Below are 72,089 nucleotides of genomic sequence, written 5' to 3'. Positions count from 1 at the left end.
TTTAAATACTATAAGATGAATAAAACTGTAGATAAAACGATTAATTAAATTCCTTTTGTATTATATAAAATACTAAACTGTTTTGTTTAGAGTAAAACTTTTTATGCCAGTGGTTTGAGCGGCAATGCTAAATTTAGGAGTTGAAGTTATATTTTACGAAATTAAAAAAATTAAAAAGTCAAAAGAAAGCAGAAAATAAAATAAAAAAAGGGAAAGATCAAAATACAAAAAAAGAAAAGGAGAAAGCCCCCCCGGCCCCTTGGGCTTCGGCCCACCAGGCGGCCCGGCTGGTCGCGCACCCAGCCAGCCCAGCTCCCTCCCCCGACCCGCCGAACCCCTACAACCCCCTGGGGCGACCGAACCCTAACCCCCACGATCCCCACTTCCCCCCCCCCCACCTCTCGATCCACTCCGCTCCCTCTCCCTCGCCCGATCCTGATTCTGGATCGAGCCCCGCCCCACCGTCGCACCTCATCCCGCCACTACTTCGCTGGAGCCACCCCGTCGCCGGAGCTCCTCCTCGTCCTCTTCCCCGCCAGATCCCCTGAGCCCGATGCCGGCGCCCAACCCGACGCCGCCCAGCCGTCTCGCCTCCTCCCCGACGTGCTCATCCACCGACCTCGACGCCGCTGGACCCCGCCGTCGTCGGAGCTACCTCGCGGAGCGCCCTGCCGTCCTCCTCTTCGACTCCTCGCCGGACGTCCTCCTCTACGTCGCCGTCGTCCCCATCCTCCTCCCCAAAGGCTCCACCGAGCCTCGCCGACCCTCTTCTCTGCAACTTTGGTGAGGCCACGGCCTCCCTCTCCTCTTCTCCCCCTCTCTGTTGCACGTCACCGGCCCGCACCCCGTTCACCCCTGCTCGACCCAGAGCGCGCGCCCATGCGCTCCCGTGCGCCCCCGCGCGCGCGACCAACGCCATCCAGCCGCAGCCATGACGCCCGTCGCCCCCTGCTGCCCGCGCCCGCCGCCTGCTGTGCGTGCCCGCACGCAACCACCCCGGAGCCGGCCACAACGCCCGCACACCCGCGCCAGCCTTCCCCGGCTGAGCCCCGCCGTGGCCTCCGTCGGCCGCCCCGCTGGATCCAGCGGCACCGCGCGGGTCCATTCCCTCGGGCATGCGCCCGTTCGTGCGCCCGTGAGCCCCTGCGCCCGAACGCCCAGCGCCCGTTAAGGCCCTGGGCCACTTACATGCGGGCCCCACCGCCCAGAATGTTTTATAAAATAAAAGAGTTAAAAAAATAACTAAATAAATAATAATAATTAAGTTAATTAATTAAGGAATTAATTAAGATAATTAATCACAATTGGATTAACCTAATTAACTAATTAGTTTAATTAAACAGTGGTTAGATTAGTTAAACACTAATTAGGCTAATCAGTCAATGACCAGTGGGACCCACACGTCAGATTGACCCAGTCAAGTCCCTGTTGACTGCTGACGTCATGATGACGTCAGCATGCACTATTCTGGATAATGTTGCACTAAAATAATTAAATAAATCCTGAAAATGATTTAAATCTTTTAAAATTAATAGAAATTAAACCGTAGCTCAGATGAAAATAATTTCAACATGAAAGTTGCTCAGAACGACGAGACGATTCCGGATACGCAGTCCGTTCGTCCGCCACACACCCCTAACCTATCGAACTCGCAACTTTCCCCCTCCGGTTCATCTGTCCGAAAACGCGAAACACCGGGAATACTTTCCCGGATGTTTCCCCCCTTCGTCGGTATCACCTACTACCGCGATTGGGCACACCTAGCATCATTACTTGTCATGTCATGCATCGATATGCATTTGTTTGCATTGTATTCATTGTTTCTTCCCCCTCTTCTCTCCGGTAGACTACGAGACCGAAGCTGCTGCTGCCCAGTTCGACTACGGAGTTGACGACCCCTCCTTCTTGCCAGAGCAATCAGGCAAGCCCCCCCCCCCTTGATCACCAGATATCACCTACTCTTCTCTATACTGCTTGCATTAGAGTAGTGTAGCCTGTTACTGCTTTCCGTTGATCCTATTCTGATGCATAGCCTGACATTGTTGCTACATCTGTTGATACCTTACCTGCAATCCTAAATGCTTAGTATAGGATGCTAGTTTATCATCATTGGCCCTACATTCTTGTCAGTCTGCCTTGCTATACTATTGGGCCATGATCACTCGGGAGGTGATCATGGGTATATACTATACATACATACATACTATACAGATGGTGACTAAAGTCGGGTCAGCTCGAAGAGTACCCGCGAGTGATTCACGGATTGGGGGCTGAAAGGACCTTTGCCCCGACGGCCCTCTGTGTGGATCTTTGTGGCGGAGCGACAGGGCAGGTTGAGACCGCCTAGGAGAGAGGTGGGCCTGGCCCTGTTCGGCGTTCGCGGACACTTAACATGCTTAACGAGATCTTGGTATTTGATCTGAGTTGGCTACGAGCCTATACGCACTAACCATCTACGCGGGAGTAGTTATGGGTATCCCGACGTCGTGGTATCAGCCGAAGCACTTCAGACGTTAGCGACGGAGCGGCGCGCGCCGAATTGGACTGGAACGCCACTAGGCTAGGTCTGCTTTCGGCCGCGTACGCAACGTGCAGGTGTGCTATGGGCGATGGGCCCAGACCCCTGTGCGCTTAGGTTTAGACCGGTGTGCTGGCCTCTCTGTTGAGCCTAGGTGGGGCTGCAACGTGTTGATCTTCCGCGGACGGGCATGACCCAGGAAAGTGTGTCCGGCCAAATGGGATCAAGCGTGCTGGGTAAGTTGGTGCACCCCTGCAGGGAAGTTAATCTATTCGAATAGCCGTGATCTTCGGTAACAGGACGACTTGGAGTTGTACCTTGACCTTATTACAACTAGAACCGGATACTTAATAAAACACACCCTTCCAAGTTCCACAGACAACCCGGTGATCGCTTTTCTACAGGGCGTCGAGGAGAGGATCACCGGGTAGGTTTATGCTATGCGATGCTGCTTGGAGATGCTACTTGGAGATGCTACTTGGAGATGCTACTTGAAGATGCTACTTGGAGGACTTCAACCTACTCTCTTCTATATGCTGCAAGACGGAGGCTGCCAGAAGCATAGTCTTCGACAGGATTAGCTATCCCCCTCTTATTCTGGCATTCTGCGGTTCAGTCCACCGATATGGCCCTTTACACATATACCCATGCATATGTAGTGTAGCTCCATGCTTGCGAGTACTTTGGATGAGTACTCACGGTTGCTTTTCTCCCTCTTTTCCCCTTTCCCTTCTACCTGGTTGTCGCAACCAGATGCTGGAGCCCTGGAGCCAGACGCCACCGTCGACGACGACCCCTACTACACCGGAGGTGCCTACTACTACATGCAGCCCGCTGACAACGACCAGGAGTAGTTTAGGAGGATCCCAGGCAGGAGGCCTGCGCCTCTTTTGATCTGTATCCCAGTTTGTGCTAGCCTTCTTAAGGCAAACTTGTTTAACTTATGTCTGCACTCAGATATTGTTGCTTCCGCTGACTCGTTTATGATCGAGCACTTGTATTCGAGCCCTCGAGGCCCCTGGCTTGTATTATGATGCTTGTATAACTTCTTTATGTTTTAGAGTTGTGTTGTGATATCTTCCCGTGAGTCCCTGATCTTGATCATACACATTTGCGTGCATGATTAGTGTACGATTGAATCGGGGGCGTCACACAGAGCTTGCTGACATCCCCAAGAGTATCAGATGGTCTGAAGGAGAGCAATTTGAGGAGGAATCTTGGACTTGCTCTGTGGAGGTTCTTCTTGAGGAAATGTTAGGTGGTGGACCTGCTGATGAAGACCCATTTCCACTTGAAGGTGTGGACCCACACCCTGTCCCTCAGCATGCTAATGATTTCCCTGGTTTTCAACCTCTGCCTGATCACAACTTGCATGCCCCTAATGAAGATTGGGATGATTGGGAAAAGCAAGCAGAGCAAGGGGATCATTGGGCTTTCCCACAGCCAGCTCCTGCTTTACCTCAATGGCCCCAACTTGAGATTCCTGCATTGCCAGAAGATGGGGCTCCTAACAGTTGCATCACCACCATTGTTTCTCTTTCTGATGGCTTACTGTCGTTGACTCACTGAGCCAGTGAAGAGGTCAACCAAGGTGTGCATGCTCCTCCAATTGGTCAAGGGCTACTTAACATTGCTTTGGCCTATAATGCTATGGGGGAGGATGAGGATTTGCAGGTGCCTCAGCACATTGCAGGGTTACAGCAGAATATAGATTTACAGCCAACAGATGGTTCTCTGAATGTGGTTGCTGATGCACAGCAAAATCTGCAGCCTGCCCCCTCTTTTGATTTGCCCATTGTTGTCAGAGTCACTGAAGTAACTGGTAACTCTGAGCCAATCCTTCCCTTGGACAGGCAGCTTGAAAATAGGATGGATGTACCTACTGCTGATTTAAGTGTTGTACCTTGTGGTCTTGCTGCTTCTATTAATGATGAGGCTGCTTTCACTGCTCAACATGATATCAAGGGCAAGGCTGATGTGCCAATCCCTCACATTGGCTCATCTTCAGAAGTTCACACTAAAGGTAACTATGGGTCCTTCTCTTTGCCAGGTTCCCCTTCTAAGTTTGACTTGCATTCTTTGGCCCATGATCATGCTTTACAAGTTATTGAAGGCTCTCATTTAATCTCTGAAGAAGCGCTAGGTTTATGGATTCAGCACTTTGCACCAGCCACTCAAGGAGAGGCAACCACTTTCAAAATTGAAATCCCAGTAAGTTGGTTCAATTTCATAATCCACTTACTCTTGACACCTGATAAGTTTGGTTGGACTATGTACTTGCTCAAATCTGATATATGGAAGTTGTTGACTGCTAATTGTGAGCTAGAAGAAACTCTGCTTTTCCACATACCTGATGGATGTACCACTTCGCAGGCACCCACCTGCAAAGATTTTATCCTGGGGCTGGGCAAGGAAAATGAAGGGATTAGTCCTGCTGCTCATTCTTTCACTGGGGCAAGTAGTCCTCTTCAGCATCTTTCTCCAAATAAAGTCCTGCCACTTGGAGAGGCAATCTCAAGAAAAAGGAGAGATAAAAAACCTTTGGTGGAAACTGAGGTAAGAAGGAGTGACGGGATTAAAAAAGATAATATGGGATTTAGGAGGAAATCATGTGATGTTAAATCTTGCTTTCCATGTAATGCTATACCTCCAATTATTCAAAATTCAGTGGTTAAAAATCTGTCTAAATCTTTCTGTAAGGTTGTCGAGGATGAGCTTCTGGAAAAGCTGTCCAAGAAACCTAAGAAGAAGGGGCATGAAGATGTGGCCAAGGTGTCCAAGGCCACAGGAGAGGCAGTTCAACCCAGACCTGTGTGATAATGAGTCTACATCACCAACTTATGCCAGATAGTAGAAGAGGCTGCTGTTCTACTTTGGGAACTTGTTGTCATATGTTTGCAGTCATCTGTAGCCTTTACACCTGCTTCACAAAGGATGTTAGCTCTAGGTGGCATCTTTTGTCTGCTTCCTGTTTTATGCCAAACTGTCAGTTTTGGTACACTTCTGTGAGTGAGACTATTGCTTTTGATGATCATATGAAAACTTTTGGATATTAGTGGTGCCTGATGTGGCTTTACTGGACTTGTGTTATTGCCAATTTTTGGGCTATACCCCCTTGCTATAGGTGTTTTGTGCTTTATGTTGATCATAATAACATTGTTGCTTGGGATATTCATTAGGGGGTGGGATCTGATGAGAAAAGAAACTTAAATTTGGTTTTTAACGAATAACAACAGGACTTGGAACATCCTAAACTGGAATGCGAGGGGTATTAATTCTTCTGAAAAGTGGTTGGCTATTAGGAAAAAAGTGGAAGAAAGTGCAGCAGGGATTGTGTGTTTGCAGGAAACTAAAAGAGAACTATTTGATCTTGCTTATATTCATAAACTTTGTCCCTAGAGGTTCAATAAATTTGAATACTTGCCTTCCATAGGGGCATCAAGTGGTATTCTCACTGCTTGGAATGGAGCATTATTTACTGGAGAGCTCATGTTTCAAAACAGATTTTCTTTATCCATCCAATTCACTTGTAGAACTTCATCCAAAACTTGGATCTTCACAAACATTTATGGTCATTGCAACCCTGAAGATAAAATTGAATTCATTGACTGGTTTGGTAATATACAGATGCCTAATGATGTGGATTGGATTATCATGGGAGATTTTAACTTCATCAAAACCCCTGAAGACAGAAACAGACCTGGTGGGGATGTTAATGAAATGCTTATGTTTAATGAGGCTATAAGTGAACTTGGCTTGATTGAATTACCACTAAAAGGCGGGCAGTTTAGTTGGAGTAACATGCAAGATAACCCTTTGCTGGAGAAGTTAGACTGGTTTTTCACATCTGCTGCCTGGATGACTAGCTACCCTGATTCTGTGGCTCTACATTTGGCTAAACCAATTTCTGATCACCTTCCTTGCATGATTAAAATTGGCACAAACATCCCAAAATCTAAAGTGTTCAGATTTGAGAAGTATTGGCTGAATCATAGCTCTTTCAAACAAGTGGTTCAGAATGCTTGGAATATTCCAGTGGGTCATGCTGATTGTGCAAAGAAGCTCAATGCTAAGTTCAAAAATGTCAGAAGAGCTCTTAAACTTTGGGCTAAAAATCTTGCTTCTCATAGCAAGCTAATTGCTTATCTCAATGACTGTATCTTTCTTTGGGACATGATTGAGGAATACAGGGATCTCACAGTGTTTGAGAATAATTGCAGGACAATGCTCAAGGAATATCTTTTAACTATGCTAAATGATCAGAAGATCTACTGGAAGCAGAGAGGTAAAATCAAAGGGGTCAAATTTGGAGATGAGAATACAAAATTCTTCCACACTAAAGCCTCTATTAATCACAGACACAATAAAATTGCTATGCTGTTGAATAAGGAGCAAGTGGAAGTCACAGATCATGATGGCAAGGCTGCAATCCTATGGGAGGCTTTTAAGGAAAGATTGGGGCAATCTAATGGTCATTCCATGCACTTTAGCCTTTCTGACCTATATGAAAACACAGTGGACCCCCAAATCTTCCTTGACCTGGAAAAACCTTTTTCTATTGAAGAAGTTGAGGAAGTGGTAAAAAACCTGCCTGCAGACAAATCCCCAGGGCCAGATGGTTTCAATAATGAGTTTATCAAAAGTTGTTGGGATATTATAAAAATGATGTCTTTGAGCTTATTCTGGCATTCCATGCTGGGAATGTAAATCTTGAGAGCATCAACTCCTCTTTCATAACCTTAGTGCCCAAAAAAGATGTGCCTCTATCCCCAAATGACTTCAGACCTATTTCCTTGCTAAATGGAGTGCTGAAGATACTTACTAAGCTGCTGGCCAATAGATTGCAAAGAGTTATCCTGTAGATGGTACACATTAATCAATATGGCTTCCTCAAAGATAGAGTGATCCAAGATTGTCTTGGATGGGCATATGAGTACATTCACCAGTGTCATAAGTCAAAAGAGGAAATCTTAGTTATTAAATTGGATTTTGAGAAGGCCTTTGATACAATTGAACATGTTGCTATCATTGACACTTTTAGAGCCAAAGGTTTTGGAGAGAAATGGATTTCCTGGATGGAAGCTTTGTTTACAACTGCTTCTTCTTCTATTTTATTGAATGGTGTGCCTGGAAAAAGAATTTACATCAAAAGGGGAGTAAGGCAAGGGGATCCTTACTCTCCTTTAATTTTTGTTCTGGCGGCTGATCTTCTACAATCCATTCTTAATAAAGCCATGAGATTACAACTGATCAATGCTCCACTCCAAGTCAACACTTGCCCACACTTCCCAATTGTACAATATGCTGATGATACCCTTGTGATTATGCAAGCTGATTCTAGGCAACTGTTTTGTTTAAAGGCTCTTCTTAATACTTTTGCTACAGCAACAAGGCTCAAAGTGAATTATGGGAAGTCCATCATGGTCCCTATGAATATTAATGAAGACAGGGTTGAGATTTTCACTAATACATTGTAGTGTGCTAGAGGACAATTCCCATTTACTTACCTTGGTCTTCCATTGGGTATATACAAACCAACAGTTGAACAATGCCTCCCCCTTGTGAACAGGATTGCAAAAAGATTGGCAGGTATCTCCATCTTCATGACTCAAGCTCGTAAACTACTTTTGGTTAAGTCAGTGATGACATCATTATCAGTTTTCTTCATGTGCTGTCTGGACATTCCCATTACAATAAAAAAACAGATCACCAAATATTTGAGGCACTGTCTTTGGAGAGGACCTGATATGGAGGATAAAAGACATGCTCTGGTTGCTTGGCGCACTGCGTGTAGACCAAAGGACCAGGCGGGATTGGGTGTTTTGGACATCTTCACACATAACAAAACTTTGCTCATGAAAAACCTTCACAAATTCTTCAACAGACACGGTATCCCTTGGGTCAACCTGATTTGGGAGACATACTATAGTGATGGTAAGTTACCAGGGGATAACATGATCGGATCGTTCTGGTGGAAATCCAACCTAGCTCTCATTGAGCAGTACAAAGCTATAGCTAGATGTAATGTGGGGGATGGTGTCACTGCTTTCTTTTGGGAAGATCTCTGGAGCCAAGCAATTCTAAAGCACCAATTCCCACACTTATTCTCCTTTGTCAGAAACCCTCATTTGAATATTCAACAAGTCTTGCAGACAGAGTACCTACGGGATCTCTTCTTTCTACCCTTGACAACTGAGGCTTATGAGGAATTATTACAAATGGAAGATATCTGTATTTCCATGAGACAATCAGAATATTTGGACTCACTTGACACATGGAGTTACATTTGGGGGACTGAACACTATTCATCCATTAAAGCATACAACATGTTGATTGGGCATAAGCAAACCCCACCTCATTTCAATTGGATCTGGCAGAGTTCCTGCCAGCCTAAGCATAAAGTTTTTTCTGTCAACTCCTACATGATCAAGTCAACACAAGAAATTTGCTGAGAAGGAATTTTTTTGTTGGAAGCTTATAACTATGCTATTGGAGGTTGTCAGCAAGAAGAAACACTGTATCACCTATTTTGGGGCTGTCACTTTGCTCAGCAATGCTGGGAGTTCATCTGTCCAACAAGAACACCAAACCTGTCTGTTCTAGAAGCTTTCCAGGATCTGAAAGACAAGCTCAGATATCCATTCTACATGGAGATCATCATACTTGGTGCATGAGCTATTTGGATAACTAGAAACAATAAGATTTTTGAAAACATTGCACCATCATTTCAAGGCTGGAAGTACATTTTCATGGAGGAACTGAAACTACTAAAGTTCAGAATGAAGAAAAAGCATGAGAGACAATTTTCTGTTTGGCTTGAAGGCCTCATGTAATCTTTTAGTTTAGATTTCTAGGTGATTTTTCTCTTCTTTTTCTTCTCTATTCCTTATTTTTCCTTTTTAGCTCTTTTTCTGTTGTGGGCTTATCTCAAGCCCATAAAGACTACTTGGTACCTTGTTCCTTTAAATTTATAAAAATTGCAGTGGGGTCTTACCCTACTATTTATAGTCAAAAAAAGATCTATTAGTAAAAAAGTTCATGCTATAGAAGAAATTAATGTTTTGAGTGGAAAGATGGATGAACTTATGAAATTTTTTGCTACTAAGAGTGCTCCTATTGATCCTAATGATATGCCTTTGTCTACTTTGATTAAGAATAATAATGAATCTATGGATGTGAATTTTGTTGGTAGGAACAACTTTGGTAACAATGCTTATAGAGGAAACTTTAATCCTAGACCGTTCCCTAGTAATTCCTCTAATAATTATGGTAATTCCTAAGATGCCCTCTGATTTTGAGAATAGCATTAAAGAATTTATGACCTCTCAAAAGAATTTTAATGCTTTGCTTGAAGAAAAATTGCTTAAAGTTGATGATTTGGTTAAGAATGTTGATAGGCTTTCGCTTGATGTTGATTCTTTGAAACTTAGATCTATTCCTCTTAAGCATGATATCAATGAGTCTCTCAAAGCCATGAGAATTTCCATTGATGAGTACAAAGAAAGAACCATTAGGTTGCGTGCTAAGAAAGATTGCTTTGTAAAAGCGTGTTCTTCTAGTTTCCATGAAAATAATGAAGATCTAAAAGTTATTGATGTATCCCCTATTAAATCATTGTTTTGCAATATGAATCTTGATAATGATGGGACTCGAGATGAGTCAACTTTAGTTAAAAGGCGTCCCAATAATTCAGAGTTTTTAGATCTTGATGCTAAATTTGGTAAAAGTGGGATTGGAGAGGTCAAGACTTTAAATAGCATTGAACCCACTATTATGGATTTCAAGGAATATAATTATGACAATTGTTCTTTAATAGATTTTATTTCCTTGTTGCAATCCCTGTTGAATTATCCTCATGCTTATAGTCAAAATAAAGCTTTTACCAAACATATTGTTGATGCCTTGATGCAATCTTATGAAGAAAAAATTAATTTGGAAGTTTCTATACCTAGAAAACTTTATGATGAGTGGGAACCTACTATAAATATTAATAATAAAGATCATGAGTGCTATGCTTTGTGTGATTTGGGTGCTAGTGTTTCCACTATTCCGAAAACTTTATGTGATGTGCTAGGTTTCCATGAATTTGATGGTTGCTCTTTAAACTTGCACCTTGCGGATTCTACCATTAAGAAACCTATGGGAAGGATAAATGATGTTCTTATTATTGCAAATAGGAATTATGTGCCCGTAGATTTTATCGTCCTTGATATAGATTGCAATCTTTCATGTCCTATTATTCTTGGTAGACCTTTCCTTAGAACGATTGGTGTAATTATTGATATGAAGGAAGGGAATATTAGATTCCAATTTCCATTAAGGAAAGGCATGGAACACTTAACTAGAAAGAAAGTCAAATTACCTTATGAATCCATTATGCGTGCCACATATGAATTGAATGCCAAAGATGGCAACACTTAGATCTATTGTCGCTTTTATCCCTAGCTAGGGGCGTTAAACGATAGCGCTTGTTGGGAGGCAACCCAATTTTATTTTTGTTTCTTGCTTTTTGCTTATGTTTACTAATAAATTTTCATCTAGCTTCTGTTTAGATGTGTTTTTATGTTTTATTTAGTGTTTGTGCCAAGTAGAACCTATAGGATAACCTACGGTGATAATTAATTTTATTCTGCTGAAAAACAGAAACTTTGTGCACACGAAAATAATTTTAGTAATTCACAAAAACGTGCTTTTGCGTTGATTATTTTTGCTGTAGATAAATAGAAAAATTGCCCAGGACTTCCTATGTTGGTAGGAGTTTTAGAGTTCTAGAAGTATTCGAAAGTTACAGATTGCTACAGACTATTTGATTTTGACAGATTCTGTTTTTCGTGTGTTGTTTGCTTATTTTGATGCATATATGGCTAGTATCGGGGGGTATGAACCATAGAGAAGTTGGAGTACAGCAGGTTTAAAACCAATATAAATAAAGAATGAGTTAATTATTGTAACTTATGTGGTGGTTTTTCTTTCTTGCACTAATGGAGCTTATGAGATTTTTTGTTAAGTTTTGTGTTGTGAAGTTTTCAAGTTTTCGGTAAAGATTTGATGGACTATGGAATAAGGAGTGGCAAGAGCCTAAGCTTGGGAATGCCCATGGCACCCTAGTATATTCAAGGACAACAAAAGCTTAAGCTTGGGGATGCCCCGGAAGGCATCCCCTCTTTCGTCTTCGTCTATCGGTAACTTTACTTGGAGCTATATTTTTATTTGCCACATGATATGTGTTTTGCTTGGAGCATCTTGTATGGTATTAGTCTTTGCTTTTTAGATTTCCACAATCATCCTTGCTGTAACACCTTTTTGTAGAAACCCACATGATTTAGAATTTATTAGAATACTCTATGTGCTTCACTTATATCTTTTGAGCTAGATAGTTTTGCTCTGTGTGCTTCACTTATATTTTCTAGAGCACGGCGGTGGCTTTATTTTGAAGAAATTGATGATCTCTCATGCTTCACTTATATTATTTTGAGAGCCTTTTAGGATAGAATGGTATTTTCTATGGTTATAAATTTGTTCCTAGAATGATGAGCATCCAAGTTGGGTATAATAAAAACTATCATAGAAAGTGCATAAAACACTATGATTAATTTGATGTTTGATAATTGTTTTGAGATATAAAGATGGTAATGTTAGAGTCATGCTAGTTGGGTAATTATGAAATTGAGAAATACTTGTGTTGAAGTTGGCAAGTCCCGTAGCATGCACGTATGGTAAAAGTTATGTGACAAATTTGTTGCATGGGGTGCTCTTTTAATTGTCTTCCTTATGAGTGGAGATCGGGATCGCGCGATGATTAACTCCTACCAACCCTTCCCCTAGAGCATGCGTAGTAGTACTTTGCTTCAAGGGCAACTAGACTTTTGCAATAAGTATATGAGTTCTTTATGACTAATGTGAGTCCATGGATATACGCACACTCACCCTTCCACTTTGCTAGCCTTTACTATGCCGCGCAACCTTTGCCGGTATCATCCACCCATTATTTACCTTCCTCAAAACAGCCACCATACCTACCTATTATGGCATTTCCATAGCCATTCCGAGATATATTGCCATGCAACTCTCCACCATTCCATTTATTATGACACGCTCCATCATTGTCATATTCCTCTTTGCATGATCATGTAGTTGACATCGTATGTGTGGCAACGCCACCTTCATAATTTTTCATACATGTCACTCTTGATTCATAGCATATCCCGGTACACCGCCGGAGGCATTCACATAGAGTCATATTTTGTTCTAAGTATTGAGTTGTAATTCTTGAGTTGTAAATCAATAAAAGTGTGATGATCTTCATTATTAGAGCATTGTCCCAAGTGAGGAAAGGATGATGATGACTATGATTCCCCCACAAGTCGGGATGAGACTTCGGACTTTACAAAAAAAAAGAGGTCAAAGAAGCCCATAAAAAAAGAGGCCAAAGAAGCCCACCAAATAAAAAATGAGAGAAAAGAGAGAAGGGACAATGCTACTATCTCTTTTCCACACTTATGCTTCAAAATAGCACCATGATCTTCATGATAGAGAGTCTCTTATGTTGTCACTTTCATATACTGGTGGGAATTTTTCATTATAGAACTTGGCTTGTATATTCCAATGATGGGCTTCCTCAAAAATGCCCTAGGTCTTTGTGAGCAAGCAAGTTGGATGCACAGCCACTTAGTTTCTTTTGTTGAGTTTTCATATATTTATAGCTCTAGTGCATCCGTTGCATGGCAATCCCTACTCACACACATTGATATCTATTAATGGGAATCTCCATAGCCCATTGATACTCCTAGTTGATGTGAGACTATCTTCTCCCTTTTTGTCTTCACAACCACCACCATATACCACATATAGTGCTATGTCCATGGCTTGCGCTCATGTATTGCGTAAGAGTTGAAAACGCTGAAGCGCGTTAAAAAGTATGAACCAATTGCTTGGCTGAAACCGGCATGATGGGAGTATTTTGTGTGATGAAAATGAAGCATGGCCTAACTATATGATTTTGCAGGGATAAGCTTTCTTTGGCTATGCTATTTTGATAAGACATGATTATTTGTTAGTATGCTTCAAGTATTACTATTTGTTCTGTTTTATAATATTTTATCTTGAATCATTTGGATCTGAACAATCATGCCACAATAAATAAAATTACATTGAGAATTATGCTAGCTAGCATTCCACATCAAAAAATCTGTTTTTATCATTTACCTACTCGAGGACGAGCAGGAATTAAGCTTGGGGATGCTTCATATGTCTCCAACTTATCTATAATTTTTTATTGTTCCACGCTATTATATTACCCATTTTCGATGTTTATGGGCTTTACTCTACACTTATATATCATTTTTGGGACTAACCTACTAACCAGAGGCCCAGCCCGAATTGCTGTTTTTTTTGCCTATTTCAGTGTTTCGAAGGAAAGGAATATCAAACGGAGTCCAAATGGAATGAAACCTTCGGGAGCGATCTTTTTGGAACAAACGCAATCCAGGGGACTTAGAGTGGACGTCAAGCAACAAACGAGGCGGCCACGAGGGTGCCCGGCGCGCCCCCTGGGGGTGGGCGTGCATCCCACCCTCGTGGAACCCTCGTTGCTCCACCGACATACTTCTTCCTCCTACATATACCCACGTACCCCAAAAACATCCAGGAGCACCACGAAAAACTATTTCCACCGCCGCAACCTTCTGTATCTGCGAGATGCCATCTTGGAGCCTTCGCCGACGCTTCGCCAGAGAAGGAATCGACCATGGAGGGCCTCTACATCATCTCTAAGGCCTCTCCGATGAGTTGTGAGTAGTTTACCACAGACCTTCGGGTCCATAGTTATTAGCTAGATGGCTTCTTCTCTCTCTTTGAATCTCAATACAAAGTTCTCCTTGATCTTCTTGGAGATCAATTCGATGTAACTCTTTTTGCGGTGTGTTTGTCGAGATCTGATGAATTCTGGGTTTATGATCAAGTTTATCTATGAGAAATATTTGAATCTCCTATGAATTCTTTTATGCGTGATTAAGTTATCTTTGCAAGTCTCTTCAAATTATCAGTTTGGTTTGGCCTACTAGATTGATCTTTCTTGCAATGGGAGAAGTGCTTAGCTTTGGGTTCAATCTTGCGGTCTTTCCCAGTGACAGCAGGGGCAGCAAGGCATGTATTGTATTGTTGCCATAGAGGATAAAAAGATGGGGTTTATGTCATATTGCATGAGTTTATCCCTCTACATCATGTCATCTTTCTTAATGTGTTACTCTGTTCTTCATGAACTTAATACTCTAGATGCAGGCAGGAGTCGGTCGATGTGTGGAGTAATAGTAGTAGATGCAGAATTGTTTCGATCTACTTGTCACGGACGTGATGCCTATATACATGATCCTGCCTAGATAATCTCATAACTATGCGCTTTTCTATCAATTGCTCGACAGTAATTTGTTCACCCATCGTAATACTTATGCTATCTTGAGAGAAGCCACTAGTGAAACCTATGGCCTCGGGGTCTATCTTTTATCATATAAGTTACCAAAAATATTTATCTTATCTTATTATCTCTATCAGATCTCACTTTTGGAAGTTACCGTGAAGGGATTGACAACCCCTTTATCGCGTTGGTTGCGAGGTTCTTGTTTGTTTGTGTGGGTGCGTGGGACTTTTGAGGAGCCTCCTACTGGATTGATACCTTGGTTCTAAAAAACTGAGGGAAATACTTACGCTACTTTGCTGCATCACCCTTTCCTCTTCAAGGGAAAAACCAACGCAAGCTCAAGACATAGAAATATACTCTTATACCCTGAAAACATCCAGAGGAGCCATGAAACCACTTTTCCACCGCCGCAACCTTCTGTACCCGTGAGATCCCATCTAGGGACCTTTTTCGGCGTCCTACCGGAGGGGGGTTCGATCACGGAGGGCTTCTTCATCAACACCATTGCCTCTCCGATGATGCGTGAGTAGTTTACCACAGACCTACGGGTCCATAGCTAGTAGCTAGATGGCTTCTTCTCTCTCTTTGATTCTCAACACCATGTTCTCATCAATGTTCTTGGAGATCTATTCGATGTAATATTCTTTTGCGGTGTGTTTTTCGAGATCCAAAGAATTGTGGATTTATGATTAGATTATCTATAAATAATATTTGGTTCTTCTCTAAATTCTTATATGCATGATTTGATATCTTTGCAAGTCTCTTCGAATTATTGGTTTAGTTTGGCCTACTAGATTGATCTTTCTTGCAATGGGAGAAGTGCTTAGCTTTGGGTTCAATCTTGCGGTGTCCTTTCGTAGTGAAAGTAGGGGCAGCAAGGCACATATTGTATTGTTGCCATCAAGGATAAAAAGATGGGGTTTTTATCATATTGCTTGAGTTAATTCCTCTACATCATGTCATCTTACATAATGTGTTACTCTGTTTTTTATGAACTTAATACTCTAGATGCAGGCAGGAATCGGTCGATGTGTGGAGTAATAGTAGTAGATGTGGAATCGTTTCGGTCTACTTGACACGGACGTGATGCCTATGTTCATGATCATTGCCTTAGATATCATCATAACTTTGCGCTTTTCTATCAATTGCTCGGTAGTAATTTGTTCCCCCACCGTAATATTTGCTATCTTGAGAGAAGCCACTAGTGAAACCTATGGCCCTCGGGTCTCTTTTCCATATTATTGAATCTCATTTACATCTTACTAGTTTTCAATCTGCTATTTTGCAATCTTTACTTTCCAATCTATATACCAAAAATATTTACTTCACAGTTTATCTATCTCTATTAGATCTCACTTTTGCAAGTAACCATGAAGGGATTGACAACCCCTTTATCGTGTTGGGTGCAAGTTGTTGATTGTTTGTGCAGGTATTCGGTGACTTGTGCATTGTCTCCTACTGGATTGATACCTTGGTTCTCATAGTTGAGGGGAATACTTACGCTACTTTGCTGTATCACCCTTTCCTCTTCAAGGGAGAACCAACATAAGCTCAAGAGGTAGCATTGGTGTTCCGCGCACACCCAACAGGGATGCCACACGCACTACACTATGCCGGGGACTACGCCACCACCGCGGTGTTGCCTCCCAGCTGGAGCTGTCCTCTGATGACGGCAGAGTGGCTGAGCGACGATGACAAACCGGTGCCATTGGCGATTGTGGGAGAAGAAGACGAGATAAGCTACAGGGAGGGAGGGAAAATGCGACGCAGGACTCGCCGGCTGTGAGGGTTTATATAGTAGACTGGTAAGCAGTGGGATTTTGGGGATTTCATCGAGTTGGGCTGGAACCTGCGTGGTTGCGCGGGAATGGGCTCACCATAGTTTGGCCAAAAGAACGCCCCCGCGCACTGCTCAAGCTTGCGCTCGAAGTTGTCTATGGCAGCGGGGTGACAAGCCATGCGAGAGGAGGACAAAAGGACAAGTACACATACGGTTAATAAAAACAGGTTTGCAATTTAATTACCTACTATACCCCCGTCCTAGTTTATAAGTAGGATTTAACTAACAAAATATGAATGCATGTCGCCAAAGATTATATCATTGGATTTGTATCTGAACATAGTTTCCAGTTACATAATTTTTGTAACAAGCATTAACATTTTGTTGGTTAAATTTTAGGTTATATACCAGCAAGCGTTTGCCCACAACACACACGACTTATTCCATCACAAACAGCTCGGATGGATCAACTGTATGCCACGCATCGCACACGCAACTCTAATCTGATTTGTGCTTGATGTCTCCGACATCGCTCACATAGTTCGTCTTATTTGCCACGTATCACTGTGCCGGCCTCTGCTCGCGTCCCTCGGCAAGCTCTGCTTGCCGTTAGGCGCCACATCACACTGTGCTCGTGCCGTTAGGCGCCACGGCATGCTCTACTCGCGTCTGTCGGCGCGCTCGGCTTGTGGACAACTTTTCCTTGCGTGTTCAACTGCTATATGAATATATATGGTTGCTCGCCGTTGAGCCGACCGTGGAGCGCTCTGCTCGCGTCCCTCCTCGCGCGCCCTGCCAATGGTTGGGCCTGCGCATGATCACGTCAGGGGCCCCATATGTATGCGGTTGCGCCGCGCGCGTTGCCACACGATGCAGTTACGTGCGGCACGATGGAGTTATTCGCTGCAAATTAGAACTGCCATCAAGGTGTGCCGATATTCTAGGACGTCCAGCTTCTCTTTTAGTTCCCGCGGCCATTATAACCTTAGTCTCTTCAACCTTTAGATCGCGCCCCATAACACAACAAGCACACCCAGGATGACACATAGAGAGGGGATGTCTAGCGGCACTCCAATGGAGTTCGGCGAGCATAAAGTGGAGACCCACGTGAGGGAGACGGATCTCTTGGTGGTGTACACAATCGACCTGGCCGTGGTGGACGACTACATCAACACCGTTGAGTAGTTGCTTGCTCGAGACAAGTACAAGGTGGTCGGCATCGACCTCGAGTACACCGCCGGTCGTCCCAACATAGATCAGAAGGTTGTCGTTGCCCAGTTGTGTGTGCGCCATCATGTCCTCATCTACCACTATTGCATGGCCACAGAGCCTTCTGACCGTTTCGCCAGGTTTGTCCACGTCACCGACTACAGTGGAAACCACCGATGATGTAAAAGCGCTCAGGGTTATGGGCTTGGCCTGCAAGAACCTTGTCGAAATCCATGAGCACTACAAGGTCTGGGGCAGCATGAAGAAGGACTCCCTGGTTGAACTTGCCTCAGCCATCATCGACCCATACTACGAAAAGATGAAGCAGAATGCCAATAGAACACGTCCGTATCCTGGCACGGGGCCTGGATGTGGCAACTGGATGAACCTCACCTCAGGCTCGCGGCCAAGAGTGTCTACACATGCTAAGAGATGCACATGCGGATCGTTGACATGAGGAAGTGCGTCGTTACCCAAATCGATGAGGCCGGATTGAGCCATAAGTAGAGCAAGCGTCGCAAGAAGTAGATGATGATCAGATGATCATTTATCCTAGTTAATCATGCAGTAATATATAGTTTACTTTGGTGTATGGAAATGTCATGTGTGTAGTAGCCACCTATGTAATTATGCATGTAATAGTTTACTTTAGTGTGTGCAAATGCCATGGTTGTAGTAGCCACCTATGTAAGTGGATGTTTAATTTGGTTATGCAACCATGTCCTTATAAGTGTGTATATACATATGTTGTTGCTCTATATGCAATCCCATTACACAACACACGTCTTATTAGTAGCAATCGTCTGTGTTATTATCGGTCTTTGCACACATTTTTTATTACAGACTTGTTTGTCGCGTATCACACACATCTTGTTATATTGAACTGTTTTTGTTCTCTTGTCTCAACACAAAAAGTTCATCCGAATGAACCGCATGTCGTACATCGCACACACCTTGATCTGGCTAGCCGTTTCTTTTGTGTTTCCTAATAACAAACAGTTCATCCGAGTGAACCCTATGTTGTATATCGCACACACCTTCATCTGGCTGCCCATTTCTTTTGTTCCTCCTCATCACAAACAGTTAATTGAACTGAACCGTATGCCCTGCATCGCACAGGCAACTAAAATCTGAACCGTGTTTGGATGCATTCGTCGTTGCAAACTTTTTGCACCTTTTTGACAGTTTTTTACACCACCATTTCTGACTATTGCATCGCACACAGTTTTGTCGAAGGGTCTCTAATTGTAGTGTCGCATTAGCAGCATCCAGCAGTAGTGTTGCCATAAGATTAGCATATGATCCTTTTCATTTATTTCCTTTCTTTTGATTGAACATGAAAGTAAAGAAAGCCAAACTCAAACTAAACTTTATTATATATCTTGCATACGGTTATAAAGATAGATCACTAAGCAAACTCTTGAAAAGAAAGGATCGGACTAAACTTTTATTCATCTAAAGCAAAAGATAACTATGGATCGAACTAAGATAAGTAAAGGAAAAAGACAGTGGAGGTGATACGATACCGGGGCACCTCCCCCAAGCTTGGCAAAAGCCAAGGGGAGCTTGGGGGAGTGCCCATACCCGATACTCAAGTTTCTTTTGGTGATGAAGAAGGAGGTGGTGGTGATGTAGTAGATTTGTCTTTCTTCCTTAGCTTACGCTTGAGGACGGAATTTTCCTTCTTTAAGTCATCGATCTCCTACTCGAGCTCTACTATCCTTTTGCATAATTCTTGCTTGTTTTCCTACAAGAGACGAAAAGGGATAAACTGGACCTTGGGTTTCTTTGCTTTGCTGGGGAGACTTGATTTCTTGAACTCCACATGCATTTCCCCATCTTGAGGCAATGGAAATTCGGCGTCGTTTGAGCTTGTCTCCTCTTCCCTTCTAGGATCACAATCTTCTTCCTCCTCTGAACTCCTGCTATAGTGTTCCACGTCCCCATAAACCTTGGGGTTTGTGATATAATCAGCAACATAGCTCTCACCCTCCGACCCTTGGGATGACATATTTTCAGATCTATCAAGAAAATAACAAGAAAAGAAAATAAAACATTTCTCCGTGATACGGAGCTCAATAGGTTTGGGGGGTATATAAAGATTTTTTTTATCTTGGGAAACAAGCAAGCGGAAGAAAAACGGAGTCTAAAAGGTACCCGAGGTGGGCACAACCCACCTGGGTGCGCCTGGCAAGCCAGGCGCGCCGTGGTGTCTTGTGACCACCAGGGGTGCCTTCCTGGTTGTTTCTTATTTTTCCTAATTTTTGTTATATTCCAAAATGGACATAAAATATTTTTATGGATTTTTCGGAGTCCGTTTACTTACCGTAACACATACCTCCTCTTTTTCACGATTCTAGAGTGTTCCGGAAGGTTTCTTTTATGTGTTCTTCTGGTGTCATAGTTTGGATAATATTGCTTTCAATATTAATGGGTGTACCTGAGATATAATGTTTTATTCGTTTCCCATTAACAACCTTCGGGTTAGTACCTTCGGCATTATTTATTTATGGCTCCAGATTGATAAACCTTCTCGATAACATAGGGTACTTCCCATTTGGAGAGGAGTTTGCCGGGACGAGGTGTCAGTACAATGAACCCTGGGTTTGTTGCCCAGACTGTGCACAGGCGCAAGAACAAGTTCACAACACCAAGATCAACTCAAGCAAGATGGATCGACTCCCTTGAAGGATCCACGCACAGGTCAAGATAGCCAAGAATAGCAAGAGGAGCGAGATACTGCTAAGGGAAGAGCCTCCCCTGCCGGGCAGGCGAGCCTGGCGGAGGCAAAGGTATCTCCAGAAGCAAGCCTCCCCCGAGCCATCCCGGCAGGCCTGCTGGGACTAGCGAAGGCAAACCACTCCACCTCACCACCTCACCACGATGTACGTCATGGATCAGTGCGGTGTCAAGCCCCAAGGTGACTAGGTGGTTGCTAAATGCCACATGGAGGCCACCTCCTACAGGAAATACCTACAAGCGACACCCGTCCTGCAACGTGTCCAACAAGCAGGCGCCAAGTTGGCGAAACGGCCCGGCAGGGTCTGTCGGGCAAGCTATGATGTGACATTGACCGGTCGGTGCATTTAATGCGCTCGGTCAGCCTGCAGAGTTAGGTATGATAGCACTATTTGCTATCTAATCAGTGCATAATGACTGATTTGCCACTGTGGTGACCCCTTAATCTATAAAAGGAGGCCCATGACAACCATAGAAAGGATTCGGACCCTTGTACACTCATACACGCGTAGCCGTTCTCATCTCAAGGCAACCCTGCCGTGCGAGAGCACTGCGCTTTCCACCACCATCCACCATCAATCCACCAAAGCAGGAGTAGGGTTTTACACCTCGCGACGGCCCAAATCTGGTTAAAAACTGCTCGTGTGATCTCTGCCGTGTTGCCTCACGCTCCTCCGCTCTTTGTGCAACGTGCCATCCCCCGCCGAACCAGAAAGGGGCTCGACGAAACTTTATTCAACGTCGCTGAAGCCAAGATGATGAACAATCTAAGATTCTAAACTACGAGGGTAAAACATGACCCACAAACGTGGATCTGACGACCCCCCCCCTCACCACGACGATCGAGGGCACCGGCAGAGGGAAGCCGCCGGAGGGCGGTGGCGGGAGAGACTCTTCGCGGCGACGAGATCACCTTTTCTTTCTTTCCGCCAGTTCCGCGCATAGGAAAGCGGTTAGAAAGTACAGTTGAACTACACTGGCGATACAATCACACTGCACATAAGAATACATGTGCACTGGACTCGAAGTACAAGTTGACTACACACCAGAATACCAATACACTACACGTGAAGTAAAAGTACAATGTACGTGGAGTACAAATGCACTAGCATGGGGAGCACAACCACACCACAACCACAGAAAGCACAAGTAAACTGGAATAAGGAGTACAAATTTCGTCCCAAGAAATATTCATCAAAACCTATTAACATGAGAAATAGTTTAAAAGTATGGCTATGAGGTATGCAATAGTGAAAACAGTTTATAATTTGAACTCTCGGTTTAAGATATATTTCATTTACGCAAATCAAATCTAGAAAAAAAAAGGTCACGTACCGGCCCTCCCATTCCCTCCAACCGATGGGAGAAAAATCCACCTAAACTCTCATAAGGCATATGTATCCGGGGTAAGTATACAAGAGGTCAAGAATGATATGTATCGCTCGTTGTGAGTGTTAAGTCTTCAATCACCCAGTGGCGTAGGAACATGGGTAGGTCTAAGACCGGTTTTAGGAATCTTCTTGAACGTTCCTAACCTGTTTGGGGCTCCTTGTATAAGGACCCGGAACCAATTTTTTTTCTTTTAATTGGTTTTCTGGTTTTATTTTAGTTTATTTTTCCTATTTCTATTTTCTAAAATTCACAATTTTTAAAAATATACAAAGTCTTCAAAAAATAGGAATTAGAAAATAATAATTTTGAAAACACTATCTGGAAACTTCAAAATGTTTCACATATTTTAAAATTTGTTTGTTCTTTCAAAATAATTAAAAAATTCAAAAATGTTTGTCTTTCTATGAAAATGGGTTTTCAATATTTGTTCATATTTTTGAAAAAAAAAATCATATGTTTTTAAAAATGTTCATAATTTTGAAATATGTTAATTTTTCCCAAAAAATCTTTGGAATTTAAAAAGGTGTTCACAATTTCAAGAAATGTTAACAAATTTCGAAATATGCTTGTGTTTTTCAAATAATATTTTAAATTTCAAAAAGTTTTCATAATTTTAAAAAAGTTTAAAAATTGTTCACTTTTTCAGTAATTGTTTGGAATTTCAAAATATTCATTGTATGATATGAAATGTTCAGTGGACAAAAGAATAAATAAAATCAGAACAATAAACTACCTGAAATAGAAAAAAGGAAAGAAAAACTAACAAATCGGACATACACTCTTGTCTTTCATTCGCTGAAGATATACTCGTGCACCGCAAAAGAAAAAAGGATACTCGCGCGCTGGCCAATACCCATGTAGCCACTAGCGACATGATCAATATGTATCATCTTCCACAAGAGGCAACTCCTCGTTAGTGCCTTTAGCGCTGCCTAGCCAAACTGGCGCCCACGCTAGAGCGCTTTGGGCTGGCCCAACCAATGAGACGTACCATTTAACTATTTTTTAGTCTAAACACACCCTCTTTATTAATCAGCGATCGATAATGTGCATCTTAATACAACCAATATCAGGAGGCTGCAACAGCCAAATATGTCTTCCTACAGCAAGTCCAAGAGCATGTCTAGTGAGGCCGTGTGCCTCAGAATTTGTTGCCCTCCCTTCGAAGGCAAAAGTGCATGACTGAAACTCCAAAAGTGAAGATGTAATCTCCTGGATAATATTCCCATGTAGCCCACCGGTTCCGTCCTTGATGTCCTTCACCACATCCTTGCAATCCGTCGCGGCTTCTAGATGTTGGAGTGAGAGCTCGGCCGCAAAAGCTAAGGCTTCTGGGCATGCAAGAGCTTCGAAAGTAGCAGGGTCAGTTACACCGTGGATGCACATGCAGAGGCACTCAGATTATATATATGTTTATGAGACGTACCCTTTAACTAGCTTTTTATATTATTTTTTTAGCAACCTAGTTTTTAGGTGTGGTGGTGTTTGCACAGGAATATGGACATGAAACCCAATTGTGCTGGGTCCATAAAACTGATCTATGCTTGGCCCATGAATCTCAACTGGGCTAGACATATTGAACACTACGAAATGAAGCTGCTCATCTTTTTTTTTGAAAAATCCAGCATCGCTGGCATTCATTGATAATAGCAGAGAGCAACGGAAAACAACAAGATGATGAAGGTCCTAGGACCAGAAGACCCGAAGATCAAAGAAAAAGAAAAACAACAGCCCTAGTAGCTGTAACACAACACCCCAAACAAACCACACTAGACAATGCAGCTCTGACTCCGACGATGAACTACAAAGAAACTAGGCAAGGTTGGCGTCGCGAAGGATCACCGAACGAACAACCTGTCGCGCGTCATCGTATACCGCTTGGCCCCGCCACCGCGGCTTCGACTTCACAACAACAAGCAGTCGAGGCAACCCCACAGACATGTCGGAGAAGAAGAGCCGACTACCACGACCAACACCATGCCTCCGATGTTGCTCACCACCATCATCGTTGCCACAGAAGCCACCGTGCACGTCCTAGGAAGCACCAAAGGGATCAAGAGTTTCAAGACGGCACCCTAAAGAGGGGAACAACATCGAAGACGACGTCACCGCCCGACCCTGCAGTAGGATCTAGGCTTTCACCCGAAGAACTTGATCCGGGAGTATAGGCTGTGAAGAATCCCAACGACGCCTTCAAGGATGATAGCGACGCCCACGGATGACGACGCCCCCGGCCGGCCAGCACCGGCCAGGCTTTCACCCGGTGCTGCCACTCCCACGCAGTAGGCCAAGGTCGATCCGTACCTCCACTGGACCGTGCACATCCCCCACCCAGCGAGCACGCCACCGCTGTGCAGGGCCACCAGCTAGCCTCCTCGACGATGGGCCTGCATAGACCAGATCGAGTCCTGCACCCCGCGATGAGCCTCCTTGCTCCATCAAGCGACAACCGAGCACCACCAGCAGCCAGCGGTGCCCCTCCCGGGCGCCTTGGTCCAACCGCGGATGAGCCTCCCTGCTCCATCAAGCGACAACCGAGCACCACCAGCAGCCAGCGGTGCCCCTCCCGGGCGCCGACCAAGGCCGACAAGTACAAGCCATGGTCGGCCCGCCCGCAACTACCGCAGCCGCAGCCTCGGACCACTACGCGCCGCAACCAGCCTCCGACTTGGACAGGCCCAGATCTGGCCGGCCCGTCCACAACCGCGCGCCATCGCCTCCCAAAACGAGCCCCAGCATGCTCGCCAGATCGCCAGTCATCCGCTACGCTCTAGGCTATCAGCTAGCCTGATCCGCCACACCGGCGCGAAGGACGCTCGCTGCAGCAGCAGGCCGCGCGCGCAGCCCCACACCTCCGCTCCGCCTCGCACACCGGCGACTGCGCCAGATCCGCGCAGCCCCGAGTCATCCCCACGCGCCCAAGCCAGATCCGCGCAGCCCCTGCTCCTAAAGCGCGCCATGGCGCAAGCACCTCGTGAGCGCGCCCCACTCGCGCTCCTCCGCGCACCTCGCCTCGCCGAGCTCCAGTCCCCGCCAGATCGGGACGCCCGCGCGCCACTCGATCCTGTGCGGAAGTGACCGACGGCCCCGCCGCCGCCTACACTGTCCGGGCTTTGCCCTGCTGCGTACACTGGTGGCGGCGAGGGGAGCAGCTTCGGTGGGTGGCCTCCCGGTGGCGGGCTGTATTTTGCTCTCCCGAGCCGCCCGCGGGAGCGGCGCGAGAGAGCTGGGGCTCAGGCCAGGTCAAGGTGAGGATCTGCGGGCCACTAAGCTGCTCATCTTCACCAAGGTGAAAAAAAAACAAGGTGACACCTCGGTTTCATTTATCAAAAATTAAACCAGCAAGGGGGTAAACGACTCAAACATATTACCTCATGATTTGAAAATACTCCTTCTGTCCCAAAATCTTGTCTTAAATTTAAAACAAGATTTTGAGATGGAGGGAGTCTCCGTCTGAAAATACTTGTCATCAAAATGGATAAAGAAGATGTATAATGAATAGACCATCCTTGTCATCAAAATGGATAAAGAAGATGTATAATGAATAGACCATCCGGCAACCAATAATCTCAGCATGATTGCTCAATTACGTCATCTTGTCTTCCACGAAATCCGAACAAACGTTAATACTAGTAATTAGTTACTAGTAGTTTTTTTTTTTTGCATTATTTCAGCGACCATATGCACGCCATTTTTGTAGCAGCTACGACGGCATAAAAGAAGATGCTTCTGCTTCTTCCTGGAGATGTCACGAGCAGCACACACTATGCTATGCTAAAGTTTAAAAAGACAAGCATCGTTAAATGCCAATATTAATATTATGAAATCATAGTGCAATGGTAAGCTAAGCACCAGAGAATTTCACAACAGGGGACAGGAGGAATCCTATCTCTAGGCTGGAACAAGTTTGTTAAAGCTGATTTGGAACCGCAAGAATAAAGCATACAAGAATACAGTGGATGCATCAGCTAGTAATAAAATGGTGTTCTGACGAACCATGTACTAACAAGCTTATTAAAATAAGAGTTGTGAGTTCATAAGTCCTGCAGAAGTATACAAAATACTGACATCATATTTTTCAAATTCTACAAAAAAAAGGAACATGCACATAAGTATTCAAAATTCTCAAAAGAAAATCCAAGTGTCCCACATATTTTAGGTGACCTGCCATTATCATACTCCCTCCTTCCCACAAAAATAGACCCCTAAGTTTGTCTTATGTCTAACCCTAGCGCGGCCCCTTCCACCCCCTCCTCACGGTCGTCCTCCTCCGCCGCCGCCACGCAGCACCGTCGGGCAAAGCCTGGCCGGCATCGGTGGCGGCAGGGCCCTGCTCCCTCTCACTCGGCTTCGGGTGGGCGCGGGACTGTCCCTCAGAGCGCTCGCTGTCGTGGGGTCCAGTGGCACGGCGGCGGGTTTCCTGGCGGCGGCGTCCCTCTGCTCGGCGATGCGGCGTGGTGTGGGTGCCCAGGCGCGGTGTGGCGGCTACGAGGTCAAGGCCCTCTGGTGGAGGCGTGCGGATCGACTTTCAGCTAGATCTGGCCGACTATGGCCAGGGGGCGACAAGCGGCGAGGGGGTGGTTTGGTGGCCCGACTAGGGCGCTGATGGGCGGCGACCATCGACGGAGTGTGCCAGTTCGGCTGGCACCATATGTGGGCGGCCGCGGTGGCTAGGCTCCTGCTGGCGGCGTGGATCTGGTGCGGTCTGGGCTGGGCCTGGCCTGGTGCAGCTACCCGGGCTCCTCCGGGTGGGTGCGGGGTGGCTCGCTGCACTCTTGTGGCGGGGATCTGTGCCATCGACGGGCGATGTTGGGGCAACACGGATCTGTTTTGCGGTGGTGGATGGCGTCCGATGGAGTGCAGGTGCAGGGGCCGACCTAGTTCGCGTTTGTATGTCGTCGCGTTAGTGACCTCCTTCTTGGCTACTCTATTGCGGCATCGGTCCTAGTACGCGCCCCTGTTGTGTTGATGCTATGTTGTAGGTAAGGTCGACGCCGATGGTCAGGGTGTGGCGGCGTGCGAGTTTGACTCAGGCAAGGTCAGGGACCAGTGCTGGGGCTTGCTCGGCGGTGGCCGTTGGTAGTCACTAGGTTGTGTTTCCCACGGTTCGCGGGGACTAACTGGGGAAGCATGCATGGACGCCTCCTACCATGGAGGCGATCACGCAGGGCAGGTGGCTAATGGCGGGCTAGGAGGAGAAGGAGGCCCCTTCCACTCCTCCCAGAGTGGTTGTGCGTTATGATGTCAATAGTTGGCGATGACTCAGGACATGGATGCCGAGGCGGCAGCTTTGGATGGTGGCTTTCGGACAGACTCCATGGCGGCAGTGGTGGTTGTTCTTCTTGGTCGTCCGGGCGGCGAGGGGTTTAGTGGTGGATGGTTCAGGCACTCTGTCTGTGGCAGTGGCGGTGCCCAGATCCGGATCTGGTGGCCGGGTCTTGCCAAGACTGGTCTAGGGGCCTCTTGGTGGCACGGGTGACCTGCCGAGCGAAAGCTTAGTGCTTCGGCACCAGCATCTGCGGGTGTTGTTATCTTCTTGAAGACGCCGTTGTGGTTCCCCTCTCTGTGGCGAGTCTCCGGGTGAAAACCCTTGTTCTTTTGGGCTCGGCAACGACCTTTCTTTCGTTCCCCTCCTGAGGGTGTTGTCGTGGATCTAGGTGTCTTAGATTGTGTCATGGTGTTGTAATCTGGTCGTCATGTGTTTAGTTGTTCAGCAACGTAGTCGTTTGCGGTTATGTTGGCCATTTATTTTGGGATCTGCTATGTCAGAGGCCTATCCCACCACATTGTATCGTTCAGTCGTGTAACTTGGTGTTGTTTCTTTATATATAAAGCAGGGCGAGAGCCTGTTTCGAGAACTAGATATAACCATGTTGATAACTATAGAATGAGCAACCTGATAATAACTACATAATTGCTATGTAGGTAATTACAAAATAATAACCATTTTTGGCTACTATAATGTATGAAGCCCATTACCTAAACATGTTCTTGACTTCAACATATAATAACCATATTGATAACTTTAGCAAATGCAACCTGGTAACTACAATATAACAAAGGATACTTCAAAAAATTGGACTGGTGGCCTCACTTGATTCACATACATACAATAAGCTCCCGATTAGAAAACATACATGAAAGATTGTTGCTCTAGTTGGCTTCTTGGTTTCAACAAAGGTCTTAGTGTTCCGCACAAAAAACTAAGGTCTTAGTGAAAAGAATCAGTGGAAACATGGGTGCCTTAGTAAAAAAAGAGTTGTTCCATGTAACCACTGTTCAAGAAGGCGCTATTAGGCGCTCGCCTAAGCGCGCTTAAGCGCTGGGCGTTGGCATAGCGCCTCGCTTTGGCCCTAGGCGCTCAAAAAAGCGGCCGGCGAGGTCCTCCGGCGAGAAATCAGCCTCTCCGGCGAGGAATCAGCTTTCTGAGGTGAGAAATCAGTCTCCCCGGCGAGGATTCGACCTCCCCTGCGAGGATTCATCCTCGCCGACGAGGGATTCAACTGCCCCGACGACAAATCAAGCTTCTCCGGCGAGGGATTGAGCTTCTCCGGCGAGGGATCGAGCTTCTCCGACAAGGGACAAAGGAAGAGGGAGGGAGGCAGCCTCGTGCAACGAGACAGAAAGGACGAGGGGGGGAGGCGGCGTGAGGAGGAAACCTAAATTTCCTATCGACTGCAGCAGACGAGAGCTTTTAGTAGGAGGATATGAAGATGGGCCTATGGTTTAGTGGGCTAGCCCAGCCCATCTAGCTTATTTCTTCACGTTACAGTACTAACGCCTAATTGCGCCTAATTTCGCCTAATCACGCCTAAGCTAGAAAAGCGCAAGTAGGTGCCCAAACGCATAATTCGCGCCTAGCGCTTTTTTGAACTTTGCATGTAACACCCCAAAATTTGGCCATTTCTTATTCTTTAGAATTTATTTGGCTTTCATTAGGAGTCATTTGAATTTGCATTTGAACTTGGACTTTGGATCTTTTTCAGAAAGGTGAATTCGACTTAATCCAAAATTCTTCTCCCAACCTCTCTTGACTTGACGCAAACATCTTCCTTTGCACATTCAACCTACCCATAATTTTTCTTTCTATTAAGCATTTATTTTTTCATGAAAAAGAATGACCTTTTGCACCTTCTTCCAAAGGGAAATTCATTTTTGTTAATCTCTTGACCTTCCACAAAATTTCTATGATCTCCTATACTCAAATCATCCATACCAGAAACACTCACTGTCATGTGAGAATCGAACACATTGACGAAATTCCAATTCTGGCTAGATTTCACCTTCGAACTACAACTATTTTTTCCCTTGCTTTGTTTGCCATGAGATTTGGTCGGCTTGTACACATTAGGTAATGCATGCCACCCACCAAAACCTATTTTCAACCAATTAGATGTTGGAGCTACGCTTTTGTCCAAAGTTTGCGACCAGAAACTTTGCATCAGGATACCTCTCACCTCCTTTCACAATGTTCTCTGAAACTTTGCCAGTAGGCTCCAGTCACAAGGGTGCGCACGTGTGACAAGGTTGGATGCACCAAATCGTGCCACAGTGGTCGGTCCACGTGGTTACCACAATGGATGCCGGCCAAAACCGCGCTTTGGCGCCTTTGCCACACGTGTGCGACCAGTCCAGAGTGCCTGCTCACACACCAACGCGCCAAGCTATCCACTGTGGCACCACAACATTGAAGCCGACCTCTTCCCCATGCTCGCTTCCTTCCCTCTCGGTGACACACACTCCGTGAAGAGCACAGTGCTCCACTGCAGCGACATTGCCATTACAGCAGTCACTTCTATCTCCCTGCACATTGTCACGTTCCACATAACCCCCCCCCCTCACAGCTACCCTTTGCCTAACTCGCTCCAGAAATGCCTGAGCCCACGTGTCGCTCACCTCCATCGATAGTAGCAGCTCCGCCTCGATGCTCGGCTATAAATATCCCGCATTCCTCATCTTTGTGCACAAATTGTTCAAGATTCACCTCCAATTAAAGTTCAGAGCCACGAGGGAGAGCCACGAGGGCCTCCTCGCTCGAATCCATTCGAGGGCGTCATTGCGCGGCTCCACGGTCGAGCGCCGCCTCTAGTCGAGCTCTTTCTCGGATTCCTTCTCCCCTAGATCTCATTCATCCTCTTGCACCTGCTCGTGAGCTCACTCGAGCTTACCGCTGCAGGGAACCTTGCCGGCATATCCCACCCAATGAGCACCGATGCAGAGCGGACATGTGCATCATTGTTCCACCATCTCCTTTTAGCTCCGGCCACCGACATGTTCGCCGTTGTCTTCCCTTCTATTCCTCCCCTTCACGGGCCTAGCCGAGCTTCCTTACTGTCACAACCATTGCTAGTGTGCATCGCCGCCTCTGCTCCCTCTTTCTCTCTGTTTAAACCTGATTCGGCCCCACTTTCAGCGACTCATACACGACCCAAATCCGTATGATTGGAAGCGTATAGGTGAAACATGCCTTCAACAACGCCTTCTATGAGTTCTTTAAATTCAACTAAAATCCATATTTGACCCAACTTTGACCATCTATAACTTTTTATCTATAAGCCCGATTGACTTGATTTTTTTGAAGTGTGCTTATTATAAAAATACTATCCTGAAAGTATCTTTTGCTATTTTTGGAGATGTGTAGCTATGATAGGCAATAACTATTGCTTTATGTGTTATTTAAAAATGTTTTTCAAAATGTTTTCAGCAGGAGAAGAACGCGTTGTTGAAGATCCAGAGTAAGCTTGACTAGCACCTTCACCAAGGCAAGCTTCAACAATCATTGTTTGCCAACTTGATGAAATTATAACTAACACATGCATTTTAGAGCATTTTCGGCATTATTTTCATAGTCATATAATCATTTGTTATTAGTGTTAAGTTTATGCTCATATGCTTCTGTTGTGTTGATGCTTATAATATGCTTAGACAGTAGCATGCTTGTTTGGCCACATTAATGAACCTAGTGAACTTGCTCACACATATGCTACAGTAAGAAATATGAATATGGTTGCATTTTGATCTTGTTAGTTAGTGATTTGGTGTATAATACTTTGAACATACTTGGAACAGAGAACATTTAGTAATAATGAAGGTAAGCTAATGAACTTGAACAATGAAACCTTCATTGGCTTGGTCGAGTCATGGTGCCACCAAATCAAACTCATATAGTGCAACCAGATTTGCTTTTTACAGGAAGGCCCAGGTTGCTCTATGAACACGCCTCTTATTGGTGTCACTATATAAGGAAGGATAAGATGAGTGTGTTAACCTGGCCTGGTAAACGACATCTAAGTACAAGAACCTGGGTTAGTTTGGTTTCAGGCGTTATAAATGAATTGATCCCAATGGGGAAATAGTGATGGAGTGTTATGGCGGTAGTGCCAAATTTGTAGTGTCATGGCAACACAAGCCTAGTGTCTCTCAATCCAATACATTATCCAGTTGGATATATCAGTGACATGGTAAGAGCAATGTATGGTAGACGGTCTTGTTGGAGTAGCACTAGTCCACCCAGAGGGAAGTGCATTGTGTATGGGACGAAGAGCTCCATAATATGGGTAAAGTGCACAACCTCTGTAGGGCATAAAAATCTATTCGGGTAGTCGAGTCCACGGTATTGGGCACAACCCATATTAGATCACACTGGTGGTTAATGCCAATGATGAACTTTTAATATAAGGTAAAGCCATGAGAACTTGTGGTGATCACAAAGGTGATCGAAAGATCAAAGATTTGGTCATGATGAGACCAAGGTATGAGAATGATCGAATGTAAGTTGAATGACCCAGTGGTCATGAGGCAACTAAGATGATGATATATATTACTAGAGTAGAACTTTTACTTTAATCAACTTGAATTTGTGTGATAAGTGCTCTTTGTAGCCAACCATCTTGGGCACCTACTAAAATTATTTTTTCCTCGGCACTACTCCCAATTATTTTAGGTAAGTGCTCTTCTTAGCCAACCATCATGGGCAGCCATCGAGTTTCTATTTTCAATACTACTCCCAAGTTCCGTGTGATGCTATTCATAGCCAACCATCTTAAACAGCTATTGAAGTTTCTCATTATTGGCACTGCTCCCGAGTTTTGTGTGATAAGGGCTCTCCATATCAACCGTATTGGGTAGTCACTAACTTTATTTTCTTGACACTGATCCTAAGGTCCATGTGGTTAGTGCTCATGGCCAACCGTCTTGGGCATTTGTTGAATTCTTCTTATCAATATTGCTCCCAAGGCCCATGTTGTAAGTGTTATTCCTATATCCAACCATCTTGGGTAGCTGTTGAGCTATTTCGATGATGTCCCTGTGTTGTAATGAATGTTCTGGTGGTTACAGATTTATTTGCCGGTTTTGATGCAAAGTTTGGAAGGTCATTAATCGTCCACTTTAACAAGAGACATTAACCTGGCCTGTTTGTGCATGTGCATGTTATGCCTTTGCCTTGCTACTTGCTATGTTTGGTGTATGCTTGCGAGTACATTTAATGTACTCGCATGCTCGTCATGCCAGATATGGGAGAGGATGATTGCGAGTGTTGCGAGGATGCCGAGTTTGAGTGATAGGATCGTGTCCCAGCAGGGTCCCTACGGGATGGAGCTCTCATCGTCGTTGTTATTCCATTGTGTGTTCTGGTGCTAGAATCTGAGGCCTTGTCAGATAAATAATATGCTTATTTTCGCTGCATGAGTAGTCACCTTCGCCTCGCCCAGTGTTGTAATATCAGACCTATGTACACTATGTACTATAATATACTATGGTACCATGGTTGTGCTTGATGCCAATTTGTACTGTGTACCAGAAGACTTATATCCTTTGGGCTGGTATGCAGGGTACATCGGTTCTTGGAGCCGGGGTGCCATATATAGAGAGACAAAATCAGAGGCATCAATGGCGAAAATTGAGCCTTGAATGAGTCATTTGGCTGTAACGCTACAAACATACCATTCACGGCATAACTTTTCCTTATTGATATATTTTATACAAACTTATTTTTTATTGAAGACAAAACTGCTATTTTGTGGGAATGAGAGTGTACTCTACAAACATGACTAAGTTTGTTCATTCTTTTACTTCTATAAGAAACAAAGGGTGCTATGTAAACACTAGAGGAGATGCGGAGGGGAGGTGATGAAGCCCAGTCAAACCTTCCAATATGAATTTCCGGATTGGTGATTAGGCCCCCATCCTCGAGCATTTCCCTTGTACGTTGGTCATGGCAACAGTGTCGACCTCTCCTTCACAAGACCCTCTCCTTCACCTAGTCCACTACTATACAATCGGGCATTGGAGGTGATTTTGGTACATGGGTCTAAGGCGGTTCTTCATTCCACCACAAAGCTTGTGTCACTAATACTCGTATTATAGGAGGCGGTTTCAATATTTCCTCGAATGCTTTTACCAAGAAGCGGTACCTACCATAGAATTTCCTTCAATTCTATTACCGTGTAAAGAAGTTTCCAATACATAATGGCCCGAAATATGGGTAGATGTACGGAGACGTACACATTCTCATTCATCGCACAAGTCACTTGCATCTCATAATACACTCAAATATGTTGAGTTGTTTCAAAAAGTTCAAAATCCACATATGAATGAAAGATCTAAATCCAAATATTCCTCATGCTCCAACCTACGAAAGAAATATCTAAATCCAAAGAATCCGAAACCAGTCATCGTCTTGAGTAATCTACCCGTCATGCCTCTTAACAAACTAGATTTTGCGCTATAGGAAGGAGATGGCGAGAAAGGTTATATACCGCTCCCTATCCAACTTTCCGACCCAATCACTAGTGGAAGAAATCCTGGTGAAACCTACTAGTGCTTACACTAATAGGTAAATTTGTAGCACCGATGGCGATTTTCTTTTGTGAAGTGTCACCAAAATATAACTCTGCGTAAAACAAAGAATTGTCAGGACAATTAACATATGATATTAATTGATTTATTAAATACATGCAGTTAAGAATATCATACACAACTCCAATCCATTGCTAATGTCATAGATGGAGTGTGGACATATGCGGCCAACAGCTGGATTGATTTATTTCATATAGCACCCAACTAGCCAACCATTCTCTTTGTGCAGTGCAACTCAAATCGACCTACATATGAAAAACATGGTCAACTTATTAGAAATTGAATGCAAGCAAACTTAATTATTAATAACTAATCATCAATTGGTATTAACAAAGAAATAATTACTTAACCTTAAACTCTGATGACTTCTGCGGTGACGTGGTGATGAAGAGTTATACCTTGTAGAAGACGTCATCTATTGGTTGAATCCATGGAGCCCTGTTTTTGAAAAGTTCAAAAAGAAACATATTTTAAAATTTTCAAAAAATCTGAAAACAAATACACACAAACATGGAGATGTATACTACATTTCTGTAAAGTTTCATGATCAAATACACTTTTACATGGGCTGTATTAAAAACAAATTCATAGACTTTTTTGTGTGTAGATTGAAGCAAAACGTATTTCATCATGAAAATATACGGAGATGTCATATACATCTCTAGATTCAATTGTATTTTTTCACAAAAAAATGGAACTTCAAAATATGGTTTTCATATTTTTTCAAAAATTCAGGCTCCACTCACTAGTAGAAAAACCCCTATTAGTCCCGATTGGTGAGCCTTTTGTCCCGGTTCTTGAATCGGGACTAAAGTGTCGTTACTAATGCCCTAGACCTTTAATCCCGGTTCTAACACGAACCAGGACAGATGGGCCTCCACGTGGCCGGTGCGCCGAGCCCAGGCAGGAGGGCCTTACCAACCGGGACCAAAAGGCATCCACGCGTCAGCATTTCAGTGGCTGGGTTTTTTTTGAAGGTGGGGGGTTAATTTAGGTGTTTCATATATTGTGTTAGCTAGCTAATTAATAGAGAGAAGTGTCCTCTCTTATGTCCGTGCTTGGTCGACGCTACGTACTATACATAGAGAGGCCCTCGACACGCTAGCTAGTAAGAAAATGAAGGGAACCATTAAGTACAGAAGTTCGTCATGCATACCGAGAGAAGTGATTGATCGACCTCTCCTTCTCCGAGAGATTGGTGAACAATAAGTTTTCATATTATCTATCTGACGCTACTGGCTACATACATATACAATATGTAAGATCTCTTACAATCCCCTAGCATTTGAAATCAACTTCCACATTGTATTCTCTAGCTTTATTGATGACGTGGTCAAGAAAGAATCCCGCCAATTCCTGTTGAATGAATCCCGCCAATCCGGCATCTGCCACGTCTAATTTGAAGAAGGGGGTTAATACATATATGAATGAAACTCAACAGAAATGATGGTGTAATAAAATGAAATTGCGAATATTATTGCTTACGCACTTCATATTGTCTTTTAGAGTAGCCCCGCTTATTTTTCAAAGTCGCGTTATAGATGAACTCGCACACGTAGTATCCACATAAATTATTCCCTTCTTCCTGTCACAAGCACTTTACAAGAAATAGAGGTCAATCAAACTGATAATGAAGCATTATAAATGACATTGATGAAAGTATAGCTATAGAAAAAACGGGAGATGCGCGCAACTAGCTAGCTAGTAGTACTTACTTTCGGGTATGTATATCACAGCTCCTTTGGCTCCTGGAGCTTCTGCGGTGAACTGTTTCCAAACCCTGCAAGACAAAGAAAATAATAATTATTACTTGAGATATCAGGAAATGAATAAAAAGTTGCCGATATGGTGCGATAATGATCGATTGAATTTACTTGTTGAGCAATTTAGTCATGTCCGCATAGGTTTCGGAATCTTTTCGTCTCGAGTCTAAGACGGTTACTACTCCCCGCTCAAGCTTAATCTCCAGAAGAACATAGTGGATGTTGCGCACGCATGCATAACTCATCAATTACATTACTATAACCTCGCTCGAGTAATAAGGGAAACCGAATATGCACACAACAGTAACACTCACTTGAAGTTGTAAGGAAAGAGTATTAAATCTTTGTTTTGATTTTTGATCAACGATTGTAGCAAGTTGGCATCGGCCTCTTCGGCGTGCTTTTTAACCAGAAATTCATCTATGATATTTGTGTTAATGAACCCAATATCATACATTTCTTGTTTTTTGCACTCGACGATCTTCAATTTGCATAATATAGTGAGGATAATTAATTATAAATACATGCAATGAAGAGCCGAGCTATATATAGAGGCTTAATGACAGAAATAGCACTTACATACAGTAGCAAAAGACCGTTAATTTATCGAGGGCCTTTTGATTGAAGAACTCGAAGAACTCCTCAAATGGAACAGTCAACAGATTAGTTCCAACGAGGTCGTGCTCCTCTTTAATTCTCAGATACAAAGTATTCGTCCCCCCAGACTCTCTGTAGGTTTTCATGTACCAATTATGGAATCTTCGCATCATCGTTGTTAGAGATTTGTCATCTTTGACGAGAGGCTTCCCGTACTCGTATCTGTGTTCGTCCACCTCCAAGAAATCAAAATGTACATCGTCAAGCAGGTAATCTCCAAGATTGTTATAACCGGGCACCGTCCCCGGAGCATTAGCGACGATGTCGCCGCTAGACACATTGAGCGGGGGGCACGATTGATTTGCTTGTTCGCCGAGCTAGGCAATTTTTTTTGCAGCTGCTCGTTCTTTGAACCTTTGATCACTGACAGTACTTCCCGACCGCTCTGCTACAAGATATGTATGTTCAGTAATGCGCTCATAGTTGGTTCTCGGCGGAGACTTTGGTGGTTTCCTCAGGGCATCGATAGTGCGCTTTGCTTTCACCGGATCTACCTTCTCCTCTGGAGGTGGATGTCTCTTTGCTTTCAACCCTTTAAAGAAGTCCTCTCGTACGGTAACTTCTCTAGAGGCTTGAGAGAAGGACCATATCTGTATTGCCTCCCGCCTCTGCTGGCTGTACTGCTAGACGCCGGAGCAGACGGAACGGCTGCGGCGTCTGTCTTCTTTCGTGCTTGCTTACAAGGCGGAGGAGAAGGACTACGATGCGCCGAAGCAGCCGGGGCGGCGGCGGGTCTCTTCCGCCCTTGCTAGCGAGGCGGAGAATGGGGAGGCTGCTGGCTGCTCGGGCGCGCCGGCGCAGGCGGAGAAGGAGGCGGAGTGCCGCCACGCGCCGGAGAAGGAGACCAAGTGCCCTGATCGTCACTCGCCGGAGGAGGAGGCGGTGGAGGAGCGGAGTGCCCTGACTTGCCGGAGGAGGAGGAGGAGGCGTCCAGTTCGGAAGGTTGATGAACTCCTTCCGCCATAGGCATGGAGTCTTCAAAGCAGAACCCAGCCGAGTCTTCCCTTCACCGGTAGGGTGGTCAAGCTGGAGGTCCTCAAATCCCTCCGTTATTTCGTCCACTATCACCCTAGCATATCCTTCTGGAATCGGACGATAGTGAAAAGTTGCGCCGGGTTCAGAAGCGAACTTGGTCGACAGCCGCCTTGACTTTTAAGTTCTGCCATTGCGTCATAAGGTGGCAACTTTGAGACTCCATGATAAAATCCACGGGGTAGCTAGCAGGAGCCGTCAAGACATGCTCCGGCTGAAGCAGCTCAGTGGAAGCCACGCTGCTTCTCCACTGAGATGGCGGGGTAGCTTCAGGGGAAGTTTCGGCAGGTCGTTTGCTGCGATCTGCTTCTCGTTCCTCTAGCCCTTGTACCCTTGCGTGCAGCGCCTGCAGTTGGCTATGCTCCACTTTCTTTCTCCTCTCCTGGCATTTGTAACCGCCTGCGTCCGGAAAACCAACCTTCCACAGAATGGAGCCTGGCGTGCCTCGTGTCCATCCATGGTGCTCAGGATTCCCGAGGGCCATTGTGAGCTCGTCCTTCTCCCTGTCTGGAACGAACGTCCGTTGTTGTGCTGCATCGATATAGTGCTAAACGACGGTGATGCTGTACACAGTCATCATGTAGAAGATGCAGGACATGATGAGGAGGAGGATGCCAGAGCAGACGAAGGGCGTGATCATGAAGATGAAGATGCCGGTGGAGCAGACGATGATGGACCATCGATGAGCTGGGTGTAGGACCATCATATTCAAGAGCTGCTTCTCAAGCAGACGGATAATGCAAGAGCTCCCGCCCGAGAGAAAGCCAAACTGGATCAACTAGAGATAGACGCGGTTACTCCATTGTATGAAGGATACCCGCCTCAAAGTAACGCTCATGGCTCCAGAGATGAAGGTAAAACACAAAATGACCGACGCATGCTTGGACGAGAACATGACATTCTGGCGCGAACGTCTTCCCAAGGGGAACAAGTGCCCGACCAGTTTCGAGGAGGCGAAGAAAATCGTGTGTCCTTTGGATTTACCGCACGTGAAATACCATGTGTGCATGAACAATTGCATCATTTATCAAGACGAGCACGCGGAGTCTACCATATGTCCGGTGTGCGGCATCACTCGATACAAGAAAAGGAAGAAAGCTCCTCGAAAAGTGGTGTGGTACTTTTCGTTCACTCCTCGTCTGCAGCTGTATTTCGTGGACCCTAAGGTAGCAAAGCTCCTGCGTTGGCACGCGGATAGGGAGGAGAAGAAGCCAGAAGATGACGCAAATGATCTAGAGATAAATAAAAAAGACAAGATGCTGAGTCACCCTAGGGATGGGAGTCAGTGGCAAGCGTTGAATTTCGAACACCCAGAATTTGGGAAGGATCCAAGGAACATCATGCTAGGCGCGAGCATCGATGGAGTCAATCCGTTTGGCAGCCAGAGAAGCACACATAGCACCTGGCCTGTGTTTGTGTGGATGTACAACCTTCCCCCTGGTTGTGCATGAATAGGAAGTACATTCACATGAATATGCTAATTGAAGGGCCGAAACAACCAGGGAACGACATCAATCTGTATCTAGGGCTGCTGAAAGAGGAGCTAGACACGCTGTGGAAAATGCCAGCCAATACGTGGGACGCCGCACAGAAAGAATATTTTTCTATGAGAGCCGCACTGCTCACGACAGTGCACGACTATCTCGGTTACGGATATGTCACGGGGCAGGTGGTCCACGGATTTTCTGGATGCGTTAGGTGCATGGATGACACAACGTATCGCCAGCTAGATAGAGATCCCGGGTCTTCGAAAACTGTGTTCATGGGACATCGAAGGTGGCTTCGCGACGATGACCCGTGGAGGAAACGCAAGGATCTGTTCGATGGTGAAACAGAACCCCGAAGACGCCCGCGTACGAGGCGCGGCGAGGAAATAGACGAGTTGTTGAAAAATTGGAAAGATTGCCCACTGCCAGGAAAGAAGCAAAAGGCGCCAGAGCTGGGAAAGAAGCGAAAGGCGCCAGAGCCGCTGCTGAAGGTATGGAAAATGAGGTCTGTTTTCTGGGACTTGCCGTACTGGAAGATCCACCGTGTGCCTCATAGCCTTGATGTCATGCATATCACGAAGAATGTGTGCGAGAGTCTGCTTGATACCCTGCTCAACATGCCCGAGAGGACCAAAGATGGGCTGAAATCAAGGGTAGACTTTAAATCAATGGGCACCAGGGAGGAGCTTCACGCTAATGATGATGATGATGAGGCGAAGAAGGACACGGAAAGTCGTCGCAAAGGCAAAAAGGCCAAGAAGACCGGAAATGACTATCCTCCCGCGTGCTTCACTCTAAGTCAGGAGGAGATCGATCATTTTTTCACCTGCCTCGTAGGAGTAAAACTTCCTTATGGTTACGCGGGGAAGATAAGCAGATACCTAGACCCAGCGAAGCAGAAGTTCAGCGGGATGAAGTCTCACGACTGTCGCATGCTGATGATGCAGATACTTCCAGTTGCAATCCGTGGGATCATGGACGCGCACGTCCGTGAAATGCTATTTGGCCTATGCAACTTTTTTGACGTCATCTCTCAGAAGTCGGTTGGCGTGAGGCAACTCAGAAGGCTACAGGAAGAGATCGTGGTGATACTATGCGAGCTTGAGATGTACTTCCCGCCCGCATTCTTCGACATTATGGTGCATCTGCTGGTCCATATCGTGGAGGATATCATCCAACTCGGGACGATGTTCCTGCACAGCATGATGCCGTTCGAAAGGATGAATGGTGTCATCAAAGGATACGTTCGCAACATGTCACGTCCAGAGGGAAGCATAGCCAGGGGCTTTATGACCGAAGAGTGTATCTCCTACTGCACGAATTATCTAGGCATCGAGAACCCCGTTGGTCTGCCCATCAACAGGCACCTCGGCAGGCTCGCTGGATGGGGTCACCGTGAGGGTCGCCGCAAAATGCATGTCGATTTCGAGGGTCGACTCGCCGACTTTGAAAGAGAAAACCTAGTCGCGCTACAACACATAGACGTGGTCGATCCTTGGGTGGTAGAGCACAAAACTTGTATTGAGAAGACGTACAATGACCGAGGCCAACAGAGGATGGACGGAGATATAATCAAAGAGCACAACTCATGTTTCACGCGTTGGTTCAAGCAAAAGCTTCTGTCGTACCCTTTACATGAGGATTCTTCCGCGGAAGAACAACTCATATTCGCCTTGTCATAGGGCGCCGAGCACAACTTGATGACGTATGAGACGTACGATATCAACGGCTACACATTCTACACCGAGGGAAAGGACATGAAGAGCGATGGTTACAGAACTCTGGGGTAACGATGGAATCCTACACCAGTAACGACAAGGACAGATACTACGGAAGGATCGAGGAGATCTAGGAGCTGAGCTACACTGGAGAGAAGGTCTCGATGTTCCGTATCAGATGGGCCAAGAACGTCATAAAAGAAGACCGGTATTTCACCACCATGGTTATACCCGAAGCCAAATTCAAGACCGCGGGCGCAAACGTCACCATGAAAAATGAGCCATGGGTACTAGCTTCCCAAGCCCAGTCGTGTTGTCGTGAGGAGAGGCAAAAGGAAGATCATCGGAATGGATGGAGTCGCCAATGAGCAAGACTTCGACAAGTACGGCGACCCGAAGATGGAACATGACGACGACGATGAAGTATCAGCATACACCACAAGACGAAGCAGGACACCCTACCTAAAGGACGTCCGTTCAAGAGAAGAACTCCATTTACGAAAAATAAGGGCAAGAAGATTGTCAACAGATAGCTAGCTAAGATCGATTGTATTTAAATTGTAGCCTTCATTTCTCGATTGTATTTCATGGGCACTATTTGAACTCATGGATGTTTTTAAATTTCATGGACACTCGATCTCGATCCCCCTCCATCTCGATCGCTATCCCACCTCGCCAGATCCGGTCCCCCTCGCCGCCGAGCACCCCCCGCACCCTCTCTCCCGCTCCACCGGCCGCCGCCGCCGACCCCCCGCACCCTCCCCTACTCCACCGCCGCCGCCGACCCACCGCACCCTCCCCCGCTCCACCGCCGCCGAGCACCCCCCGCACCCTCTCTCCCGCTCCACCGGCCACCGCCGCCGACCCCCTGCACCTTCCCCCGCTCCATTGCCGCCGAGCACCCCCCGCACCCTCTCCCCCGCTCCACCGGCCGCCGCCGCCGACCCCCCGCACCCTCCCCCACTCCACCATCGCCGACGACCCACCGCACCCTCCCCCCTGCTCCACCGCCGCCGAGCACCCCCCGCACCCTCTCCTCCGCTCCACCGGCCGCCGCCGCTGACCCCCCGCACCCTCCCTCGCTCCACCGCCACCGATGACCCACCGCACCCTCCCCCGCTCCATCGCCACCGAGTACCCCCCGCACCCTCTCCCCCGCACCCTCCCCGGCCCGCTCCACCGTCACAAATGAATGCAACTAAAATTGCAAAAAAAACAAATTTGATTATATTTTCAAATAACAAATTTGATGATATTTTCAAATAATAAATTTGATGATATTTTTTCATATTCATAAATATTTTCAAATAACAAATTTGATGATATTTTTTAAAAAATTATTACTGTTTTTATAAAAAAAATTACTGTTTCATATTCATATTCATTTTCTTAAAAATTATTAGATGCAACAAAAAATTAAAATTACTTATGGCGCACCTCTGGCTGGTGCGCCATTGCTATATAAAAAAGGATTACTAATGGCGCACCTCTGGCTGGTGCGCCATTGCTATATAAAAAAAGATTACTAATGGCGCACCGACGGGGGGTGCGCCATTGCTATCTAAAAGAAACATACTAATGGCGCACCGGTGCGGGGTGCGCCATTAGTAAGCTTCCCCCTACACTAAATCCCCAATCCACATTTCTCTCTAATCTCTCCCCCTGCCTCATCTCACCCGCGCCCAATCCACCACCGACCACCACCGCCCCCGTGCTCGCTGCCCCCCCCCCCCCCCGTGCTCGCCGTCCCCGAGCCGAGCGCCGCCTCCCTCGCCGTCCCCCCTCCGCCCGTGGTCGGGTTCGCCAACTCCGCCTCCCTCTGCGGCTTCCTCATCTTCCTCAACGTCTTTGCCTTCCTCCTCGCCGTCAGCACCGAGCAGCGACGCAACACCGTACGCCCCCCGACCCTCCCACCCCTCCTCTTCCCCTTGCCCCCCGCCTGCGCCGGGGCTGACGGCCCCTTCTCTATCTCGCAGGGGAACGTGGTGCCGGACGAGTACGACGAGCACCAACGCCTCTATGACACCGACGCCTCCACCGTCTACGGCGTCTGCGCCTTCTTCGTGCTCCTCCTCACGTAGCTGCTGGTCTCCGGCGTCACCCGCTGCCTCTGCTTCGCCGTCTTCGCCGTCTCCTAGTGCGCCTTGCTCAAACCCTAGGTTCGGCTCCATTCGTGCTCTGTTCGTCGGGTGTTTATGTCATGTTTATTTATCTAGACTAGGTGTTGATGGGTTAGGTTGACACTAATGGGTTAGGTTGATTCAATTTGTTGCAGTGCATTAATCAAGAGTCTTGCTAAATGTGTGACACTCCTGCTCATTGTATGTTGGATGCTTTCCTTTTAGTTAGATGTCATTCAGTTGAACAATTTGGTTGGTGAAGATGAAGTAGCAGTAGAGTAATCGCTTGGCTAATCTTTCTTGGAGTAGATCAATGAACTTGCAGTAAATAATGAATTATTTGTAGAAATTCAGTGAAGTACTGTACTCCAGTGTGCAGAAACTCATTGAATTACTCCAGTTTGCAAAAATTCTGTACTCCGGTATTTGTTAATTTTGAAGTACATCTGGCTAGCTTAAATGGAGTAGCTTAAAATTAACTAAACCCATGTGTGCTTGGAGTAATTAAAATTAACTTGTGCTTGTGCAGCAATGTCCTCTCTTCCTCTCTTCTTTTTAGTAAAGTGTAGGAGTAATTAAAATTAACTGAGACCATTTGTGTTAATTAAAATTAAATGGAATCTCTCTTTTCCTTTACTCTGAAGGCTTATGTTCATCTAACTGTCCCGCGGTGAGGTGTTGCAATCTGCACTAGAGCTTGTGCAGTTTACAGAGTTGACAGGGACATGTGATTAGGCACAAGGAGATCAAGATCCAGAAGTTCAGAACACTAGCCAAGGCTTTTGAACACCAGGTACTGTACACTTGCTGACTTACATAACCAAGCATTATATAAGGACCACAAACTTTGTCCCTGTTGAAACTGTTGATGCCCAAAATTTGAAAGAAATGCTTTTCGAGGAAATCAATTTATTGTTTGTATATAAACTCTGTGAGATAATCAATTGTTGTTGTCCCTTTTGTCAACTGTTCAAAACTCAAAACTGAAAAACTATCAAAACTACTCATGCTAAATTTTCCATCAGACTGTGTCTACATATTGCTGTCAAAATATCATAGTAATGATCATCTAGTCAGATGTGTGCACAGATTGCTGTTACATGTTCATTTTGGTCATTTAGTGAGATAATGGTCATTTTGGAGATGTCATATGAAGATTTTAGGGTCATTTTGGAATAATGGTCATTTAGTAATGCGAAACATTGACTATTACTATGGCAAGTACTGTGTCAAGTACTCCATGTGTTTTTGTTGGCAGTTTATCATGAAATTGTGTTTATGGTCATTTAGTAATTCAGTCAAATATTGTCTCAAATCTGTGGAGTACTGGAACTGGGACTAGTAGTATTGTGTCATTCTCTTCTCTTCTCTGAAACTGTAGCATTTCAGTTTAACAGTGGATCTCTATGGAACTGTGTAGCATTTCAGTTTAACAGTGGATCTCAAAATTGGATGCTCCCAACGTGCCAGCAGCGGAGTGGCTCCCGACCTAGGTGTTAGAGGTGCAACATATGTGCAATTTTGGCCACTGACTATAACAAATTGTTTGAAATATAGACCACTATGTGGAGGAATAACTCTAGTGAGTGATTCTTGCTATGGGGAGGGATAGTGATAACATATTAAATAGATTGATTGTTCTTACATTTTAGTGATAACATATTAACATTCTTGCTATGGGGAGGGACAGTGATAACATTTTAGCTAGATAGAATATATGCACATTTGGTTTGCTTCTGCTAGTTTTGATGTTTTCCGTCTTTCGTTTACGATAAGAGATTTTGTCTATAGAAAAGCATATCGTCAGCTGTTCATGTATTGTTTGGACTAAAGAATCATCAAGTCCTCCGGATATATGTTTGGATGCTAGATGGTTCATGCATATTTCTGTCTACTTCCTCTAGAATTAGATGGATGTATATGTATGTCTACTTCTTCTAGAACTAGTGTATTACCAAGATTCCAACACTATTTATGCAGTATCCAGATTGAAAATACCAAGTAGCATTTTGCATTCTCTTTCAGATTCAATGTGACTAGAATTCACTTGTTCTTATATGGGTGAAACTTCACTTGTTTTTAGGCTAGTGTAGGGTGTTTGCTTTATTCTGTCATCATTTGTAACTATGTCACAAATAAATTGTTCCTTCTTCTGTATTTGACAAGTAATGACTGTTGATAAGCTGAGGCATGGATTAAGCTGTTTCTTTGCTCTAAATTACTTGTGATGCCTCTGAATTACTTGTGATCACATTGAGAAAGACTTGTAAAGATGATGATCATCTTTTACAGAAAACAATTTGTGATGATTTTGCTAGTTTGCTGGGTTTTGTCTCCGACCATCGTGTCGTGATGATTGTGCAGGTACCCCGAGAGGCCCTTGAGTTTGTCGGAATGTCGATTAACTTCCGTTCCGGCAAATTCGGGTACTCCATATGTCCTATTTTCAGAAAAGGTCATGCTGAAATTTTCCGTGAATTTTAGCATGACTTTGCTAAAAATCAGACATATGGGGTACTTGCGACTAATGCATGGGCCAGAGTAGCTTGGTACTTAATTAAGTAGGATCAACTGCCCTGCCATTCTTGCTGCATTAAACCATAGGTGGCAATAGAGCCAAGTGATTAGGCCCAACTTAGAATTCTCCTTAGCATCGATAAACCCTAGATGATAAACCCAACATAGGTGGAAATAGAGCCAAGTGATTAGTGCCAAGTGATTAGGCCCAACCTAGGGTGCCTCGGCATCGATAAACCCTAAATGATGAAAACTTAACTTAGCATTTAGGGTGCCTAGGCGTCGACAAACCCTAAATGATGAAACCTTGGCTTTTAGGGTGCCTCGGTGTCGATGAGAACCTAAATGATGTATGCTTGGGCTTTTAGGGTGCCTCGGCGTCGACAAACCCTAAATGATAAAAGCTTAGCTTTTAGGATGCCTCGGTGTCGACAATCCCTAAATGATGAGACCATGATCTTGTTCCTTGACAATAACCAACTTTTTGACCAAACTTTTTTCCTATTTAGAGCAAAACATGGCCCACAACGATGAGGCCGGCGGTTCGGGCGGCAAGCAATTCTGGGAGCTGTCCCAGGAGTTGCAGGAAGAACCTCACCGCTATGAGGATGCCGCGGAAGACACCGATCTTGACTACACAACCCTTAGTGGCGTCGGGGATGACACCACTGATTGTGCCGCCGAGGATGCCACCACTAATGATGGCGGTGCACACACAGATGGCAGCCAATCGAAGAGGCAATGGAAGGACCGGTGCCCGAGCGTGCTCGGCACCATCAAGGAGGAATTTACTGAAGTGAACTCCGACGGGCATCCAACGGTGCCCAAAGAATTAGTCAAGGGGTACTCGGTTCAGCTTGGGTGCATTCTCCGGAGCACCGTCTCGATCAACACCGAGAACCTAAGGCATAAGGACCGAGGGAATTTGCATAGCCTCCTCTTCAGGAAGCTGCACGAACGATACAAGTTCCCCGCTGACTTTGCAAACACATGCCTCTCAGGGAATAAAGTGAACAGTGCCGCCCTCACGAAGATGAGCACGACCCTGTCTACTTGGAGAAGCACGGTGAAGGCAATGATTGAAAAAGGTGACAGTTATGAGAAGATCAAGACGAAATATCCTTTGATCAGCGAAGATGACTACAAGGAGTTCAAGATCAAGTGCGAGAGCAGCGCAACCTCCGAATCAAGTCAGTGGGGGAAAGAAATGCGGGAGTTGAACTTAGGGGTCCACCAACTCGGTCCCGGCGGTTACAGAGTGGCGGAGCCTATATGGGACAAGGAGGACGCGGAGCATGCCGAGCAAGGCCTACCGCCCCGCTTTGAGAAATACCGTGACAAGCAAACCAGGAACTATGTCAGGGCCCGGTACAAGGAGGACCCGGTAACAAAGGAGCTTACCACAGATGCGAAGACCAGGGCGCTTGAGCTTGTTATGGTAAGGAATACACCCCCGCGTAATTAGCTCCATATGGTTGCATTCTAATTAATCCCAATATTTCTAAATGTTTCACGTTCCTTCCGCAGGACACTGAAAGCAGTAGCGCGGGGTCGTCTCAGAGGTCCCCTTTCGACACCCCTTTAAATAGGGTGTTGAACATAATGAAAAACAAGGATAAGCTCAGTAAGCCGTCGTTAGATGGTGGTGTGGCCGACAAAGGCTTGTCCACAAAATGGTCATCATACTATACCGCTGGTGGGCGAAAGGAGAAAAAGACCAGCTCCGAAAGCCAATCGCGCGAGGTTGAAGCACTCAAGGCACAAGTGGCACGGATTCCGGAGATTATCCAAGAGCAAGTGCAACAACAACTGGGAACGACGATCACCGCCATGGTGCCTACGTTGATTCAGGGGATGACGACATGGATTGCGGGCGGCCAATAGGGGCCTCCCCCGGTTCCTAGCTTCACGGCCAGCAACTCGCACAATGCGCAGGCGGCACCATTGGTGTCTCAGGCGGCGCCATTGGTGTCTCCGGCGGAGGCGGTATTCGTGTCTCCGGCGCCGGCACGGGCATTCGAGCTTAATGCACCCGGGTGTACGCCGGCCGGCACCTCGCCAGCAAGCGGCCCCTCCATCAGTTGCACGCCCGCCATTGGCGGTGCCTTGACATTAGCCGAGCTCGACGGCATCACGGTAACTAAGCCTCTCGGCCGATGACTTCATCTCCTTGCCTTTGATTGGGCATCCCTGACGCCCTACATGTTTTCGCAGGGCGCCGCCGATGTTCCTTGCACTCTCCTACACTTCATGGGCGGCGAGTTGGTCAATGTCACCAAGGGCAGAATCGTTCAACCGGGCAACCCCGTGTTCCACGGTAATCCGATGCCACCCACAGCGTATAGGGTTGAACTGGTTCGGGTGCTGCCAGGCTGCGACAAGTTGTTACCTTCGATTCGACCCGCTGGGGCCGACGAAGAAGATGAGATGAACCTCAGCGCCTGCGTAAATTGGCCCCTGCTTTGGCCGAAGAGCCAGATTCGTTTGGGGGCGGGGGACACCACCCCACAGACAAGACCGCCAGTCGTGCCGGCGCCAAGCCATGGCAAGAACGCCGCAATGCTACCGGACATGCCGGACATCCCTATGGCACAGGATTCGGACATGCATATGGCACAGGATCCGGATGACGACGACAACGACGACGGTACATTTACCAACGTCGATAAGTACTTTGCCGAACATGGGTACGGTGACGAGTTCTGCTGGCCTCCTTCTCAAGAACCCAACCAAGACGACCGCGATCTAGCTGGTACGACGGAGAAATCCAATTGCAACAAGCGTCGTCTGGCGTTCAGTTCTCAGGAGACGCCTCCAGCTCCCGCCTTCACCGAGTCTCATATAGCTGAGGTGCGAAATATTATCAGCCCCAACACGCTCAAGAAGGCAGTCTGTGAGCAGAACTCGGTCCCATTACAGCAGATCAAGAAGAAGGGACGGAAATGAAAGACTAACAAGGGCGTCGGTGCGAGCCAGCCGGCACCGAGTACGATCCGTGCTCAAGATGGGCCACCTTCACCTAAGGATATCTCGAGGAGGGTGCATGTGGCGGGTAGGGCGATGCTACCGACAAATATGCTCAACGCTGCAACCGGTGCTATGCGGAGTCTGCATGACAGTGTTCTTTCTTTGGAGAAGCGGCGTCTCTCCCAGAATGATGTGGCATACCCGGTTTTCGTGGCCAAGGTGCCAGGGGCAAGGGCTTTGTGGATGGCGCCATCGGGGGTATGATCGTCTTGCGATTTGATGACATCTTTGCTATGTTTAACCTTCATCCGCTGCACTACACGTTCGTTCGGTTGTTTTCGCTGAGTATGGAGATGCGGATCATTCGAGACAAGACCCCGGACATCGTGATAGTCGACCCCTTCTACATGCGTGCCAAGATCTTGGGCAGCGCTGGGGACCGACAAGTCGCGAGTTCACACCTCGAAGGCGTCATTCTTGCAAACCCAGATAAGGATAACATCTTCGTGCCTTACTTTTCTGAGTAAGTCATCCCCTCACCGCCCCGTAAGATATGATTTCTTAGATTTCCATCGTTCTTTTTTTCTTCTAACATTCCGTGTTCTGTGCAGTGACACACATTGCATACTCATCCTCTTAAGCCCGAAATGTTCCACGACCACGTATTTCGACCCAGACTGTGACTCCAAGATAGACTACACAAATATCAAGAAAGTTCTTGATGATGCTCTCCCCGGCTACGCCACATCTGGAGGCACCTTTAAGAGGCCAGTTCGTAGGTACGGCAGGCATGTGTTCACCCACAATACGACGTTCCCCTGCGTCAAGCAGTCGCCTGGCGATCAGAAGGATGCCTACTATGCCCTCCATCACATGCGGGCGATTGTACGGGACCATAATCACCTTTTGCTACCAAATAATGTCAAAGATTGGGCCGCTAGCTTGGCGGCAATCCAGGACGTGGACCTCCGACAAGAATTCTTTCGCATCCAGTCGGAGTTTGCAGAAATCATCCATCAAGATGTCCTTCGTACCTCGGGGCAGTTCTACCTCAGAGATCAACCGTCCAACAGTGAGATAGACACAACGCTACAAATGCAGGCTGACAACGCCCGCGACTTCATGACCATCACGAAAGACGGCGGCTTCATCCACGCTCCGATCCCATGAGTCGAGTCGAAAGTAGTGATGCTATTTGTAGTTCTGAAACATTGATTAGCTCATGTTGTAATTAAACTTTAATGAACTTGTATGTCTCTTTGGTTTGGACAGTCGTTCAACTTAGATGTAATCGATGCTATTTATTAGTAGGACCATGAATCGTGCTATTAATGTCTTGCTTTTCTCTTCCGATCCTTTTGTTGCATACTTATATATTGCTTATGTATTGTATGTTGTTTGGCTTGTGCATAGAGATGTCGTGTATAAGGGTAAGGTTCCCGGATTCTACGACGACTGGGAGGAGTGTCGGAGACAGGTTCACTATTTCAGCGGTAACAGTTACAAAGGGTACACCACTAGGGCGGAGGCTGAATCTAGATACGCTCGCTATCTAGCGGGAGAGAGGAGGGAGCGTTGGAGGAACCGGATGAAGACCAGTTTCATCGTGATGATGCTCATCGTGATGACCGCAGCTCTCTTCTATGTGATGGTAGTTTAGATGATCGATATCGACTTGTAATGTGAAGACAAACTCGCTACTCGCGGTCTCCGAGACTTGTAATGTTCTATCTTTGTTCGGTCTTTTGAATTTGAAGACTAATATGATGAATTGTATTCGGAGACTAATCTTCTATTGTATTCGATGAATCTGTTGTTGCTGTGTGGTGCTGTCTATATTCTGTCCAATAATATATTTTGTAACCTGTGCAAAAATCAGGAAAAAACCCTAATATTAATACTAATGGCGCATCACCCCATAGTGCTCCATTAGTATGCCAAAGGATACTAATGGTGCATCACCCCACAGTGCGCCATTAGTATACCAAAGCACATGGCTAAATATGGCCCCCAGGGAGGCATACTAATGGCGCATGTTGCTCTATACTAATGGCGCACAACGTGGTGCGCCATTAGTATACTAGATACTAATGGCGGACCAGTGGTGCGCCATTAGTATCCAGAAATAAGAGAAGGATGGATGTACAAGCCTCCTCATCGATCGCGATTCTCGACCGTTGGATCGGGCCGCTTGATGCGTTTTCGTCCGTTGGATCGACATCTGGAGGAATCTGGGCCGTCGGATCAAAATAAGTTACTGCTGGAATGAATAGTAACTTCCATTCAGTTTTCCTTACTATTTTTTCTTACCATAGAATTACTATGCTGCCTCGTTGACGTGTGGGGCCACTCGCTGGTGGGCCGCGCCGGCCAGCGACTATGGCTAGGAGAGTGGACTGTGCAGTGCGTGGCCTCCTTCAGCGCGCAAATATCCCGTGCCACCGCCGAAAATACCGTTCCCTGCCGAGGGTATATTCGTATTTCCTGTGATGGGTCTGTGCGTGTCATCTGATGGTTGGCTCGTGGATGGATGAGGTCAAGCAAGGAGCCGATTGGGTAAGAACCCTAGCATCCACTCCCATCGCCGTTCCTCTCATGCCGCCTACCTCACCGCTGCTGCTCTCCTCGCCGAGCTCGCTCGCCGCCGCCGCATCCCATCCTCGTCGCGCTCCCGCCACCATTCCTCCTTCCCTCCTACCACTCCCCTCCGCTAGGCCTAGAAATCGACGAGGAGGCCGAGCCTCCACCCACTACCGGTCCTCAGACCGTCCTGATCGACCAAGCTCAGGGTCGAGGGGCGCGCCGGATCCAGGCGCGGCGGCTCATATCCCCCATGCTGCGTGGAAGGACGGCGACCTCGCCACCCGGTAGTCGCCTTCCTGGTCAGCGCCCTGCGGATGCGTTCCTGGCGGACTATGTGGCTGCGCCCGTCGAGACAGAGAAGGAGCACATGCCCGCCGACAGGTACCCCAGATGCTGTGGCCGCGGCTCGAGGGCCTGGATTTGGCCGCCGTTAGAAAGTACGCCATAGATGGGATTTGGAAGGTGAGCCCCCGCATCTTGATTTGATTCAACTCGTTCCTTTCTAGCTGGTACTGATATGTGATGGGACGGATTTGGAATATGCCTTTCTCATTGGATTGCTACTCAATGATACCGTCATGACCAACGGTGCCGTGATAGCTGATTAAATCTGCAAATTCTTTGCCATTGACAGCGGCGTTGTTTGTCAACTACCTTGATAGGTTCCTCTTCGTCTATCCCCTTCCTGTAAGTCTATGATCTCATTAGCAACTGAAGAAACCCTGCTAAAATCCCATAAAGTTGTTGGAATCATTGAGAAATTGATTTCTCATGGCAGGAAGGCAAAGCGTGGGACGGCTCTTGGCAGTGGCTTGCATTTGTCTCGCTTCAAAGATGGAGGAGACCTATGTGCCACTCCCCATGGACCTGCAGGTCAGTGAGTGATGCATCTCATCTCATGATAGACCTCCGCGTATTGAAAGGTTATGTCTTTCAGTTTCATCTCAATTAATCGATGGTTTTTGCTTGACAGGTGATTGAGGCAAAGTCTTCCTTTGTACGGCAATGAGCATAAAAAGGATGGAGCGGTTACTTCTTGCTCATTTATTGACTACTTCCTTCGCAACTTCAATCATCATGACACACCCTCCATGCTCGCATTCACCCGTGACCGACCCCATCTCGAGCACAACTAAAGGTATGAAAGTTAAATCAGATCCCTTTTATAGTATTCATAGATCAATGTGTTAAATCGAATATCACTTTTAGTATCCATCAATCAATGTGTAAAATTTGGCAGCGATCAATTATTAAAGTTTGAGAATTTGGATTGCAGGAGCTGATTTTTGGGTTCAGACCTTCATAGTTTGCTGCACCTGTTGCACTTGCTGTATTTGGGTTGCTGCACCTGTTGCACTTGTTGTTATTTGGGGAGCGCAACTTCAGTGGTTGAAAGAGCTACAACTAATTGCATGTGTATAAACAAGGTAGTCATCGTCTCAATGTTATCATTAACTAAACCATTTGCCCACCATTACCTAATATGTTAATGCAATGATGTTTTGTAGGAGCGAGTGTTAAGATGCTACAAATTGATTCAGGACAAGATAGCAATGGGAACCACGGTCATCAAATCGGTTGGATCATCAATGTTCTATGTGCCGCAAAGCCCGATAGGCGTGTTGGATGCTGATGTATGTCTCAGCCAACAGAGTGATGATACTGTTGTTGGATCTCGAGCAACATTATACCACAACTCTTCGACAAGCAAAAGGATGAGAATTGGCAGATGACCGATCACATGTCGTGATGTACTTAAGGTGTGTTGCTCACCATCTTGGCCGTTTTGTTGTTTCAAACATCTCAATTTAGTTTGGTCACTCGAGAACTGTAGTGTGGTTAAGTAGTTGCTGGAAGGAACAAAAACACAATAGTTAAGACTTGACCCATAAAAACAAACGGTTTCTCGTGAGCCTATTCATGAAATCAACATATGTAAGGGGCATGTTAAGCTGTTAGGGTCAACCTTACAAGTAGAAACATGATGAATGGATATCTGGTGATGGTACATCAGAATCGCCAAACTCAACAGAATATAAGCATGTGGTACTAAAAAGTACTGCTAGAAATTTTCAATGTTTAGATGGTGTGATGTTCCATGTTCGTCACTGTTGGGAATACTTTGATAGGACTAAATGAATAATAGAACCCTTTGTGTTTTATATGATTTATTATTGAGGGCCTGTTTGGAAGAGAGGGGTTGGGCTAGGAGTTGGTTTAATTTGTACATTAGGACAAAGATGATTCAGTGATGAAACTACAGTGCTAATTCAATGTATATATCCTACTCAATGTGCACATCAACATTCTTATGAGCAATTTAATATGTCCATCTCATTCGTCGTTATTTCCGCTGAAGATTATTTGAAATTATCAGGCAGTGGCCCTCTTCAAGTCCTACTTTGGTGGAACTTTTAATCAAGATGCTATTAGGAATAACTTGGTGTTTATATACCAACTTCTTCATGTTAAGGGCACATACAGTTTTGGACTTTGCTTGGTGCTTCAGTTTCCACGATGGATTGAATTTTTTTTTGTGATACCGACTCTGCAACTGTGCAAAGATTATGGACATTAGTTATCCTTAGAATCTCTCACCAGAAATTCTGAAGTTATATATAACCCAGGAAGGCGTACCATCGCCATTTTCCTCCAAGATTTGAAATTGAAAATAATCTATCAAAACTGAAAGAAATTGGAGTACTAAAGATCTGCTTGTACTATCATTTTTTTGTTTGAATTGCGCACCAAAAGAAATTGTTGCCAATCAGTTAGTAGCATAATTATTGACAGGGAGTATTTAGGATAATCGATGAGTTTTATTTAGAAGGAAAAAAATCTGTTAGAAGTTGTTCCTTTTTTTCCTGTGTGCAACTTTTGTATATGGGGGTTCATGAATATCATTTGTACTGTCCAGATTGTAGCTTGTACTGCCATTTCTAAAAAACAGTACACCAAAAGATCAGTTCCAGCTCCATAATTTTACTGTATGAGACAGCCTGTATAATTTTCAGCTCCATAATTTTTAGTTTGTAGAGCTTTGTGTTGTCATGTTTTTTTGTTCTATTTTTATATTTTTTGTGGTTATAGATCCTATACTGATTACCATGTATTCGTGAAAAATAGATAATGAAAATCAGCTTATTGCTACAAAGCCCAACTCATGAGCATGTCGGAGGGGAGCAAGAAGATAGGAGGTGTCGAGGAGGGAGAGGGCGCTCTTCTGTTTTGGTCCATGCTGCTACGAAAGTTGAATTAGTGTATCGAAAGTTACTTTATGTAGTACTATCATCATGAAACCTTGTCTTTTTCCTATTCTGTTTGAATACTTACCCTGTTTCAGTGACAAAGATCTGTGATAGATTCGATTAGGCACATATTGAGTGTCCAAATTCGTAAATATTGAGCATACAATTTCAATTTCAACTTAAACATACAATCTACTCTTTTTCCTTAAGATATAGGGGAGGGTGTATCATATATTGCTTGTTTGGTATTTGCCTATAGTTATTATTTCGTAAAGGCCTATGTTTGGCCTTCTATTATATCAGGACATCTTGGTTCTAAATTTCATTCCAGAGATATGCTAATATCTCATTTAGATTAGTTGTTTTAGGAAATGAGAAAAATGCATTCTCTGTTTGTTCTATCTTTCCCTGTTTTTGTCATCTTCAATATTTATTGTTTCTTCATACGTGCATTTTTATCGTCCCAGCCATCCACTGGCCTGACTAGGGCATGCCATGGTACGCATTTAATTATCAGAAGATGGTTATGTATTTATGGGGCCTGCATTTGTAATGGTTCATTAAGGTCACCATTGAGCCGCCTTCTGTACTTAAGAGGCGTATTGTGCGACTACACGTTTGTGTTTTTTATCCATTCGCCCATTGCAGTGTAAATTCGAGTTCTTGGATTTCTATTTCTCGTTTCTTCTTTTTGGGGAGCGGGGTTAATTGAGCTATTTTCCTCTTGGTTTGTTGCAGCAATTGGGAAGGATCGTTCTGTATTATCTATCATGGTTATTAGCTAGCAAGACTGATGCCACAAGTGGATCTGCCCAGTAAATTTGTTAATTTCTTCCTTGCAAGATTGAGTTGAGTTTCGTTTCTAATCCCTCAAGTCTATTCAGATTGCCCATTGTTTAGCTACATACAAATATGCACCTTGATTGCTATGCATAATCCTGTAGGTAATTCCATCTCTTTTTGTTGATACTTTATCCTGCTTGGATCATATATGCTTGTGTATAACACTGATTCAGGTGGACAATTATAAATTTACTGCACACATATAAGCTTTCTATACATAGATAACTAGAGCATTAGTGCACTCGCTCAATTTTGAAACTGTTCATATTTATGGCTTAGGTATAGTAAACAAGTAATTCTTTATCTGATTGAGAACACTACTCTTTGTTTTTGTTGTTTTCAGCATAATGGTCTTTCAAATTTTATTGAAGTTGGCTAAACAACATGCGTTGATGCGGATACAAATAGATACCTCCTGTTAATTGGCCGGTGGCAGCTGTGGCGCATCAAGGTGCAAGGCAGCGGCATCGCATTAAGGTGCAAGGCAGCGGTAGCATGTTCATACTACGGGAAGGAAGAGCTCCTATTGTTTTTTTATGCTCCATGTCGTAGGTGAGCTACCACCTTCTTCCCACATGTTCGGGCTAATCAAGTAACTTCCAGAATGAATTGTGATATCTTTAGACACATGTCATTGGCTATATTTGCATGTACTATCATTCTACTAGCATGTGTAGCCACCCTCTTTCTGCATTCCTTTTGCTATGGTTTCATTTGGCATTCCTCCTTCATGATTATTATGTTGTACCTTTTGGGTTGTTAGATGTTTCACCTCGGCAGCATGGTTAGATTCCTTGCCTTCTCCATGTGATTTTTTCCAAAAAACTTCTCTATTTAAGGAACCATTCTTGCTCAAGATGTTGCATCGACCAATGCTTAATACCTAATAGAACTAAAAGTCAATTACCTGGTAAACACACCTTATTAACGTTATGATGGGAAATCTGGGGCCATCTAGAGTAGAATTTGGTTCATTCATTGAAGTAGAAAGACAAAGGTCAAAGTGATCTTTTCCCAAGGTAATCTCCATTGTTTTTTTAGGCTTATGTGCCTGATGTTTGTTATAAATGAAGAGAAAGTTGATAACTTCGCAATTACATACTCCCTCTGTTCCTAAATATTTGTCTTTCTAGAGATTTCAACAAGTGACTACATACGGAGCAAAATGAGTGAATCTACACTCTAAATTATGTCTATACATCCGTATGTGGTAGTCCATTTGAAATCTCTACAAAGACAAATATTTATGAACGGAGGATGTAGTAATCATGGCTAGATTGTAGAGGTTAGAGATGTACAAATGATTGATTAAAAATATATATTTATATTTGCAACAACACAATGGATCATGCCAGGTAAATATTTTTGTAGAATATAAGTCAGGTTTAGAACTTTTGACCACGACAGCTGAAAAACCAAAGTAAATCCATGATATATATTCAGTATAATGTATATTTAGATATTCATGGCGCTACATAAGCATAATTCAGTTCCCTAGGAGCTCTAGCTGCTGGCGTATACATGTATTTGTTTGATTCTAATAAGATGCAGCCAATCTTAGAACATATAGTAAGCACCTGTCATGAAATTTAGAACTGGCGTGATGTGGCTCTCTGTTAATAACTATCATGCTTGCATAGCTGGTTGATTTATTTGATTATAATCAAACTAAACCGTCATAATTTTAAGATCGTGATTATTCAGATGAAAAATGATCAAAGAAATACATGTACCAAAGTCACATCTGTTTAGATCATGATTAGGCATACAATTGCTCCTTCAAATTATTGTGATATTGTAGCGCTCTTTAGTCTAATAAATTATGTATTGTGGTGCTGCACCTCCTTTTATCTTCTTTCCTCGACATATACTCTGCATGGGAAGTTGCCTACTTGCTATGAGCTTCAGATGCATCGGTAGCCACAACACCTTTCTATATACTTTTGTTAATAATCTGCCTATATTTATAAGAAAAAATGCATGAACTTATATAGCTTTGCGCTAGGACACTTGACTTTCGCTATGACCCGTCATTTTTGTGAGCCGCAGATGATTTTGGCATTGATATTCTCATGCAAGTCATCTTATCTTTGCAAGCCTACTAATAGAATACACTCAAGATAGGGCACCACATGTTTAGGTTGTCACTCCTATGTTTATAAGCTTACAGGAAGCTAACATTTTCATTATCTTTGGCACTTATATTGTCATTATATTAACTTGTGCAACAGAGTTTTAAAATCAGAATGGGGCAATAAATGTGTCTACTATGACAAAGTGAAGACAAAACGAATGCATCGAGTTACTAATGCAGTGGTTTTGATGAGAACTGAAACCTTTCACTTTCAAGGTTGGACATTGATATCAACTATGATTATTTAATAGAGAAATTCAGTTATATGAAGCGAAAGAAAAGCATGCATTACCTTACATTGATAGTGATTATTAGCCCATCGTGGTACTTCAAATTCTGATAAGAATATATTTCATGACCGAGATTTGGGATTTGGAGAATCTCAATTCTGACATGTACATGTGCATCTCCTTTTATTTTGTCACGCTACTGAATGTTCTGATATGGGATTACTTATTCTGTATATCTCTTATAAATAATAAAATGGTCTATATGTTTTAATTATATTATGTTATCGATGATGCATGGTTCTGGAATTTGGAGATTAACATTTCATAATCTCATGTACTGAATTGGAAGCTGCCTTGCTTCCAGCTTTTATAATCTCATGAACCTGTTGAACTCGATGATGTTATTCTTCTGGTACAGAGTGAATGTTTCTTCTTACCCTTGAACACTATAACCGGTTGCTCTGTTACATGTGCTAAACTTGCCTTCATACTAATGCTTCATGCCGTTTGATCTTCCACGGCTTGACAATATCATTTGGACCGGCACCCTCGCGTCAAGGCGCGTTGCCGATCTAGTATAATACTAGTGGCGTGGTACTAGTGGCGCACCAGTAATGCGCCATTAGTAGGCAAAACTGGTGCGCCACTAGTAGGCCTTTTCCTAGTAGTGAGGGTCCAAGGTTCCGCCAGCCCCGAAGAACCAAGTCCGGCAACGGTCTGGCCAGTTCATTGTCTCTGGTTCGATCCCTTTATCAAACAGATCATTCTCAGCCTTGGCCCACTTAGGCCGGGCTTTGAGGTTGCCACCTGACCCCGTGCAACGGCGAAGCTTCTTCTTCGCATCATTTTGCTTCGTTTGTCGCCGACATCTTCTTACTCTTTTCCGATATCTTGTGGGACACAAATATGGGCCAGTGATCTCTGATCTTCTCATATTTGCCGATGAATTCTGGTGTCTCTTCTTTGTCGAATAAATTTTTCAGCTCTTTCCTCCACCTCCTGAATAGGCTTGCCATCTTCTTAAGAGCAAAAGACTTGATTAATTGCTCTATAACTGGCTTCTCCGGATCTTCCTCTGGCGGTAGGGTGAAATTTGTCTTCAGCTCAGTCCAAAGATCATCTTTCTGCATATCATTGACATAAGACACCTCAGGGTCTTCATCCTTAGGCTTATACCATTGGTGGATACTGATCGGGATCTTGTCCCTAACAAGAACCCCGCACTGAGCAGAAAATGTGTTCTTTGTCCGGATGGGTTCAACCGGTTCGCCGTCGCGCGCGATTGCTGTGATCTCAAACCTTTCATCCGAGCTTAACTTTTTCTTCGGGCCTCGTCTCCTTACCGAAGTTGTGCTCCATCCGGAGGGCTAGAAAAAAGAAGAAAGATGAGAGTTAATTAATATGTGTACAAGCCTCGGTATGAATGGCATATTTTCTAATCTTTTTAATCTTCAAGCGCATTGCATCCATCTTGATTTTGTGATCATCGATGATATCCGCAACATGCAACTCCAATATCATCTTCTCCTCCTTAATTTTTCTTATTTTTTCCTTCAAGAAATTGTTTTCTTCTTCAACTAAATTTAACCTCTCGACAATAGGGTCGGTTGGAATTTACGGTTCAACAACCTCCTAGATAAATAAAATCTATGTCACGTTGGTCGGCATAATTTTCATAAACAATAAATGAACCAATAGTTATGAAAAGATAATATATACCACATCCGAATCATAGACAGGACGAGGGCCGACGGGGGCGGATACCAAAACCATCGCACTATATAAGATGCAATAATAAAAGTAAGAAAATAATACAAGTATCTATCTAAACATACAAGTAAGAATATTTTTCCTTACAGAAAGAAGATAAGAACAAGAGGCTCACCACGGTGGTGCCGGCGATGAGATCGGCGAGAGTGATCGACGGCGGTGAAGACGGGGATGGGGCGTGACGGACTGCTAAATCTAGACAAATATTGAGGAAAATGGAGCTTGGAGGTCGAGCTTGGAGAGGAGAAAGCTTAAGTAGTGTGGCTCGGGCATTCCATCGAACACCTTGTGTGCATAGGAGGTGAGCTAGAGCACCACCAAGCCCTCTCCCCCTCGGCGGCCAGAAAAAACAGAGCAATGTGCTCTGCTCTTAAGCGAGGGGGTATATATAGGCACCTCATTGGTCCCTGTTGGTGGCATGAACCGGAACTAAAGGGCAGCCTTTGGTCCTGGTTCAAGCCACCAACCGGGACCAATGATGGTGGGCCAGGAGCGAGGCCCATTGGTCCCGGTTCGTCCCACCAACCGGGACCAAAAGGTCCAGACGAACCGGGACCAATGACCCACGTGGCCCGGCCGGCCCCCGGGGCTCACGAACCGGGTCCAATGCCCCCATGGGTCCCGGTTCTGGACTGAACCGGGACTAATGACCTGACCCGGCCTAGACCTTTGCCCCCTTTTCTACTAGTGACTCATGGAGCCCGGGCTCCAAAAGCAGTTTCAACCATACCAGGTACCAGCCACCTAACCAATGGACGCAGCATTGTAAAACATGACCTCCTACTTATGTGCCTAATAAGACTATTTGATGTAGTCAGGCATGGAGTAACCAAATATCTGCCGACACTTTGTCGCATCAAATCATAGTAAAATTGGTAACTTCTTTAAAGTTGGCAACAACCAGACCTAATTAGATGCCATTCAGACAAATTAAAGGGTACTGCTTTTTTCGGGCATACTTTTCACTTTAAGAAAATACACCTATGCCAGGTTAAAATATTGAAATCTCATTGGCAGCGCTTTGCAATTTTGGCCTGATTCTAGTTTAATGAGACCTAGTATTTGTCAGACATACGTCCTCCGCTAACCCAAGAGAATATCACATGAAAACTAACATTCGGTAAAGATCAATGAAAACCACGTGAAAACAATGTTTTAAAGTTAAAAAAAAACTAAAAAACGCAGGATGTTAAGAGGGTGATGTTCTATCACCATGAGAAAATTCAAGTTCCAATACTTTACGGGATACGAGCTACAGAAAAAAAATCAGCATCGGAGAGGGCTGAGGAGTAACATCACTATTCACTGTTGAATTTGTTTTTTCATAGCTCGCTTCCTGTAATGTGTTTCAACTTGGAATTTTGCATAGCAATAGAATATCACCCTCTTAACATTCTATATTTTTCTCAGATTTTTTTGAAACGTTCAAACGTAGTTTTCATGAAGTTTTTTTAATGCCGGTCTCCATGTGATATTCTCCCACACTAACCCAAGCAACAAGTGGTCTGCCGTCAGTTCCCTCTTTGCTCATTCTCCAGATGTCATTCTTCGCTTTCCCTCTCAGTTGGAATCTCAAAAAACTTTCAAACTTGTGGTATGGACTTGCAATCTTCAAATATATGATTGTTGGTAACCAACGTACTGCATGTACTCTTTACGATTAAAAACACATGATCATTAAACTTTTCTTTTTTACTTTGGATATGTTCAAAAAAATTGATAAAATTTAATGCATTTGTTATTGCGGGGGATAAAAGACAATATATTAAATCAGGTAGATACCAATTGTGCCCACTATTTAAAACAACGCCATATCAAGAACTAGTCAAGACGTAGAGAATGTAGACAATCAAATAATTAAACAAGGGAGAAGGTATATGCGTGATCTCAAAAATCATGTTGAACGATCAACGGAATAGGTGAATTAAATATCAACATAAACCACCGACGAAGACAACCGAAGAATAACATGAAAGGTTCTCCAACACTAAGGCCCCAGGAAATATACCCGCGCAAGTGTCGCCTGGATCCAATCACTAAGGTCAAATCAACACCATGAATAAAAGTCCGAGCGATCTCCACACAATGACTTTAATGAGGGCACGTCATGTGAACATCGTCATTGTTCGTTTCTCCCAGTGAAGGTCAAACCTAGAGTGTTCACCCTAGAACTCGAGATCCGATGCTCAAAGAGAAGCACCTAACCAAAGTCGTCATCTGCTGCCCCACATATTGATCCATCATCACACAACCGTGCACATGCACAATCCTAGACTCCTGGTGTGAACCTAGCCACGCAACTGCAACCATGCGTGGGAACATGTTGTTAAGAAACTCCTAGGGATGCCCGCCATCAACGCCGATGATGCCCACCAATGTCGGAGGCTAGACTCCGATCCCATGTCGTTGAGAGTCAAACCCGACCACGTAGAGATGGTTTATGGCAATAATGTGGGGCATCAAGGAGAAGGGTGGAGTCACAAATCGAGCAAAACGGAGTCACCAGATCATACCGCCACATAAGCCCTCTCAGGCCATACCGAGACTCCAAACCCTGCACCGAGCGAGGGACGGCTAACCGTTGAAGCGCACCATATGGAACCTCAACAGGATATGATGCTGAAGCATGCCGACTTTGTGCCCGTAAAATGGCTAGCAGCCTAGGTTTAGACCACCTAGTGGAATACAAACATCACGCGCAAGAACCCCTCAAAGGTAGCCCACGTCCAAACAGAACAACCTGCCGTGTAATGTTGCCGCTTCCTTCCATGAACGGGAAGCGCTGTCCTCAAACGGGAACTAGGGAAATTTACCGTGATGGGAATCAAGGACAACAAGTTTATGTGGTAAATCACCGTCGCCACCATAAGTTGTGTGGGCTTAGTCCAATAGTGTACTTTGGCAGCGGGGAAGGAAGGACACTTGAGGAAGGGACACCGGAGAAAGTGGGTTGGGAGCCGTCTATATCGCCCACGCGGATGATGTGGGGGCCTTTTTTGTCTCCTTGTGTAATCTACATCATTTGTCGGGGTATATCACCTAAAAATAATAATTTATCGGGGTATGTTCAAACGATAACATTTAATTGGATTCAACAAGATAAATGTTTCATAAACATATGGTTATGCTACAATTTATTAACGATGATGGTATACATACATAGCATAAATGCTATGGCTCAAAGATGTGAATGAATCAAAGTTAATTGTGTGGCTATCGAGCACATTGTTTCCACCTCTATCCCCTCTCCCCGCCTCTTACTGATGCGGTGATTCCTACTCGTCGTGGATACTCTATCCCCCTGCCAGATCACATTTCCTCGTATCTGAAACTGGACGTGACCCACACTGTTAGGTGGAGCTCGGAGAAAACTTATCTCTCACCATGCTCCGTAGGGATGACATGGACTCTTCTTTTATGGTATAAGTATATGTTTGTTGCATCTAGTGTTTCTAATTATGAACCATTGTAAGGCAGGGGGGGGGGGGGGGTAGAGAGAAAATGTTATGGGTACAGAAATGAAATAGGATGTTGTTAGATTTCATTTTTATTAACCCTTGGTTGTGCAAGATTTATAGTTCCCAGACGTATATAGTGCATCGTCTTCTTTTTGGGTGTCCCTACTCAAGACATGTTTCGATCTATACATCCACTTGGTTTGGCCCTTTTCACTTTAGTTTCACGTCCTGGAGAGAGGGCGCTAATTTGGTAAAAGGTTGGCCGACAGTCGCCTCCTCTTCATCGATCACTCGGAGGAAGGCCATGGCTTCCCTTCTCTTTTTGCATGATAATACGTGTCTCATTTATATCATAAGTATCATAGTACAAGTCACGTAACCGACCTAACAAAATTGAAAAAACAGTAGAAAGCTAGCCTTTACACAAAGGAACAACAATCAAGAAGTAAAATTACAATCAAGATTGAAGAAACCTCTGAACTTGACACCAACACCCGTTACCTGCCTCTGGAACCACGACAGTAGCCATCAAAGGGAAAAGTGACGGATCACCTTCACACCTGAGCTCGTAGCGGCTCCATCGCTGACATGCAGCTTTGCGGACCTCCAAGGTGGCTCACCAAAGGTAAAACCATTACCGTTGAACGAATCAGACCGGGGAAACACCCCGGACACGCCATCGAACTCCAGATCTGGCACCCCCACACGACTAGAACGCCGGAGGAGAAAACCACATCTGCCATCCACAAACCGCGAACCAAGCACACGATCCACCATCTTCCAGATGCCGCCGATGCAGACCACAATCTGCATCCGCTCCTGAACTACCTCCCAAGCTCCGCGCCGGCGCTGGAGCAAACGCCGCCGCAACGGCGGAGCCCGAGGACACAGGTCCACCACAAGGATGTCGCCGCCGCCACGCAATCCTTGCTTGAACAGACTGATTGCCAAACCCATCCCCAACCATAGGACCGATCGCCTTATTGAAGTAGGATCCGAAGAAACCTTATTCAGCGCCGCCATCACCGTCGCCGAAGCCAAGACGATGAACGTCCTAAAATCCTAATCTACAAGAGAGAAAACGATCCACGCGTGTGGATCCGGCGACCCCCCTCACCATCGACGACCGAGGCCGCCGGCGGAGGGGAGCCGCCGGACGACGGCGACGGGGAAGACTCCTGGCGGCGAGGTCGCCTTTTCTTTCTTCTGGCGGAAGAAAGAAACGCGGCCATGGCTTCCCTTCTCAGGCTAGTCTCTTGGGAGTTATGACATGAAAGAAATACTCTTTCCTTATTCAATGAAACGAGGCAAAGTCTTTTATCTCCAATCTAAAGTGAGTAGATAAAACGGCTGCAACATCGCCTGTGGTTGAGATGGTTAGGTGGACAGTGGTATCCCCAACCTATCAGGGTTCAAATCCTGGTGCTCGCATTATTTCTGAATTTATTTCAGGGTTTCCGGCGATGTGCTTTCAGTGGGAGGAGACGTTCCGTCGACGACGAGGCGCCTACGGTGGCTTCGTAAATCTCAAGATGATATGCCGGCTCAGTCTTTCGGAGGTGCTCATAGGGGTAGGGTGTGCGTGTGTGCGTTCCTAGGGGTGAGTGTATGCGCGTGTATATGAGCGCTTGTGTCTGTACTGATGCTCAAAAAAAAACATCGGTCTTCTACACAAATATGTACTAATGTTTCAGGTGCTTATTTATTGGATAAATATTCCCATAAATATTGAGGCACAACTGCAGATGGTTGTATCAGAGTCAGAAGAGACGCGAAGAGAGGCAAACTTATTTTATTTTATTTCCACCTCCTTTCAGAAAACGTTGTATATGTTTTTTTTGCGGGTAAAAACGTTGTATATGTTGAACAGATGGATGAACTATCTTCCAAAAAACAAAACTGTTACGCAATACAAAAAAACTGTTAGTTCGTGATAAATTTGGAGTATTATCTCTCAAAAGGGAAGTAATAAATTTTCTTGGCAGGAGTTTTATGAGAATAAATGTAGCCGAGTAATTTTCCAATACTATATTGTTTCCAATTATACATAGCCTCACGTACTTCTTGTACATATATATATATATATATATAGAGAGAGAGAGAGAGAGAATATTTTTCGCCATTATTGCGTAGATCTTTGTCTTCCGTCGTACTAAAAGACTTCCATTTTACTGCAATCAATTGCTTGGGCGGGAGGGTTCCAGAACGAGAGAGATGCCTTTCTAAAGGTCGAATCCGGCCGTTACATTGCTGTTCCCAGCACTAAAAGATTCCAAATATAATTTAAGCACAAGGCGGTTCATGAACAGATGCCAAAATAGAAAAGGATTGCATCCTCACTTGCCTTGCATGATGCATGCGTGCGAGAACCAAGAAAAGGAGCAGGTGTTCTGTCCGTGCATGCGAGGGCCCCGGGTCTAATCCGACGGCCCAGATTTGCCGCTGGACTCTATATAATGCCTACAAAACCAAAGCCATCCTTGCACCCAACTCACCCGACCCCAGAGATCCATAGCAACCAAGGATCGACGCATATCTACTCCTAGTTGGCTTAGTTTCGTATATACATACATATACTTTGGGTTGAGATGTTTTAGTGTGAGAATGTAATGTGCATGGGGGTGGTGAAGTCGACGAAGGGCAAGCAGATGGAAGTGGAATGGCGAAAAAGATGAGCTCCCTTCGACCCAATCCAGGAGGGGAAGTGGTCGGATGCAGCTGCCGGTTCATGGATACCTGTCCGGTGCATGCAGTTCGGTTGAGCCTGCGCACTTTGTATAGGTTTTGCATGACCCGGGAGATGAACCTACCAGCATCTTTCCCTCGTGCTTGGATTGAAGGGAGCTCTCTCTCTCTATCTCTCTCTCTCTCTCTCTCTCTCTCTCTCTCTCTCTCTCTCTCTCTCTCTCTCTGACCTGTCAAATATGTTTTGAGTTTGCACCTAACTTCTTGTTTCCTCTTAATTATTTCCAGCTGTAAACACACTAGAGGATCGATGGCGCAAGCGGGTATGCAGGACAGGGAGCTAACAAGAAAATCAAATCACTATGCTTGTATGTATGAAACCAGCGTGTAGTGTTTCTCTTCTTTTCTCCCCTCTGGAAGAAATATCCTGTGGTCTCTGGTGGTCATACAGTTGTGTTACGAGAGTTCTGTTCTCCTAGCTAGAAATTTTGTGGCCCGAATCGTTTTTATGTTTGAAAATATTTGTAGGGTTATCTTTTCTTTGGCAAGTTTTTCTGTCCTCGACAAAGATCAGACCAGACGTCAGCTAGCTATATGTGTACTTTTTGTTAGGATGGTGCTCATTTATGGCGTACTTATATTCACCAAACTTATTAATTTTACGCAAAACGTATATTCCTCCATCTGGAGGGTATGTCATAAAACCTTAAAATGAGTCACGGATCGATCTTGGAAGTGTTTTATGGATTTGGGTCTTACTCTTTTCGTTCCTAAATATAAGTCTTTGTAAAAATTCCACTAGGTAAACTACAAACGGAGTAAAATGAATAAATTTAAACTTAAAATGCATTTATATACATCTGTATGTGGTTTATAGTGAAATCTCTATAAAGACTTAGTATTTAGGAATGCAGGGAGTAGTTAATAGGCAGTAAAGTAGCATTTTTGGCGTATGCCGCACTCGAGGGAAGCATGTGGACAAGAAGATGACACGTTAAGTCAATGGTGGACAAGTGTACTGCACACGGTAGCAACCCTGCCCTTTAATTTTCTCACATGCATTCACGCGTCAACGTCAATATTGAGTTATTGCGTGCAGGCTCCCGTCACGTCCGGCTATCTATTGACGACGGGCTCCTTCACCTGGCCAGCATGCATCATGTCCGTCCATTGAGCGTACAAAAAAATGTCACAAAAGAGCTGTCATCATCAGTACAAACAATCAAATAGAAAAGAAAACGTTGGGGCCCGGTTAGAAAAAAGAGTACTTTAGTTGACGGTTACAGCATGATCAAGCTTACAAGAGGATAGACAAACGAAGCGACACAATTATTTTCTTGTTCCATTGCAATTGCGATGTGGGAGACCCAAGTTGCTCATTTCAAATTTTAAGATGAGAGTATCTTAAAATTAATTTCTACCACATACAGTGCACATAAAATCTTAGAATTGTTGATGATATTAAATGGAATTGTCAATAATTTTTTTAATCTTCTCATACCATGACAATAAAGGAGAAAAAAAATTGTACACCCAACAATCATCTATGAGGAACAAGATGTTCATATACTATTGTGTATGCCTTGGAGAGACATCTTTTTTCCAACACACACTTTTATAGGCTTACCTCTCATACAATTGATCACATGCTTTATTTCTCAACATAATGCATGGTGTCAACGGCAACTCAATGATTAAGCAAGCATCCATCACTTGTACACAACTTAGCAACAATGCTGATTGGCACCTAGCCCAGTGGCTGGGGAGCGGCTGTGCCTCCTAGCCGCCCGGGGTTGAACCATGATTCTCACATCTTCTATTTTAATTAAAAAGCCACATGGGCCACTAACAATGTTGCCCAGGTAAAAAAATGATGTTGTCATGGTAGCGTTTTTTTACTGTCGTGACAACGGTTTTTGTTGTTGTGACAGCGTTTTGCACGTGACATACATTGCATTACATAAAATTTTTGATGTATAAATATTCAAACCTGCATTCCGGAGAAGCGCGAAGATCGATACCACGAGGAGCAGCGCACCGTCTACTCTAAAATCGAAGATCCGCAATCCCAAAATCCCAGCTAACCACCTCACACTCGTGGGGTATGGTGGTTAGACTACCCTCCAGCCACATCCGGTTCCTCTCCTCCTAGGTCGCCTCCACCAAGATGCACATTGCGAGCTCTTGGAATCGCAACTCCGCTATCTTCTACTCCCCCCGTTCCTTTAGGTAAGGTTGTATTATTTTGATCGCGGTGACCAAGGCACATAATTGAGAAAAGAATTAAACAGAAATACCGTTAACTAATTAGGTAGTTAGTAGCTTAATTAGCAGCAACTAAATAACCAGCAACCTAATAAAAGGCAATTGAATCTCGATGTACCGTAATAAAATGAATTAGTGGGTTGGAATAGAGAGAAATGTGAGTGCATGTAATCAGGGGGCGGGAGATTATATTTTTACTACCTTCCTATTGGGGTCTACGCACTACTTTTTTATGAAAGGCATGTAGGATGGTGGAAGGGCATGCACAAAAAACTGAGAGGAAAAATAGACTGTGAATTTTTTGGAAAAAGCAAATACATCTTATATAAAGGAACAACCGGAGTACATCATTGTGTGTGCATCTAGTACCCCCTTTGTGATTTTGGAGTATTGATAACAAAAGTGGTTAAAGTACTAATGTGTTTGTGTGTGTACACAGGCGAAAGTCCTTGAAGATCTGGTTTAAGCGATGAATGGGGCCCCTAAAAATATGAAGGAAATTGATACGTCTCCATAGTATCTTAATTTATGAAGTATTCATGTCATGTTTACAATAATTTTATATGGTTTTGGTATGAGTTGCATGAAACTAACCCGGACTAACGCTGTTTTCAGCAGAACTACCGTGGTGTTGTTTTTTGTGCAGAAATGAAAGTTTTCCAAACACCGCGAAACTTTTTGATGATTTTTTATGGACCAGAAAAGAACCATTGGGCTAGAGCAGCACCTTGGAGGGTGCCCCGAGGGGGGGGGCATAACCCACCAGGGCGCGCCCTGGTGGGTTGTGCCCACCTCGGTGGCCTCCTGTACCCCTTTTTCGCCCTATAAATTCGCAAATATTCCGAAAACTCTCGGGCAGACCCTAGATCGGAAGTTCCGCCGCCGCAAGCCTCTATAGCCACCGTAAACCAATCGGGACCCCGTTCCGGCATCCTGCCAAAGGGGGGAATCATCTTCGGTGGCCATCTTCATTATCCTGGCAGACACCAGGATGAGGAGGGAGTAGTCCACCCTCGGGGGCTGAGGGTTTGTACCAGTAGCTATGTGTTTAATCTCTCCCTCGCACGATCTTGAGATGTCATTATCTTGATGTATCATGGGCTTTGTTAACACAGATGGATCATATGATGTTTCTCCCCTCTCTACTCTTGTTGTGATAAATTGAGTGTTTACCCTTTAAAGTTTTGTCTTGTGGGATTGAATGTTCAGATATGAGAACACATGATATATGTCTTGCATATGAATACCCATGGTGACAATGGGGTATTATTTTGATTCACTTGATATATGTTATGGCACTCAACTTGCGGATTCCCGAGGTGACTTTGGGGTAATCTATGCATAGGGGTTGATGCACATTTTTATTATCTTTTCTCTGATAGAAACTTTGGGGTCTCCTTGTAGTTCTTTGTGTGGATTGAGTATTACGAATCTGAAATTGTTTGATACATATGGTATAATTAACTCATGGGTACTCGCGGTGACATTGGGGTATCTAGGTGACATTAGAGTTGGTTGATATGCATCATATGGTGTTATTTTAATACGAACTCTTGATTAGATTGATCGAAAAGAATAGCTTGCTGTTATTTTAGTACGAACTCTAGGATAGATTTATCGGAAAGAATAGCTTTGAGGTGGTTTCGTACCCTACAAACAATTTCTATCTTTTGTTCTCCGCTAATAGGAACTCGGGAGTGATTCTTTATTGCACTTTGAGGAATAATCATACGATCCAACTATGTTAGCATTGTTGAGAGATTGCACTAGTGAGAGTATGCACCCTACTACCTTTCTGTTTTTTATTATTCGCATTACAAAAACTCATATGTACTATCCATACTACACTTTTATCACCATCTCTTCGCTGAACTAGTGCACCTATACAATTTGCCATTGTATTGGGTGTGTTGGGGACACAAGAGATTTCTTGTATTTGATTGCAGGATTGCTTGAGAGAGACTATCTTCATCCTACGCCTCCCACGGATTGATAAACCTTAGGTCATCCACTTGAGGAAAAATTGCTACTGTCCTACACAACTCTACGCTTGGAGGCCCAACATGTGTCTACAAGAATAAAGTTGTGTAGTAGACATCAAGCTCTTTTCTGGCACCGTTGCCGAGGAGGTGAGTGCTTGAAGGTATTTCTTTAGATCTTGCAATCGAATCTTTTAGTTTCTTATTTTATCACTAGTTTGGTTTATAAAAGAAAACTACAAAAATGGAATTAAGGTTGCATCATATTATTGATCATCTTTATAATATCTTTCTTGAAAATGATGGTTCGGAAAATTGTGCTCAATTTTTAGAAGAAGAAGTCAATAAATGTTTGGCATAAATTATTTGAACGATGAGCATGATTGCAATGTTGTTAGTATGAATTATTTTAATTTCCAAAATGCTAATTATGATTGCACTAGCCATGATAATGATGTCTCCTATAAGAATGTCATTTTTTGCGGAGTAAATTGGGAGATCACACGCACACCAAAAAGGGAAGATAGATTTTGTAAGAAGCATAAATATTTATAAACGAAAAAGTTGCAAGAGAGGCTAGATGATTGTGCTGGAAGATTTAATATTTTTCAAAAATCCTTGCGAACTTTGCAATGAACGTGTAACATCCCAAATTTTCAATTTGGAATGTTATACTCTAGATCATCATTGCACATCATATTTTATTGCTTTTGGCTTGATCCTAGAAATTTTACGCAAATCAAGGACCCTCGGAGAGAGTTTGGAATTTCATTATTTTCATATTTGAGTTTTTCTCAAATTCTGAAAATAGGATCATTTGATTTATTTTATTTTATCTTCAATTATTTCTAAAATAAAAAATATGAGAGAGGGAATAAAATGGCTTTCCCAAAATAAAGCAATATTGAGGATTTAATAAAAAAATCAAATAAGTTTTATTTCTGAGTTTTGGCTATTTTATTTGAATTTAGGAAAAATTGCATGTTTTTCAAAACTGCATTTTTGGCCAAGAAAATATCCATCTTGTTTTAAATATTTTATTTAAACGATGAAAATTTATTTTGGCATTTTCAGATTTTTATTTATTTTTCTCGAATTTTTCTTATTTCGGTGGAATTATATAAAAAAACCTGCGCGCCCGACTGGGCCGAAGGCCCAGCCGAGCCGGCCCACGCCGCCGCCGTCTTCCACTCCAGATCTGGACCGGAGTCCCGATCGTCGCCGCCGCCTGAGTCCGGGAGGGCCACGCCGCCGCCTTGCCCCTCCCGCAAGCCACCGCTGCCCCCTCCCCCCTTAAATACCAACCCGGGCCCCCCCTCTTGGAGCCCCAGAGCCGGAGTCGCCGCCGCCGCAGCCGCCCGCCCTGCCGCTGCCAGGAGCCGCCACCGACGCCCGTCGCCACCATCCCGCCACCCCACATCGCCCGCCACTGCCCACTGCCGAAGCCCCGCCGGACCATCGCCGGAGCCCGAGCCGAGGTAGCCGCCCCGCCGCCCTAGTTTTCTAAAGAAAACCAATCCGGTTTTTTTAGAAACCCTAAGTTTTATTTTTTAGATCTATTTATTTTATATCTCCTGGTTTATTTAATTAGCGAGTGTTCGCTCGTTCGTTCGTTTTAACGGACGAGTTCATCGTTTAGTTTCAGTTAGCGAACGTCCGTTCGTTAAACTGTTCGTCAGTTTTTCTTTTTCTTGGATTTTCTGCGATTATTTCTGATCGCGATTTCTGATCTGATTTTCGTTTTAGTTTATCTTTTCGCTCGTTTATCGGAATCAGGTGATTCACGCGCCTAGAGTTTCTTCTCGAAACCCTCTTTCCGTTTAACCCACTCAAACAAGTTTTTGCTACTGTAAAATTTGATTTAGGTCCAGATTAGTAAATGAAGCGCTTTTCTTTCGCTGTTTGACTTTTGTTGCTTCGTTTGATTCGATTCTTTTCGCAAACCGGAGTTCTTAAGTTGAACTTTCTGGTTAGTTCTTTTATTTGAGTTTTACTCATGCATTAGATGAGTACTTATTGTATGCTTGTTTGCTTCTTTGTTTGCGATAGAGTATCCGGAATGCGCCGCTTGCTACTTCGAATCTCTCGGTTTCACGGATCATCAGCAAGGCAAGTAACACTTTGATCATACATCTTTACCACCCAGTTTTATTGCATTAGATCAATCCTCAAACAATTGCATGATTAGGATCTGATTAATATGTGTGTTTTGGGAAGTAGATGAGGTAGTACCTATTACCTGTTTTATTATCAAACCTTTGGGAGTTACTTCTACGTTTGCTTATATTGCTATGCTATGCTAGTAGACGTGGATTGGGTGAGTGAATTTCCATTACAGATGTGAGATTGTTAATTACTGGTTTATTTAAGGTGGCAACTTTAATACAGATCTGGGTGGATTGAGGTACCTGGGTATTCTAGGATTGCCTGTTTTTTTATGGACCGCCACCCAGGCCCAAAGAGATCATGAGATTATTCATGCTAGAAACTTCCGTGTGCAGCCACATGCTACTATGGGCTCTAGGATAGTTGATTAAGTGGTGTGAACTCTTACAGTGGTAGACTAGCAGATGTAGGGGATGTAGGTTGGTACGGTCTACCCAATCGTAAGGTGCGAACACTTCTGAAAGATTATGTCTCAGTCATCCGTTTCTCAAACACCATGTAGTGCGAGAAATCCAACGGAGGAGATCGAGTCTTGTGGGAAAAAGTGCGCAAACC

At 44.6% G+C, this 72,089-nt stretch overlaps 1 long non-coding RNA gene and 1 pseudogene across 1 annotated transcript; one reads left to right on the top strand and one right to left on the bottom strand.

The window, feature by feature from the left end:
* Positions 1-24,115: 24,115 nt before the first annotated feature.
* Positions 24,116-29,864, bottom strand: LOC123067441 (uncharacterized; annotated as a pseudogene).
* A 20,915-nt stretch (positions 29,865-50,779) lies between these two features.
* Positions 50,780-57,397, top strand: LOC123065196 (uncharacterized). The gene is made up of 9 exons (XR_006430922.1): positions 50,780-51,218; positions 51,391-51,443; positions 51,535-51,629; positions 51,730-51,894; positions 52,033-52,183; positions 52,265-52,516; positions 53,883-54,852; positions 55,191-55,399; positions 57,079-57,397. It is a non-coding gene; the product is annotated as an uncharacterized lncRNA (long non-coding RNA).
* Positions 57,398-72,089: the final 14,692 nt, after the last annotated feature.

The sequence above is a fragment of the Triticum aestivum genome, chromosome 3B (assembly GCF_018294505.1).
Source record: "Triticum aestivum cultivar Chinese Spring chromosome 3B, IWGSC CS RefSeq v2.1, whole genome shotgun sequence".
In the NCBI taxonomy this organism is placed as follows: Eukaryota; Viridiplantae; Streptophyta; class Magnoliopsida; order Poales; family Poaceae; genus Triticum; species Triticum aestivum.
The sequence above is the reverse complement of the archived record's forward strand: the minus strand, read 5'-3'. Positions and strand labels throughout refer to the sequence as shown.